At 34.3% G+C, this 72,089-nt stretch overlaps 3 protein-coding genes across 8 annotated transcripts in view; all 3 read right to left on the bottom strand.

Annotated features, from left to right (window-relative positions):
- The window catches only part of LOC127845452 (uncharacterized), a 21,245-nt gene extending 7,161 nt beyond the window's left edge, over positions 1 to 14,084 (bottom strand). For 2 of the 6 annotated variants that reach the window (XM_052376365.1, XM_052376364.1), the window contains exons 1-8: positions 13,992 to 14,084; positions 13,708 to 13,766; positions 11,606 to 13,535; positions 9,834 to 9,902; positions 9,375 to 9,513; positions 7,394 to 7,549; positions 6,962 to 7,092; positions 2,716 to 3,157 (exon numbers count right to left, since the gene is read on the bottom strand). Coding sequence is in view for 4 of the 6 variants with exons in the window: in XM_052376364.1 (XP_052232324.1) it covers positions 2,716 to 2,971 (256 nt within the window). In the remaining 2 variants the exon portion in view is untranslated. Of the gene's footprint in view, positions 1 to 1,047; positions 1,701 to 2,715; positions 3,158 to 6,961; positions 7,093 to 7,393; positions 7,550 to 9,374; positions 9,514 to 9,833; positions 9,903 to 11,605; positions 13,536 to 13,707; positions 13,767 to 13,991 lie in introns of those variants that run through there. The other 4 variants (XM_052376361.1, XM_052376362.1, XM_052376363.1 and 1 more) reach the window with 4 other exon arrangements.
- Positions 14,085 to 21,253: 7,169 nt separating this feature from the next.
- LOC127846246 ((Lyso)-N-acylphosphatidylethanolamine lipase-like) lies at positions 21,254 to 36,774 on the bottom strand. The gene is made up of 6 exons (XM_052377415.1): positions 36,766 to 36,774; positions 34,919 to 35,012; positions 27,546 to 28,073; positions 26,750 to 26,861; positions 22,822 to 23,014; positions 21,254 to 21,430 (listed from the first exon to the last, which is right to left on the bottom strand). The coding sequence occupies exons 1-6, from the start codon at positions 36,772 to 36,774 to the stop codon at positions 21,254 to 21,256; spliced, it is 1,113 nt and encodes a 370-aa protein (XP_052233375.1).
- Positions 36,775 to 56,982: 20,208 nt separating this feature from the next.
- LOC127846738 (uncharacterized) lies at positions 56,983 to 58,564 on the bottom strand. Its single transcript, XM_052378233.1, has one exon. The coding sequence runs from the start codon at positions 58,531 to 58,533 to the stop codon at positions 57,010 to 57,012; it is 1,524 nt and encodes a 507-aa protein (XP_052234193.1). The 5' UTR covers positions 58,534 to 58,564; the 3' UTR covers positions 56,983 to 57,009.
- Positions 58,565 to 72,089: the final 13,525 nt, after the last annotated feature.

The raw sequence follows: 72,089 nt of genomic DNA, 5'->3' as shown, positions 1-72,089 counted from the left end.
AAATTGCATTCGATGGGCTTATGAACCATATATTGGTTTTGAAATTCTCTAACTAGATGTAATCAGGGCAAATTTTACAAAAGTATTGTGTGTTTTTTCAAGGACTTATTCGAACAAGTACGTATACACACAAAAAAACGCGATCAAGCCTTACAGATCAAATATGGGTTCCACAAATAGGGACGTAAGTAGCACGAAATTTTTAACTTATTTATAAACAAGTTGTTTTTCTTTCGGACGAATAAAGGTTATAACGGTATTTTCATAACACAATACATCCTCTTATATTATACGTATTATGTATGAAGACGATGTATCGTATTGTGACGTAGAATTACTTAATAGCATTTATGAATTCTCTGCTTATACAGGAATGCCTATAAAGTTTTAAACCATAAGGTAACGGAAATTATGATGTTCAGCAATGGCGGAAACTACGTTCTTACATACGCTGTCGTACAAGGGCTAATCTGTACATTTTAATTTAATGTATAAATATATGAGTTTAGCCCTTTTCCCGCTCTGTCGTGGATAAAACTGAACACAAGTCAGCTGCACAGTTAAACAAGTTAATTATTGCGGTTGTTTTAGGTTTCAATCAGAAGCTTTCATAACGAAGAGTACTTCAAACCATTTAGCTCTACAGTGTAGCCGACACCAATACAAGAAAATCAAATATTTTATTTTAGATAAACAATAATCAAACGTGTTAAAAAAACAATGTTATTAAAATTTTATATGCATTAATATTTCATCAAATGACTTTTTTGCACTTGTGGAGTGTGGGACATATGAGCGTTATGTTGATTGTTTCACAATCTGTTTACAATAAAAAAAAATATTACTAAAACATGTATAATATATTTTGCGATTCATAGAGTATAACTGATTATATTAATTGGAATAGAAATACGTATCGTGAAACTATATATATTGAATCGTGGATTCTTTTGTTAAGTGTCGATTAAAAACGACGTGTGTGTTGTAAAAGTGCGATTGCATTACCGATGATCTCAAGCATATCTATTTGAAAAAACAACAATAACATTAAACTGATATGTTCATTGTTAAATAGCCGGCAGCATCTTTACAGAGAGACAGTTCATTTTCAAATGTATGAAATGAAAATAATTAAAAAAAGTTCTATGTACGTTGTCAGGGGATTTTGCTGTGTATAGCACTTAGCCCATACATATCTTGCTACGATGTTTTAAATTTACTTTCAAAGTATAATCGTTCTATTCAAGATATTTAACGTACGTTTTACATACATTAAAGATAGTGTTTTATGATGGTCTTTGTTCATAAACTAATAATAAATAAGCGTGTTTAAGTTGATAAGTGCAGTTTAAACAAAACAACGCGTGTTCGTATGAGTCAGTTTCGTTAGTGGTGTAAATGATTACTCTAGACATTTCAACTTTGATTTCGTACTATTATCACACACGTTTAAACATCATGGTGCTAGCGGCAATACCGTCGTAAGAGTCATAACTCATGGCAGCCAATCCCGCTTGTCCTGGCCCTTAAAGTCCATTCAGATTGATGTATATCTTGCAATTATTATACCACCAGCTCCCTTTATAAGATTCTGCACAATTGCCTGACGCCCGGTCGACGTCATGATCAAATGCACTGAATGCACTTCCGACTGGTGAACCAAAAGAGGCTGAAGTACTGCTAAGTGAGTATTCGATGAGCTTTGTAAGACAAAATCAAACAAACAAAAATGTTAATTTGATCTTATTTATAATTGCAACATGGTAAAGAGTGCTTATTTAAATGCGTGTGCGTGTGTTGACGGTGTATTTGCTTCACAGGAAGCTTAATTGGAAAATATTTATCAATCATTTGTAATCTTTGTAATCCTCTAAGTTTTATTTATTTCAGTTAAATATAGCCGCTGTTATAAATATTTGTTGCACACGATTAAGTTAGAGTTAATAATGTATACAAACTCGATTTAATTACATGCCAATGCAAACAATGACATGCAAATAGTAAATAATTATTTACTTTTCGTAATAAACTATATTTGTATTCAATTTTAATTTAACATGCATCGTCTTTGCAGAAAATACAGTGCTTTATTAAATTACTTTTCAAGTGTTTAATTTGATTGATATGAAGACTTAGAAGTTTATATCTGATATTTATTATAATCCTCGAAGAAAGTCCGGTAATATTTGTGCATAAGCTAATAGCGCAAAGCAGTATGCAATTGTAGCATTGTCCTTCATAGCGGCCTAGTGTGCACGAGGTTTAACTACTACACATAAACTGACGAAGGTTTTTAACTAAAATTTTTGCAAAAATGCCTTTTGTCTTTGAATTATGAAATACATACGCCATTGTATGCATATTGATATACATCACTGCTTAAAAAGCAAGCGTACATTTTGTGTGCGCTATGTTTGTGTCATTTTATTATACTTTGTCATAAACCACTTCTTTGGTACTGAATGTTTGCGATTTCAAAGTAAAACAATCACTGAAAAATTTCTAAATTGCACAAATTAACATCTTTATCAGACGGATTGTCTAAGACGCGAAGGTTTTTCAATAAGTAAAAAGTCAAAGAATATAACGCAATAAGCAATTACCCAGTTTTAACTGACAGTATATGTTTTACAAATTTTATGTTATATTGAGGAGTTCAAACTTTGCTTAATAGATTACGCAAAAACAAACACAAAAAACTAACACATCTCTTACCCCCGTCTGACCGTAATCGCGACCCAATGTTCAAAGTGTAGTTCGCGCCTGGTTGCAGACTGAAGTTGCCATACAAATCGTAACCCTTGGTTCCATTCGAACGTACAATGTCCACTCGAAGTTGATAAGAACCACTTGAGGTTATTTCGTGAATGTATTTAAGACCTGGATTTGAAAACACTTCAAACTTACTCATGTTATCAACATGTATAGTGTTTGTCTCCGAAGACTGATCCGCATCTCCTAAAAGGAGCATAAGACGAACGAGTACGTACGGCACATGACTACAACACTTGTTGGTCCACAAGAGCCCCTACTGGCGACCGTCGAACGACGAAAGTTGGCTCGGTTTGGATACGTCACATGGGCAAGGCTTTCGGTGCAAGACTTTTCTCCTGGTTATTCTAGAGGAAGGTCGACGTCTTGAAAGTCAGAAGAAAATCTGGATAATATAAAAGAACGGTCATCCCTTCTCATGGATGAATTACTCTCAGCAGCATACACCAGACCTGACTGGAGGAGGATTTCTATATCTTCGTCCCTCATTTCTTCCCATCGGCCAAACCGGTCAATGGATTTATGATGATGATGATGATGATGATGAGTTGACAGGCTGTATTCAATTAATATTTGACCTTAAACATCTAAGTAAGACTTTGATTAAAGGAATGGAAACGGTCTTACACGCGACGCGCTGTGTCCTTATATTGAACTTTGTGGAAAGTTGTTTTTGAATGCATGATGAATTTACCGTCAAATTCTGCATTCTGCCAAATTTTTAGGTGGCCTTGATATTTTAGCTCGGGAGACTGATCTTTTACGTGACAAGTCGTCTCCATATGTTGAACATGTGTGAACAATAAGTTTATTGTGTATAATTAAGTGACCTGTAAAGAAGCCCCATTAGTTCCAAACTATACCTTTGGCATGCTGTTTTATGATCAAGTTTGACATTTGAACTCTAAGTGTTCCTTGAAACCTCAAAAGTGTGACATTTGGCTTTTGTCTAAGTGACACGGTTCCTTTGCGCGACACGGCATCTCGACAAAGTGATCGTGACGTTACAGTCCGGAAGCACGCACCAACAAACACATGCACGTTAAATAATTTAACCATTCTGAAAGTTATATTGCGTTTTCCGAACGCGGGCTTGGTAATAACTACATACGTGTCTGCAGCATACAGAATTTTGGAAACGTATACTCTATAGTGGAAAAATAGAAAAGGGCCCTGATTCTGCCATAACTTGATGCAGCAACATTTTTTTAACGATCATATACACATTTAAGTCATTTAACTGTGAACGTTTTAGCAAGATCAAGCTGTTGTTAAAAAGGAGTCAAAGATCATACAATTATGGGACTTACTATTTTTGAAAAAAAGGATTATAATTCCGCCCAAACCAGTTGCAGCTAAAATTCTTTTCTTAAATAATCAACACTTCAATGAAATTTAGCTGGTAATGAGGTATTGAAAAACACGGGGCGTGGAATATATTTTCTATAGTAGAAAAACAGACAAAGGGACACAACTCGCCGAAGTAAAAAGTCCTTAATTTACTATCATCAACACACACGATATGGTAACGTGTAAAAATAGACAGAGGCCAAATTCTGAAGAACAAAAACATGTCGCAATAAATATTCCTTTCTTTACGGTCATATACAAATCAATGTCTTTCAACCGTAAAAGCTGCAGCGAGATATACCGTGTAGGTAAAGAGAAGTTCAAAACACAAGCTTAATTTCATTGAACGTAGAAACTCCGTGCGGACGGACGGACAAGTGTAATGCGTAATGTCTGCCATTCCGTGGCGGCTTAATATTATTTTGCTATAAGGACCATAAATCCAGTCATGTGAAAACAAAGTGGAACTCTATTTGCCTGAGTTCATTATTATAACTGATTCAACGCTTATAATTGGATGCAGCTAACAAACGCCAGTTTAATAAAAATAATAGTATTATGATTTAAAATCTGTTTAAGTGCATCCAGACATCGCCCTCCTCAAAAAAGTTTAAAAAAACATGTTAGTGTTTGACAGTTGTTTTTGTGTTTGTTTTTGCGTAGTCTATTAAGCAAAGTTTGAACTCCTATATATAACATAACATTTCTAAAACATATACTGTCAGTTAAAGTTAGTGCATGAAACATCAAAGCATCACAATTTGAATAACACTGCACTTAAAGAGAATATGTTACGATTTAATGTCAATTATCTACGAGATGTTTAGATGCGATCAAGAGCTCGATGAAAGAAAAACAACTGTCAAACACATCTCTATTTTTATTGTTGGTTGTACAAAGCAAACATTTCAAAGCTGATTTGAATAGGTTTCCGAAAAACCTGAATAAAATAGTACACTCTTTATTGCTGTCAAAATTCATTGAAGAAATAGCAATTGTCTTCCCAACCTAATTAAGAGGATTTAACGATATCGGACGCGTTTCATAAAGTTCGTACGAACGGTTTTCTTTCGAAAGATTACTTACACAGATCGTTAGAAAATCCCCCAGCGTTTTGTAAAAACCGCTTTTTTACATTAGAAAATCACAAATACCTTTGTCATCGAATCCAAAGCGTGATTGTGTTGGGTACATGATGCAATATCGTCGTCTATTAAATCGCGCACACAGATAATTGCTTCTCGTGAAAGTCTATATCTTTCGACGATTTCGGAATCTCTAAAATCAACTATAGGTATTATTCTTTCTTGCAAAATAATCCCGCCCGATTGATTGGTCATGAAGAACGGAGCACATGCATATGTAATTAAGCGGCTCTTTGGATTAACATATGTTTCAGCGCAATAATACAAGCAAGCTTCAGTTAACAATAAATAGTTAAGCATGAGTGCATATATTTTTCTTTTATATATAGTTACTCATGTCTGCCATGTTGGCATGTGGACGTTAACTCCAAGGCGCAAAGATGCCACATAATTCACACCAAAACGTGAGATATGTATGATTTATTTCAAATGTAAATGATTTTTTCGGCGTAGCTGTTTAATGTCAATTTTGACCTTACTTGACCTTTGTAAGTGTCCAATAAAATTCAAATAACATTTCCCGCGGCTAGACACGAATGAATACACTTCATTTATTCAATTGGCTGATTTGAGCATACCACCAGAACATTGGAAACATGACCGCGTCTTTGTATCACTGTTTTACTGCGTGTTCAGCATGAAACAATTTTATCTCTCATGAAAAGGCTTGATAGATAGAACAGTTTTACACTCAACTCTTGACATCAATACAGTGTGTGCGTGCACCTTTTATTTTCAGAGGATTGCCAGCGCCAGAGCGTTTGTACTTAAAGGCTGTGTTCTATTATTTAGTAATTACTTCCATATTCCTGTCTGTGCTCTAGTATAATTAAGTTCATAAAAGTATCGTTTTTTCCCTATCCTGATATTCGTTTTGGCCAAACCATTTTAAATTGTTTTCGAAATTGAACATTTAACATGAAAAAGTATAAAGTTTTGAACAGGCCGTCGTTCCAGCAGTGGAAGCGTGGCCTCACTTTAATGCATTGCATTCCAACCCGCAAGGTATCGGGGTCAGTTTGCCGCCAGTAAAATAATCGTTATATAATATAGACGCTATCGCGTGAACTAGGTCAACTGGAATTTTCTTTGGACCAGAAATATGTTAAATGAAGATCTTCAGCGATATATTTATGGAATGGCAATAATAGATTCTTAATGTGTTTTCAACAATACCATGATAAATATTATTTTTGATTAATTTAACATAAATTATTCCACCATATTGACTAATGTATTAAGCATGAGCGCGATGATTCTCGATACTGTTAATAATCGAATCAAATAGCAATGCCCGACAAACCACTTAAACAGGTTTGTTCGAAGAACGCGCGTATAAATATGTAAAATATGTACGGATACATCGCGTGTGGCCGGTTGACTCATATGTTTTTATTTCACTTCCATTCTTCTTTTGGTTTTCTGTTTTGTATCTATAGGTTTATGACCGTTAATATGTAATAATGTGAAATAAGCCTTGAAAACTCCGCGTTACATCCCGTACTGCGTGTGATGCAGCTAAGAATTGTACAAAAAAAGACATTCGCTATCTTTGATCTCATTCATTGAACTCTTTACCTTTCACCAACTCCAACTACGATCAACGCCGTATATCTGTTTTTTTTAAAGAAATTTCTTGTTTAACTATCTAACCATTTATTTATTCAGACTATGTATAATTAAACTGATCGTACCGTCCAGCCTCCTCCATCCGTCTCCATGTCACAGTACACCTGTATCTTGGTGTGAGTGAGAGGGGTGGTGATGGTGTACACACCACTTAGACGAGCAGCACCACTGCGTAGTAGCTCGGAGCAATCTTTCACTAAGTGAAGAGCAACAAAAATATATCAAAACATGTTCTTGATATTTTCTCAGTATTGCAGTATGCATCTATTTTGTTTGTAGCAAAAAAAAAATACCTTGACATTTATCAATACGATCATATTGTAAAATTGTTATATCAAAGTACGGCTATTTTTACTTTATATTTGCCCATGTCGTAATAACATTGGGCCCATTATTTTCATAGCCATTGCTATAAAATGAGATGATGAGTTGAATACATTGTCATCAGTTTATTGATTACTAGTAATACGAACTGGTTAAAACATGAAAGATATTACTTCCACATGAAAATGTGTTGCAATCTTGCGTTTGCGTCGTTATGCCTGGGCAATCTGTCCCGCCGTGTAGCGGTACAGGATTGGTGCAAGCTCGAGTCCGTATCTGGTTCCAGTGAGGTGTACACAAGTCAGTCCATGAGCCTCACTGTCAGTCCACTTAAAACAGTAACTTATATTACATATAGCACATTACGCGCTGGAAAGAACATTAACATAACGTAAAAGTCCAGAATGGGATACCTGCACGAAAATGAAACATTGTCAGTAATGAATTATTTATAATTACAACGGGCTTTTCGAATTATTGACACATTCGAATAAATATCTGTAAATCTCTCAATAGATACCATATATCATTCCAATATTATAATAATATGCATATATCATTACAAATTTAATACCTTTCACAATTTATAGAAGAAAATAGAATGTTACTGTAAAAAACGTTTGTGTAACAGCCTTTTGCTGGCGTCATTTGGACAGAACAGTAACTCTTATTTCAAAATTATCTGTTGTATATTTCACATGTATCATTGCGTCAGGGATTTGGGAGTGATGGAAGAGTGTATATTTTGCAGATCACAGCACCATCTTGCTGTTCTAATCACAACTGTAGTAGGTATTCGAATTTAGCCGTGAATATGATCCTTTCAAAAATAAAACCTGTATTAATGACCCTCCAAACTATATTTCAAACTACATATTTCAAACTACATATTTTAATATTGCTACGTAATTATGTATTGAATGTAAAATGAATCGCGTATTTAGACCGTTACTAACGGTAGCAGGATACATTGTTTGGATATTGTTAATTAAACAATCCCGTATTTATATCCGACAGTAGGAGTACATAGGATTGTAGGTATCGCACAATTTTATAAACTAGTATTGGCATTGAAATGATCAATTTGACCTGGCCCTTATTATGAAATTCATAAAAGTGCTCGAATCATATCATAACTGTATCATAACATAACATATCATAACCTAACTAGCTCAAATACGTAATATTAAGTTGATGGAGAATGGCTTTGCCTTATATGATCTTATTGATAAAAATACCACAATAGCCCCGTATTTACGCACCTGAATTTACTTTACTACAAAAGAAAAGCAAGATTTCCATGATGCCTGGCTACCTTTGACCACTTAGTCAATATTTTAATGGTTTGTTAGAAGACCACTATATGATAGTACATATTAAATACCAAAACCTCTGGGCCTTGCGTTTCCAGATGAGAAAACTTTAAAAGTCATATTTTGGAGTTCATATGCATGTATAATAAATAGAAATATATTAATCATGTAATTCCCTGGGGTGTGGCCGGTTCAGCTACAATGGGCATTATTTGAAAAAAATTTGAACAGGACCACTAGATATTGCTTGAGACCAAATATATAGGTGATCATGAAGCTTAATAATTTGGGAGAAGATTGTTAAAGCTTTTACTATTTACATATAAGGAAACCAAGAGACCAATTATGTAAGGGCAAATTTGACACGATATGAACACACTTGATAGAGGACAACCATACAATTCTACAATACAAATACGAACCTCTGCGCCTTGCGGTTACAGAGAAGATACATATAAATTAGGTGATCCCAGGTCTCGTTTAGTTTTTACCTCCAGGTGATAATTTGAGCAGACGTATAATAGGACTTCTATACGATTTCATACAAACAATATTCAACCACTAAGACTCGCAGTTTCGGAGATCTCTTATTTATCTCATTAAAACATTTTTAGCTCTTGTGACCTAGATTTAAAGCAGACCATTTGAACAATCAAAGAAATATTTCTGAGATGATTCGTTAACATATGCTAAGCCGTTTAGGATTAATTGAAGCAAATTGTTTATTACGAAAACCGCAAGACACACCATACGCGACACACGACTACGGACGTCTGACAACTGCCCACCATAATATATCACCATGAGTACTTCGTGCTCAAGTATGCTAAAATATAAGTACCTCTAGTTTGGCAACTTGTGTTACACAGGTCATCTTCGCAACAGTAGAGACAATCATGCAGACCATTTGACCTTGTTAGAGTGGAGGTTATTTGACTGCTTCTACCAATGAGGGCGCCTCCAGGGTGGGAGACACAGTGCTGAAATATTTATGTCTTTGCATTTCCGGGATTTCAGACGGAAATAAACGTATTTGAATATCAACATATATACATTAGCACAAATTAGAAATTTGGTCGACATAGCAGATATAATGCGGCTATTAAATACAATATACTCACATTAATATTCGTTCTTTAATTGTGATTCATGCATGTTATTATACCACCATTCTCATATAAGATATCAGCATTTGACGAGTATAAAGAATGAACAGGTATATATTAGTGCATAAGTACAGTACAGAACGAAAACATAAATAAACCAATTAATAAATAAACGCATTGACTATAATACGTACGTCTTTTGGCAAGCAGCTGGATGTAAATAGTATGGTTCCAAAAGTGTCCTCACCACTGAGACTGCACACCTATGTATATTGACATGCGTTTCAACAAAGAGAGAACTAACAATCACGTGTTAGTGAAACATGATGGTTGTGTTTTACTTACAAGAGAACAGATAAATCACGTTTGCAAAACGGAAAAAAGGCTGGATAACTAGCTAGGAACATTTGATTTCATTGAATTGTCATTTACGCTTTTAAGTTGACTATATGTTATATTGCAATGTATTCATAATGTAGTGAAGAGAGATACAATAATAATGTGCTGTGTGTCTTTGTGACTATTTATTTTTGAAAACAGTTATTATGTGAATCATTATCTAATTTAAGCAGAATAGGGTAGTGATTCAGGCTGTCCATTTCGATTTTAAAAATCGAATTAGAAATGTATTCCGCCCCGGTCTCCTTGCCCAAAAGATATTAGGACAAGTGGATCGAGGTTCTTTAATCGACTACGTTTACGATATTATAATAGAAATGAAAACTGTTTTATTTAATACCTAAACATGTATCTCACACTGGTCAACCCGGATGCAAACAAGAATTACACAGCATGTTAAACGTTGTTACGACAAGCATTAAGAAGACGATTTGCATCAAAATGTTCTAACAAACACGTGTGTGATTGTTTTGAAGTCTCACGATAATGCGATGAAGTAATAACATAATAAAATATCGTGAACATTAATAACATTTTATCTTTGAACATTTATTCATGAGATTAAACAAATAAACTCTATGTATGACTAATTCATATACAGTTGCATCAAATCCGGATCATTAGTTCATTATATTTCGCAAGAAAACGAATCATTCTTAAAATTATTTCATATTTGTAATTAGTGGGAAACAGTTCACTGATAAATCGTTCGATCGAAACGACCAGATAATTGAAGCTTCATAAATCTTAATTTAGATTAATATGTGTGCTGGTAAGTTAGAGATCTCACCAGATTGAAAAAAAGTATTTCATCCTTGACATTGGAACATTGTTCAAGGGAAGAACCTCGCTCGTTAAAATGTAGTATTAGTTGCAAATTTAGGTTGGTTGGAAACGGAATTTTATTTTTATTCGACGTTACTTAGAATGAAATGAGAATAACACATCAGCATTTCTCGCGCTTTAAAACAAAACTTATTAATGTAAAGAATTTAGGTTTATCGATTGTACCATATTATTCATTTTCTTATCTCCATTACCAATGATGATTTTGTACAATTGAAAATGTTAAATGTGGAAAACAGAGTGAAACAACTTAAATTAAGTTATATGCATAAAATTTATTATGGAAAATGTCCTTCATATCTCAGCGAGATATTTGAAAAATCATGAAGATCTGGATAAAAGTAATTTCATAATATCAACTGTGACAAATGCTTATTTTAAAAAAAACATTCAAATACTCTGGGTCTACAGACTGGTATTCACTTCCAGAGGACATCAAAAAAGTGATTTTTTTTAACAAATTTAAAAGAACGGTTAAAAACATCTACAAAACAAACAAACTGAGAGAAGTGAGGACATATATATGTATTATTAATATAAGAATATGACTGTGATATAGAAACAATTGGAATCTGTGATATATACTATTTGAATTGAAATGTTTCCATATTTGCAATAATATGTTTTTAGTTAAGCCTCATGTTTGGTAATGTTTTTTCATTTTTTGTTAACATTGGTTAAGTTGTCGGATTGAAATAAATAAATATAAATCTAAACATACCTCTCCTTCTTGACAAACGTCAATACTATGGCAACGACCTTCAGGTAACGGATTATCACAACTATAGCACACGGGTCTACGTTGAGACGGATATCCTTTATAAAACACATGAAACAAAACGTCAACTTAATTTAATTAAATGTATATTGTTTAAAGCTACTATATGTGTTACGTGTTGTGTCATAACATGGGCTTTAAAGTATTTAATTTAAAAATATATATTTGATGCTGTTTTTTATCCGTATTGTGATAAGCTTTCCATTGCGTCTTATAAGCTATCTGACTTGTGTGATCCTTTGCTTAATATATGCTATTTAATTCAAAGTTCTAGGTTTAAATAAGCGATGCTGTTGACATGATTTTTAAAAAGATGGAGGTGTTTTTTGCTTGGGTGTTGGTGGGATTTGACTGACAGTGTACGCAGTTGACATGCAATTCTAATAGCATAATACAATTTTTTTAATTTATTTCCATAAGATTTTTTAGATCCCACGACGATGTGTCTCATTTTAAAGATTATTTTTCACTTTACCGTCTTCGCCGCATACGACCTGCTTACACATATCCTTGTCACAACACTGGGTACAATGACTCGAACTGGAGGTTGAATTTATGCACGACTGTTTTTAAAATTAAAAACTTGTATTAGGGATAATACATCATCTCACTTATAAACATTATGCCATTCAAGGACTTATATATCAAAATCATCTACTGATACAATATATGTACTAAACATATACCTATTACCATGAATTCCCAGAAACCAAAAACAAAATGAGCACCGAAGTGGGAATGGAATCAGTTAACGTTTACATATTTTTCTTTGCAATATTTATTAAAAAGGGTTTTTCACGCATACACGTTTTGCGAGACATCCAAGGTGGAAGCCTATTTCACTAAAGGCATTTGTCTGTCTCTCAACAAAGCACGACTGAAAATAACAAGCAGGAACTACGTTTAATATCTCGACATCAATTCAATCATTACAACTTGCAAACAGCAAATAACGAGTAAGTGTTTGCTTCGTGTAAAGACTATACTGCATTTAATAGTTAATTTTGGAATCAGTAGTTCGTTAAATCTCAAAATAACATGCTAAATTATTTGTCCAAAATTGGGTTATCATACTTCTTGATTCCCATGATAATTTAGCACCTGTTAAAGTACCATTTTAATCTGAATTGATTCAACGGCGCTTAAGTTAACACGATAAATGGCGCTTTGAAGTTAAAAAAACTTTCATACAGATCAGAAATATTTGATTTGAAATCAGTAAAATATTATGATTTCATTCACAATATTGTAACTCTTGCTAATACGTATACATGTACGAAAATTGAAATAATTTCGTAATTTTAATAAATATCTGTTATAGATACCAGATACTGATAGTTACAATGCATAGACACTTTTAGCTAATTAGTTTGTTTTGACGACGCAACCGACTCAAATAATGATGCAAATGTTTGTTTAACACAAATATAATATGTCATGATATACTACAGACACATTTACAATTGAAACGCACATAAAATACATTCAATTGTGACAAAGACATACAGCCGGTGTGACCGACCCATGACATCTTCACATTATCTCAATGACCTTTATATAGTCCAAATTCATGAATGTTCTTCATAGAGCATCATTGCTATGGACTGGCTTAGAAAAGAGAGGCTAATTTTTTTTACCTTCAAACAAGTCTGTGACATTTTGTCAATATTGCGTAATTATGCTAAGACTGACGGCCGGACGGACTGACGGAAGATGGCTTTCCTATAAAACCCCTTCCGCTTTGAGGCGGGGATAACAAAAAATATACAACAACGCTATACATTATTTACATCATCGTCCGGACATGAGATGGCCGATTTACAGTGTCGTGGCTGCACCACGTAGTCGCACTTCAGACAGGTCAGTGCGTCAACTGTGCAAAAAGATTGTGAGGGAAATTACAACTGTCTCCGAAATGTAATAAATACACATCCAATTAATATAAATACGGCGTCATTATGTGAAAGATCAAATCTTTACTTTTAATTGCGTACTGGAAATAAATTAAGTTGTATGAACTATCAATATGCGATTAACGTTTGTACCATTTGGCCCGAATATGTAGATTTACCAGATCGCAACCAATGCTGTAGAAACTTTCATTCTGAAAGGTTAACATATTCGTTATAGAAAACAAAATTGTTCAGACGCGAAAGAGGTAATGACGCGATAAAACGAATTCAAAAGCATATATATATATATACTTTATCGCGATAAGACGAAACCAAATATATATATATACTTTGTGTCTTTTTTAAGAATTTGTTTCATTATTATGTAAAAAACACACAATATAGACCGTCAAGAAAGAAGCCAAACCCAAACTTACGTGATAATCAAACAAAACTATACAGAAGAATGACACTGCTGACGTGGATAGAAGAGATACAATGTTCTACATTCAGTGTAACTGATAAACTATGATCACGCTCGGCACATCCTCGACATCATTATGGAACGTTGTAGATGCAATAGTTTGAAACTCAACGCACGACTTGCAAACGATGCGTCGGACATATCAATTTTTTTATTGATTTCAAAGATTTTACCTTAACCTTGAAAGTCGCCGGTTGGTTTTCGCGCGTGTCACACCATATTATGCACATTATTTAAAACTCCTTCAAGTCATTATCATGTTATACAACAAATAAGCCCTAATAGGACAATACAATGCTGTAGTTTAACATTTTGCCTAAAAAATGTGATCTTATCCCTGGCGTTTGACCTTACAAACCTAATCGGTGTTACTATCCGTTTTATATTGATTGTCTTTTGTTAAAATGAGGTCTCATCTAAACGAAAATCGGTTGCAGGCGGAAAGTGTTGTACCTGATTAGCGTGTTTGGCTTGCGGATGCTAAAATGGAACGACAATTTTAAGTGCATTAAGCACAGTTTTCCCTGAACGGTGCTCATCTATGGCAAGGAGCCAATTGCAAAACAGTGTGACACAGGCTTAAAAGTACGAGGCATTACACGCACATACGCAGCAAACATAGACGTTCTATATTCTCCAGTAAGTGTACTAAATGTTAACATTCAAGCCGTGCTTGCTACATGCGCATTACATGAAGGGCATCGTGTAAATCAAATAGACTTGAAATGTGATTCAGTTGGATTGTAAATACAATTTAGCCTCGCTCTGGGGAAAGAGGGTCAATGCATTCTGCACAATCAGGGACAAACCTTTCCGCTTATAATGCACATGCTTTAAGCCCTGTTTTCCCAGAACGAGGCCCATTTAAGCACTAAAGCTTTTTATCTGATCAGATGTTCAATAATTAAACATAATTGACCACCTTTCTAAATATATCATGCAGTGACGCAGCAGAGGTTCAAGAAGTAAGTAATATTATTTAAGTATTTTCTAGGCATTGTTAATTTCAATTCACTCGTAATATATAACAATTCGTGATTAGTTTTTGTTCGTCCGTATTGCGTAAAATAATGTTAAAATGACAGGTACTTTTCTGACCCTTATTATTTAAGTACAATTTTAACTGCAAGGCACGAGTTGATATTGCCATATTAACACAAATGGCAACAAATAAGACTCGTATGGTTAAGGGAAAGGCTATAAATGGCCTACAATACGTCTCATTACAACCATATTTACCGCATGCAAAATATACTATAATTGGTTAAGATGGAATATTTGCTTTTAATGAAGGCATTAAAGTAGGAACATGTTGTAATTATTGCAAGCATCTTTAACAATTTATGGATATGATTTCAGAACCTTCAACTTGTTTATAATATACACGTACAGGTATATTATATGTTTGAGAATTAAATATCATTCACAATGTGAGCCGCGTTCTGGGAAAAGGGGGCTTAATGAATGTGCGTAAAGTGTCGTCCCAGCATAGCCTGTACAGTTCGCACATCCTAAACAGTAACGACCATTTCAGCCTTGCTTGGAATTGACACGAACACTTCGATACAACTTCCATAAAAGTGGAAAACGTCGTCCCTGATAAGCATGCGCAATTCGCCCATTTTTTTCCAAAACGAGGCTAATATAGCCTACATCTTGATCCTAGTGAATGCTTTGAACGCACCGATTGTGTGAAACGCTTCATCTTAAAGAGCGTGAACTCAACTAAACACCTACTAAAACCAACATCCATTTTTTGGACATTGTGTAAGTTGTTCTATCCGATCATTATGGAGTGCCTACCAAGCTTTTGCATTCGATATCCATTATATTTAAAAAGTGATACATGTAAAAGCAACTTATCATTTAAATGCCTACATAAAAATTTAAAATACTGTCATACGCACCGAATACATATTGTAAATAATATGTATGTAAGAAGTGAGTGACATGAAGTTCATATATGTGAATGTAATTTTCCGCAAAACAGTTGAAAATATTTTTGAATATTTAATTTCTATATGTGTCAATCACTGGAAAGTGTTAATAAAATGCTGTTTGTTGTGGTTATATTGAAGCGGGTATATACGATCTTAATCCCCTTTTAAAACAGATAGAACGTTGATTAATCATAAGCTAGAATACAAGTTTACAAGAAGTAGTACCAGAAAATAAACGAAAGAAAAGCTTTATTCATCGTAAATGATTTCCCGCAGACTGATGCATTCTGTGCCTTCAATCATTGGCCTAAACATGGTGGCACAGTTTTATGAACATCGTTCAATGGGCATAGGGGTTGTGCATCGGACACGAAAATAACGGCTCAAACATTTAACCTTGAAGAATTGAGCTAGCGTATCTGACTCTTTCCTTCTGCACAGTGTCTCAACTCTCAATGCCATTAACATTTGAGTAAAGTTTTATTGAAAAACATGTCAATGGTTTAAAGTGATTTGAAGCGGACAAAAAAGTGTAACGGACTGATTTACTGACGGACTTACGAATGGATCGACCGACCGACCGATTGACTGAATGACGGATGAACGGACGAAGGGCATTATTTATTATAACCACCTGTTTTGCGGCGGGGAATTAAAATGGCTCACTTTGGTGCATGATAAGAATATTCCAACTTGCAGAAATCATTAACATTCAAATGTATAACGCTACCTGCCTAAACAGAAATGAACTAGCATTTCTTCTCTTTTTGAGCGATATTTACATATGTGCACAATGTACACCATAGCTAATTTGTTCTAGTCTTTTATATACACAATACTTTGTTACGGCATAGTTTGACGTTAGCAACATGATAGTGGCAGGTTAGCTCACCCTTTGATGTAGGCGAACATTTGTGGCGAGTAATTTGGAAATCCTCAATGCATGAGGAAAGACAGCCGACATACGCTTCGGTATGGATCGAAAATCCGACGGGTATAGTTACTCCGATTTAAATAGACAGTCGCAAATTTCGGTAAAATCATCAAATTCATTGAAGAGTATGAAACAAGTGTATCTCAAATAGGCATGTGTAGTCGATGCAATAATAGATTCAAACCCAACCTACGAATTGCAAACAATGCATAGGACATCTTTTTTTATATCCTTTTTACATGATTTGTAACAGCAGGTCAATTGAAAAAAATAATTCTCAGCTAAACATACGTGTGTTTCCTAAAAAATAATTGCCGGATCAATTGCTTTTGTTTTATAATTGAAGAAAGCGTGGTGTCCAAAAATACCTAATGTCCGAGACAGATTTTTGGACCAAAACGTGATAAAAGCATGCCACTTCGTCCTCTTGCATTACACAAGCGTTCTTCAGAAGCACCTGCAGCCGGCGATTTCACCAGTTTCTAATAATCTCGGCGCCGGTTACTTTTCCCCAAAAGATCAATTTAATTCAGCGAAAAAAAACGCCTGTTTTAATTCAGGGAACTTGCTGCTCAAAATTTTACGGAAAACACTACTTTCACTCGTGACAAACTTAACATTTGTTGTTTAAATGTTTAAAGTGACTATACGTTTTAAATGTCAATTTAATCATTTACTAAATCTTAAAGCATCGAGTGAATATGAAATATGAATTCAATACATATACCATCTTTTAATGATACTATAAATGAGTCGCGTTCTGAGAAAGCTGGGCTTAATGCATGTGCGTAAAGTGTCGTCCCAGATTAGCCTGTGAAGTCCGCACAGGAATTTGGTGGTTTCAACGACTTGCAATGGATCAATAGGTATAAGTCATTTCGCAAATGATAAGTGTCAGTCTGCTTCAATCGCCTTCTTCTTTTAAATTAGAGGAATTAAAGAAAATTTTGATGAAACATGCGCATCGGTTTGTGTTCGGTTATTAATATCGTTGTGATTTTTGAACCCATATGAAGTTTACAAACACATTTTTAAATTCTTTGATACAAAATCAATAATGGGGAAAAGCATATGACAGAGGGGTAAACATCCAGTGGGAAAAGTCGATAGTTGGCGGAGCTTTAAAGCGAGATTATACGATTTTTATATGTGTTAAATGTAATATATTGATAAAAATATATTACAATAACACAAAATAGGCAAGAAAAATTATACATTGAAGACAAATTTCATAAAATGCAGCAAAGACATATTAGCGCCCCTAGCCGATTATGACGAAGATTTTGTGCACATATTTTCCTGCATTAACCGAAACATTCGTCTTTTTATTAGGATCGGAGTTAGTGTTCGTGTGTCGAATGAAGAGATATCGTTGCAGGAATTTAAAATGCACCGTTAAACTAAATTTAGATTCACATCATACATACATGATATACATGCTGGAGAATTCGACTGTACAGACATTTTCGATTTCATAATTAAATATCTGGCTTATTATACATTTTTCGATACATTTTCTTCTTAAATTTTATTTTAATTTATATTGAAATATATGTATAATACGTTTTATAAACATTGTATATAAATTCATAAATATTTGACAAAATCGCATAATCTCGCTTTTGAGAAGACAAAGAACCTGGTAGAGCGATGTAATGGATCAAACCTTCTTCATTAAAATACTAGAATAAACGCTTATATTGTAAATCAAGAACAGTCAGATTGTAAAAAAACATTGGTTTGTTGACATTAAGGCCACCGTGTTTGGTCAAGGAAATTAAGATCGTAATCGCACCTCGAGTTTTGCTTTTTAAAAGAGCAATGCGTTCAAAACGGCTTGATGAGATACTAGGATGTTCGATTTTCCGTCCAGTATCTTTATTTTAGGAACTGGAAAATATTTAGAAGGAAATAACCTCAATGATTTGATACAACTCGGAAAAACCGACATGTCATGAACTAATAGCCCGAAATAATATCGGTGACTTGAAAATACAAATGCTATCACAGTTTAACACACTTTCACTAAATTTATGATTACAAGCACGAAGCGTAACTTAAATATGATTAAGCAGCATATATACATTCAATTTTAGAAATACTGAACAATTATGATTTAAGAAAGATTTCCAGGTAGTATGGACGTAAAAATACAGTGAGAACTATTCAACTATGTACAAGATTAAAATGGTGTTGAGAAAGATAATATGGCAAGTTTTATTTGTATGTATATACAAATATACATACATATTTATATGTCAACCCTTGAAGATACGTGTTTTGCAGTCGAATAATAGATCTATGCATTAAAGACAATACTAATAAAGCTTAACCGGCATGCACATTATTTGCAAACTTTAATGGTACGAAAAACAGGTAAAATATACAACAGATGGTTAAAACGATCATGGAGAGTTTAATATTCAACTCAGCATCCCTATTTAATGGCAACAATTAAAATAACATTTAATTAAATTTTAGTTTGTTTTTTTACTCGAGTGTACATTCAATAATTCCATCGCAATTCACTGTTAAGAGCTCTTAACAGGAGTTTTGATTTTACATACTCATTAATGAAAAAAAATCGCAAGGTAGCAGTTTTATACGCATACATACGACAATCCTTTCTCGTGTTATACGTATGCACAGGCCAATACTTTCTAGTGTTTTAAGCATACAGACGACAACTCTTACAAGTGTTTTAAGCAAACATACGACAATACTTACAAATGTTTTATGCAAACATACGATAATACTAAGAAGTGTTTAAGCATACATACGACAATACTTACACGTGTTTTAAGCATACATACGACAGTGCTTACAAGTGTTTAAAGAATACATATGACACAACTTACAAGTGTTTTAAGCATACATGGGACAAAACTTACATGCGTTATAACAAAACATACGACAATACTAACAAGTGTTATAAGAATACATACGGCAATAATTAATATAGTAATACGCATGCATGCGACAATACTAATTAGTTGTTAAATGAAACCATGCCAAGAAATCACTCAGCAAAAAACAAAAAAAGAGAGAAAAATTGAACTAAAAATATCAAAAGAAACATTATGAAACATTATGACATATGGTTTAATTGCATAGCCCTTTTTCATGTACATTCGACCACTTTTTTTAAAGAGTTAAACTGGATTGTTTATACTAAATGAATCAATTGTAAAACAAGTAAGACTTGTAATACTAAAGTTTATGTCTTTACAACAATAGCATGCAAACTATTTAAATTTATGATATTTCCTAAGACAAAACCAGACCAAATCTGGGCACCCTAGCAAACCTTATTAGTTCATATATTTCCTATCAATCTATTAAGTTTGATGGGAAAATACTAAACTTATGTTTTAATTTTGATTAAAATAATGAATACATCTTATTTAATAAAAATCAATAAGAACCTGTTAATAGTAAATATTATCAAATAATTGGAATGGACACATAATGAAAAGTGATATGCTTGTTAATTTCAAAACAAATTAAAATTTTGTCCAAATAAAATCGAAAATGCCTTTTTGCAGCAAAAAAACAATTACAATTATGTGGAAAATTTTCTTACTTAAGATGACTTATTCAAGTTTAATCATAAATATTTAATAAATTGTTATTATGGTCAAAATGGTCAAGTTTTACTTCAATATGTGATAACTGTGAGACATTTTTTCACCCCTTTGCAAACATGTGTGAGTGTTAATGCAACTGGGTTAGGCTTCTATGGTGCATGTTCTCTCTCCAAATCCTTTCAAAATATTAACAAAATAAATAAAGATTACTGATCATTTTCTATCATTAACACCCTTTTACATGCATCTCTTTTTAACATGGTTTTCAAATTATATGCCTTGGCATTTATTATAGAGTATTTATATGTAACAACGTCAACACTCGAGTGATTTAATGCTTTCTCCGATCAGTGCTGAACCTCGGATAGTTTGAAACTGCATGCCCAAGTCCCATGAAAATGCTAGTTACCTAATACGCGCTAAAATAGCATCCATTTTATGACAGGAAATGACGTTAATTTAATGAAAACAATTTCGTTTTGCAGATAAACATTTATTTATGCTTATGTTGGTTAGTACTTGGTGTGAATGGAATATGTGCTTTAATGCCGCTGGGTACGAGCAAAGTGTTTTTACTAGATTTACTCGCGGATCATCAATTACCATTACGTGCATAGAATCAATAAGCAATACTAGTATAAAATCATTATTGACCAATTTTAATGTATTTCTTTTTCATTTTTGATAAGATTTCAACTATGAACCAGGACTGTTAAGTACTATTTTGTAAGTATTTGATGACTGGGCCGGCTTTTTACCACAATTGTTCACACTTCTTTAACAATAATTCCTTCCAATCTGCTTCTTCTTTCAACTTTTCTTTTCTCTTGCCGTCTGAATCAACATCCATTTTGTCTAGGTACTTATTTATCACATTGTTGAAGTCGACTGGTTTGTCTGCATGCACGTGATGATCAGCGTCTTTTATCACCTTAAAATATTAAGACAAAATTAACTTTAGCAAATTTCTATCATAATAAAGTAAATTTGCAGTATTATCCGATCATCGCTTGTCAACCCTGTCATACAAAATAGAACAAGTTTGTGTTATTTTACAACAAGCATATGGTGAAAATAGTGACTTTGGATAAATGTAAATCAATAATCAAGTATACACTGTTTGTGGCGCATGACATTACAACAGTTTGTAAGTGGAATATTATTCAACAACTTCACAAGATGTCAATACAATATTCATCGTTCAAGTATGTTCAGATATTCATACATAAAGTTCAATGTCAACTTTAAAGACCCTTAATGAAAGTGTGGATTTTGTCCCTTATGTTTTAAAGTTTTATAACATAAAAACGTATTTTTTACCTGTTGCATTGTCCGGGACAAGCTTATTTGAGGAAACTAGTAAATAGTGTGCATATATATAAATATACATATGCCATAATACGAGGGGCAATCACACATTGAGTGAACAGTGTCTTTAATTCCAAATGTGTATGACAATAATGTATTTAACAGTAAATTATTATACCATCTATACAAATTTATATAAATTGTAATGAAGCAATATTTAATGTGTGTTAATTAAGCTGTTCTTACTCATAATGTTTTTTTAATAAATCAGTGTATTACAATAAAATATGTGTCCTACTTTCAAACAGAAACAGGGTCATGCTGATTGTGTTCATGGACCACCGGTGTATCCTGCCATTTTGATTACGTTTATGGACCACAGCGGTATTCTTTCATTTTTCCTCCAAGTATGACTTGAACTTTAAGGTATTGTGAATAGCGTTAAAAGCGACATGTCATCTTGAAATGGTGGTTGTTTGGTGAAATTTATTAAAACATATATAAATATATGACAAAGTTATATTTTCAAGCTGTTTTATGGAAAACTTTGTACTTTGACTTTTAAGCATTATCCTGACATTTAAGGTAGAGAGACAGGTATTATCATCTGATGCTATACCTATATGAACATTTGTTTCGAAGGGAACTTCTAAATTGTTTCATAGCCACATTATTTTTTTATATCTTCGTGTGACCTTGACCTTTATGGAAGGTAGACGAGTGTTTAAAACGAAACGTCATATGTTTATAATACCCATTTGTGGTAATGTATTCCAAAATCATAAAAAGATACATGTATGGCTTAGGCATGTATTTTCAAGCTCTCGTTGGCAATATTCAATCTTTTACTTCTCAAAGTGACAAAGCCCTGTGAAGTAGGGAACGGGACATCCTTGTTTGCATCGACGTGTTAGAATAGGATTTACCAAAGTGGCATACATCTGGATGAAATTGGTAGTGCAACAGCTATACTTTAATTTGAGATTACGGGGATATATACACATTATATTTTACCACAACATCTAAGGCTTTTCCGTTCCGTTGAAACCCATCCATCCATGTGGTATCAAGCCATGTATGAGAGCCATTTATGAAGGTGATTGGTATATCTTTGTGGATCTCAGCCAATTTTCCTCGGTATACCATTGGGCGTTTTGCGTTATCATAATTCGGAGCATGAGAGAGCGTTCGAAAGGCAGCTTCACCGCTGAAAGGTTGACATCAACGCTATTATTCAAAACTTTAAATTTAAATGAAATTTAATGAAAATGATTTTTTTTCTACATAAAGCGATGGAATTTTGACTGAGTCCCCCAACTGTCACCATGGTATTGGAATCGGTGAGTTAATTGGACATACTACAATTTGAAGGTACTATAATTATCAAAGTTTTAAATGTTCTTTTTAAATAGGCAGCTACGAACCAATAATTTATTGCAGTACTTAAATAAAAAATATATATAAAAACAAGGAAATGCCTAGAATACTTAAAATATAAACATACTGTTTTTCAAAATTGATGATGATAATTAAATTGCCTTATGGAAAAGCCTTTATTAAATCAGCAAGTGAATATGTTAAGTAGTTGAAGGAACAGCTAAAATAAAAGTTAAGTGTTTGCTTGGTATTTCACATTTTTTCGCGATCTTTATAATTCACAAAACGATTTTTGTCAGTTTATATTAACATTAAAATTATAAATATTAAATACAAAGACCCAGTTACTAAAGTGGTGAACATGCCTTTTCAGCCAGATCACACTATTGTGTCTTACTTTAAAAATGACAACACAAAACAATGTGAGCTCGTGAAATTTAATAACGAATTTTAAATTTGCCTTGTTTGAATGGGGTAAGAAAAACATGTCACAAATATTGATGTTATGTATTTTTTTTATTGTTTTGCAATTGAATCATTCTGCAAAATGCAATCTGAAGTAATTTTTACAGATTTGTGCCTAAAATGATCGCTTAGTTCACAAGCCAACATATTCATAAATTGGCTAATACATTGAGGCAACTATCAGTTTATATCAAGAATCTCCGTAAAAGCTACATGTTAAAATATCGATTAACTTCGAGAACCTTCCCTGTTACCGCAAGGTTCAGGGCTTGGACGTGTTGTGTATCTACGCATATTTTTGTACTTGTATGTTTGTTCAAGCTATTCACATGGATCAAAACTAGCTAGGTGTCACTTATACCGAACATACCTTTAAAAATGTCCTCTGCAACCGCAAGGGTTAGGTGTTTAATATTTGGTGTGCAACATCGTATTGTGGTCCTGTAGTTTGTTCAAATTATTCCCCTCTCTACTGGTTTTAATGTTTAAAGCAAAATACTATATTTTTCTAATACTACAATGAGCCTGTGTCATTCGGAGTATAACAAAACAAGATACAAACCAAATTGGAATGCTGATCTCAGTTTTTGATGCACGTGCCCTATATTGAGTCAAAAATGTTTTATTCTTGAGTTTAAGCAAGTTTTTTTTCTAAAATTTGACCCGGTGACCTTGTTGTTTTACGAATGATACCCAGAAATCGGCCTAATCATTGTCTCATTTAAAATTCTGTCCAAGCGTCATCAAGATTGAATAATACATTTGGCAATAAGATATTAGATCTTTTTTAAATATTGTATCTGGTAACCTTGTTTTGGACGCACGTGGACCAGACTCAAAATCTGCCTTGATGTTTTCAAGATAAACATTTTGACCAAGTGTCATCGAGATTTGATGCGAATGTTGCCTCTTGAGTAGATACGAGCTAATAGTTGACGACGAACACCGAAAAAATAAGGTGATCACAATAGATCACCCTGAGCATTGTGTGCTTAAGTGTTGTATACCAATAATAAAATCCCTACGATATAAAAAGGAAATATCTATAATCAATGTGATTAAATGTTATTTCTGTATAAATTAAAGCTGTTTTCAGCGTACCAGTAGATGAAAAAACAACAACATAAAACTGAGGTTGAAAATTCAAATAAAGCATGATTACATACTAGATTAACACTTCTAGAATTGACCCCTACGCTGAGTCTTATCTTATCAGCTCAATACAAGGACGACTGGGTACTTACTGTACTGCGAACATTTGTTTGTATGTATTCATAAATTGTCCATTTACAATAAACAACCATGTTTATTGCAACAGCTCACTCACCTAAGACATATAGGGAAAAACCATGTGCAGACTGTGTAATGTTTAGGTAATAACTGGGATTTTGTCTATTTTTGTACTATGTTAGATTGAATATGGTCTAGGGCATTATAAGAACAAATTAGAGTTGTCACTATATTTATATTAAAATAAGAAACCCCTAGTATGGGGCCAATTTTGACCCCATTGACATAATTTAACCAAACTTACTAGAGGACAACATTATGTTGAACCTCGGTTATAGAAAATCATATGCTGAAACTGGGTTGTTTATCAAGTGTTGTTTCTGTTACATCCATCGTTTTCGATTAATTGGTATTTAATTTATTGTTTTTGCTGTCCTGTGTTATTTCCATAGTTTTTAAATCCATCGCAATTTGGGCTTGAAGATCTCCAATTGCTCACAATGCTTACAAGGGTGTATGAATGGCAGCTTCCATGATAGCGTATGTGGTGAAAATATATTGTGTTTACATTCATTTGCGTCAGATACATATACACTTACATACATATCTTGTTATGCGATGTTAAAAAAACAAAGTACTGCACCTCTTGGTCGCCTGGGTTTATGAATAGAAATATTACTTCAGTTTGCTATATCAACCTATAAAAATTATATGACCCCTGACTATTGCAGTTAAGTAGATGATATCAAGAAGATGTTAAAAAATTAAAAGTATGGCCCCAAACCATATGGTCTAAGAAATGAATTGAAATTTTAATTTTATTTATCTATGGTTTTGTGTATGACCTACATACTAGTATGCAATGAATTGGAATGATTTTAACAACTTTGAAAGATCCCCACATGATCTTGTGAAGTTTTGTTAAAGCCTCAGTTTGCGAATTAGATCGTTGTTTTGCATATAAATCATATAGCGAGAACTACTCTTTACATAAATTCATTGAAATATATTTTTTATTGAGGTTGACATCGAACCTGGTCAAAATCGGTTTTGAAAATCGATAAAATAATATATAAATGACCATGATAAATACATTTAATAGGCGAAAACCATTGCAGCGTCGCGAGTTATGCAAATTATAGCTATATTTAGCTTTCGCTAAACATTATAAGCATAGTGACGATAAATACAAAGGTTAAGCAAAAACGTAGCGTTGCAACTCAGTTTCCGGCTGAAACAGATGTATTTGCATTTGTTCTTACCTTCTCTCCGCTAAATTAGCCCGTAGCAGCCATTTTGTTTGTTTAGGTTTGAAATAACGTATCGAATCATGAATATTAAATAGGTCGTTTTCGTTTCTTACCGTACTCGACCCCAAAATAAAAATCGCTATATTGTTTGTTTTCGACCGATTGCAACCGGATTTTCAGTAATATCCTCAATAAAAACACGTTTTATTACCATTCTGCCTATATATGTAGCAATGACCGGAGACTTTAAATAATACTAGGCGTTAAGGAGGAGAAGTCGTTCAGGGAAATAATTATGCACATCAAGCAACGCACGCTCTAACGAAAGACGGGCAGCACTGTATCCTATAAGATCCTACAAGCTCCTCGTGTTTATATCCGTAAATCTGTTTATTTTCGTCACTTCTACGTCTCTTCTACATTTACCCAATTTTATTATCATATTGATCATCATTCTATATTAGTAAGGAACGTTAAAAAATCTGCCATAATGTTAATTTGTCATAAGATTTTTGATCAGGCAAGACCCATGTCTATACCAACGAAAGTAGTCAGTATTTGGTGGAACAACGATTTTGCAAAATTTCAACATTATTGACGTTAACATAAGCAAGACTTACGTGGGCCTTTGTGCATTGCAATGGTAAATGTAGTCCAGAATTGTGTTATCATCAAACACTTTGTCAAATTTTGTCCTGATTTTATAAAAAATCAGTTTCATCAAGCGAGGACCTACAGCAATTAAGATATGTTTAATAAAGAACGAAACACTACACATACCATAAACAAACAATATTATTACATAGTTGTATATAAAAGCAGTTATTTTTTATAATATTAACTTGATCTTTAAATAATTAAACATTCTCTAAAAACGACCCATCATTAAAAATGAAAACATCCCAATTTTTAAAAAACAATATCCACACTAATGCGAATAATTAAATTAATAACTGAAATGTTTGCAGAATGTACTTGATATCTACATGTTTCAATATGAGTTATTGAAGTGGAGTTTATTTTCATAGTTTTTTTTCCTTTAAATCTGCAATTCCTTAATTCAAAACTGACCAGTCTTATTCAAGAGGTAACAGGTATTTCTAGCAATATATTCTCGTCTCTTCTTATTTGATACATGTTTAATTACTACAAGCATCTACATTATCGAATATTCTTTACACTTCGACAATATTTGTTGCGTCAAAGTATTGTTTTCTAACATCGTAAGCCTCTGAAACAATGTTATCAATACTTGAATTCATTTCTATTCGCATCCATGCCAATTACTCAAATAATTCATGGTTTAACCATACCTCTATTAAAGGGAATGCAGAATAGCATATTTACTGCACCAGTTGGTACTTTATTAATCTAGTTATTTTATTGAATGGTGAAAGTTGTTGCTTACTAACTCACCCAAAGGTCCTGCGGCTCGAAATACAGCAAGAATTTCATACATAAAAATTCTATCAAATTCTTTGAGAACGGTTGGCACTCTTCGGAATGGTTCAGTTTCGAATTCCGACTCTTCTGGAAATCCCCATGGATCAACTAAAAATAATTGTTCTCTATTTTCAGGGTATTTAATAGAATAAGCGCTCGCTAAATAACCACCAAGAGAGTGTCCAAGCAGGGCCATTTTGTCGATTTTTATCTCCTTACGCCATTCTTCAATAGATTCAACAAATTCCTTTTCAATCGGTTGGGCCCTATGGCTAAACTCATGCCTTGAGCTGCGTCCAAACCCAAGAAGGTCAAATGCGTACACTGGTCGTTTCTCTGCCAACGAGTCTATGTTGTGCACCCATACTCCTACCCCACCCCCTAAGCCATGAATCATGACCAAGGGAGTTTTGGGTTTATCTTTGTTCGCAACAATTGTCCGTATACGGTGCTGACTTTGAGGAAGATCAACCCATTTCTTCTCCAAACTGCATTTGATATCTAAACAGAAAAGTGAATCTTTGAATGTTAAATTATAAAGCGTACAGCTTACTAAAGAACACGTACCATATCTGATCATATTTGTTTTTGACAAAGGTAAAGATAATGCGAACATTTTGAAACAATAATAAGAAATGTGTAATTGTTATATAGTTGATGGACCGATTCCGGAACAAATGCTATTTTTCTGCTCCAACATGGACATGCAGAAAATATATCAAATGATAATTAATTAATTATTATTGATGACGATTTAGCCTTAAGTGTTGCATCAGAGTTTTGTTCCTTATTTATATGGCTTATTTATTTATTAATTAAACACATTGTATCAAATAACCTGTTATTTACTCTGCAAATTTATAAACTTAATATTTGAAATTTCAAGCCATCCAATGTCTTCAAAGGACATTATTGAACCTCAAGAATATAAATGATATATTAACCATTCACATAGCTATAATATTTAATACAACATGCCACAAAGAGACACAGTGATTGGTTCCATGAGTAATAAAAATATGAGACAAATACATTATCATAAAATAGTGTTTTTTTTGTCAAACCGACCCACTTATACAAATGTGCCGATCAAATTTCGTGTGTGCCATGAATTAAAATAAAATGTGTTTGGCAACAATTAAGAAGGACATTAATACTTTTTTTCACAACAACACCCAATTAAATACAAGTTCCCCTTTATCAAGCAGTCAATATAATATATCTTTTGGATAAGTCAGATGATATTATAGGTGCAACATGACGTTATTAAGAGGTCTGTGTTTTTAGCATTTCATATACGTTTCGTGTTAAGCTCTTGTTATACTAGAAAAGCGCACACACGATAGGCTGAATGGACAACAGCATATAATATGTTGGAAACCTTTTGCGTAAACAATAACAATTGGATAATATTTATTTTAAATAACGGTAGACTATAAGGAAGGCAGCAAGGAGATGGCAGATTGATTTTTTGGTCGTTTGCCAGGAAAAGTTTGCGAAATACAAATTGTTGTTAAGCATCTTAACGATTTGAGAGTATGAAAATCAACAAAGTAAGGCGCCACATGATATAAGATTCTTTTTTGCAACAAAATATCCATTTGAATTGAAAGACATATTACCAGAAAATAAAATTTAAATACACATGTTTGAATATTTATCATCGATTTTTTTATTCAACTAACGAACGTATCAAACGAACCAACAGGAGCATTTATTTACTAGTATGCCGATAAATATAAATATTTACTTATAATTCCTTTAAAATAACGAGGCCAGTCACATAATGCATATGCAACCACTTACCCCTAAAAATTCATTCCAATACAATCAGAATGATTAGTATTGATCATTTATTTACAGTTGTCAAAGCGTCGTTGTTGTTGTTGATTGGATATTTCTGTGCCAGGCTCTGTCAGTGTAATTCACTGCCAAGCCGGGTTCAAGAGCAATGGCTACTTTCGTTTTCAAGTAAACCAAATTTAGAGTTAAAACAGTTGTTTCAAAGAAAATATAAACTTTTGGAATTTTTTTTTAGAGGTAAGTGGTTGCATATGCATGCATTATGTGACATGCCTCGTTGTTTTAAAGGAATAGGACGCGAGCTATCGATTAAGGGGAAAAACTAAAAAATATTGTTTGAAACTCTGTCGAAGATTTATTCGGGTTGACAAGCGGGCTCGATATATTGCTTTGTAAGCGACTGACTGTGAGTTAACGGCTGGACAGATTTTCAAACAGAAGTAAACTTTCTTTTGAAAGGTTGTCCAATTGCCCATAAGCGGATCAAGGAATGCTTTGGATTAAAGCAATTTTGACATTTTTGCGACCCGCGAAGACAGGTCTATGATAAATTCAAGTTAATGACCTTGTTATAATTCCAATATCAGAGGGTAGGGATTTTTGTTTTCATGGTTCTTTGCCGATTGTTTTCTCATTAAACATGATTTTATATATTAATTTGAATATATTGGTCTCCTAAAAAAAATACTATCCAGGGTACGTTACTTGCACCTGTGGTTTTAGTGTGTGGAATTATTGTTACTAAAATCACCTACTTACATGTATTATGTACAATCAGAAAAGTTTGTTTTAAAAAAACGTCATTGTGCCAATCTACCGGTAATCCGCACAGAGCTTCAGATCCGAAAAAGCACATTATTGTAGATTTTAATATTAAATAATTGATGATAATTAAAAATTAATGTTACAGTGAGTTTGAGCGTGTGTTTTTTAAGCCAACCTGAGCACTCATATAATTGGTAGTGTTTATAATAGGTATATAATATCCCCCCTGTTGTTGATTTCATAGTTATGAACATACTTTGCCACAATTAGAATTTAATCATTTTCAATATAAAAAAAACATATATTGGTGAGTCCGAAAACCGGCCCCAAATTTGACTATAACAAATAACACTCATATGCATGCTCTCATGTGCACAAATATGACTGCAAAACACAAAATACGTTTTTTTTTCAAAAGTAAAATCTCTTTATTTATTTTGTCTCTTTAAAATTTGACCTGAAATGGCTTACGCCGTGATTTAAAATAAAATGCATATAAATTCTATACTTGCAAATTATAAAAGAGCATATTTATGTCGCCGTGGAGCACAACCCATTTTGTATTCATTTTTACCCTTTGAGGTTCAAAGTTTAAACGAAACTCTGTCTGCATATGATCCGAAACGAAAATGAAATCAAATAAAAAATATCTTTAACAGCGAAATGCTTATGATGCAATCAAGCTTAAATAATTTAATGTTTAAACTTAATTCATGATCTTATCTTTCTTATTACTAATTGATGAGGTAAAAGTAATTAACTTACAATCTAAAACGCGGGATTCAGCTTGCTCAAGCTTATACACAGAGGTGGGTTTCCACTTTATCCAGTTAAATCTCTCGTGTAAACTGAAACAGACATATGAAGAAAACATACATGAACATTGACAGAATTTTCGGTAAAATTATAACAACACTAAAATCTGATTGTTTCTGGTAACATACTTAAAATGAGTCGGTAGGTAGTGTTGTATATCAGATCCTTATGCAAAAATTATTTTTTACCAGATTAGCCATCTAAATTGGCGATTCCGGTAATTAAAACGAGTTTTTCAAACCTTCCGCCGGTATACGCGGTTAATACCTCTAATGGGGGTACGAGTGATATAAAAAGAAAATCATTTTGCAATGGTATTTTTTTATTGTGTTGGTTACAATATTTACAAAACAAAGTTTTCGCTATAGTGACACACAATAGCTGTTATTACTTGGTGAGTCTAACACGCTTTCTTACGCTGAGCGGGTACCAAAATCCTCATATGATAACATTTAAAGATGAAAGTAAGTCATATTTAACATCGCTAACATGCAATTTATCAATCTTGATAATGGAAAGTAAAAAAAAAATCAGTTTTGTCATCGTATATACATGTATTTACACAACATTCGTTTCACGTATATAGGAAACAACTAGTGAATTGTAAGTGGTATTTATGCAAGCTTAACACGGTCTCAGATACCAAGATTGTACCTTATTCACTCATCGTATTACATACACAAAATAATATTATTCATAATTAAGATAGATTATGTGACATTAATCAATCTTACCAAACGAAATTGCAACACAATACATTTATATTTAAAGTTAAATGTATGTTCTATTATGGGAATTTGAGCAATTCTACACCCCGAAGCACATTTGTAAAGATCAGCTTTCGGAAAATGGTATACATGAAAAGACTAAAACTTATCGTTATGGATACCAACTTTTCGAGTAACATAAACTTTTGACGCCATCAAACCATATTCCATCTATGACGTTTTTATTTAAAATAAGCTGCTTGTCGAGGAAAACGGCGGATAAACCGTTAGAAACTGGCTTTTCGATTTTGTAGTCTCGCTTCTTTGGTTTAGATTTCTATTTTTTATCATTTGTTATCCACGGTTTTAATTGCAGGTAGTCTCATGAGTTAGATTTAGGTTTCTAATACTAGCCATTGCCTTATCCACTGCCTTGATTGCTGGTAGTCCCATTTGTATGATTTAGGTTTCTAATACTAGCCATTGCGTTATCCGCGGCCTTGATTGCTGGTAGTCCCATTTGTATGATTTAGATTCTAATACAAGTGATTGATGTATACATGGTTTTGATTACTGGAAGACTCATGAGTTTGATTGAGGTTTATAATTGTTTAATATACGTCATTATATTATCCACGGTTTTTAATACGGGTAGTCGCATGCATTTGATTAGGATTTCTAATAAAAGTCAAATAAAAGCTTTATCCACGGTTTTGATTACTGTATTGTTTAAAATAATGGATTCATCTCTTGATTTACTATCATAATAACTAATAAATATTTTCTATATATTAACGGTTAAATACCGCGTGTCGAATAGGTGTATTTTATCGATACCACTAAATGAAGATTATGTTCACCTTGATAATTAGAAGATACGGAATTGAAAAAATAGCGCTAAAAAGACCATCTTCACTATGACATGGCTCAAAATTATACGTATCGCTCACATTTGTTCAAGCACATGCATTCAATTAAACTTAAATATGTAATTTGCGGTTTACATTCGACGTTTTTTTTAATGTTTTATAAACTCTATTTATCGATAAAAAAAAATCATGGCAAAATGGGAAGCGAGGAACCTACAAGAATGTCATGAGGTTTTTATTGTTCCACCAATCGAAGTAATCCTTATTGATGCCATGCAAAATCAGTTTAAAAGACATTATATCGCTAACAAAATCTTCAAATGTATTCACCATGTCAAATGTTCGAAATTCAATTAGCAAAATGAAGGTTTTGTTTCAACATCATTCCAGTTCCTCCAAAAAGACAAAATAAAACAACATGGCTACCTTTTTCGACTTGAGAAAGTGTAAATGCCGCCCTGTAACTATACAAATTAATTGGGTTTTTATGCATCCACTACTATATAACACAAAAAAAACAGTCACATTATCTTCTAAAGTTAAGTACAACTACCACATTGTTTGGCTACTTCGTTTGAGTTCGTACTTCCCGTGACATTGTTTCGTATTTTTTTTAACAACAACAGTTGTTAGCTTTAATCCCGTCTAAACGGAAACAAAGAATTGAGAACAAAGTGATTGCCTTTTTAGATACAGTCTGTGTAAACTTGCAAAATATAGCATGCATAACATTATTGTTTCGAAAACGTTTCCGTGACTCCAAAATATCCGGTATCACTCCAAAATATCCGGTATCACCCAACCTATTGTAATGTTTCTCTTTTGAACAATGTTTAACATACGGATACAATACAGTCAAGTTACCATTACCGGATTATTACCCATAGCGGATCACTTTGATGTTCAAGACTGCGTATCGCGATGAATAGTTGACATTTTTAGATGATGTTTTGCACAACGCATCTTCAAGGCCTGTTATTTAAAACGCATTGATTGAGTCGTAATCGGAGCTACTCGTTGTCAAACATTTCGGTATGTTTTGCTGACATGTATATACGACTTTTGTTTACTTCCGTCTCGTTTCCAAATCGAGGTTGAACATTTTTCGCGGCCACATGGTATAACTCTGTTAAAAAGTAATAAGTTTGCGCATTAATTTAAAGGGCATTTTGTAGTCTTTCTGCCTGCAAAAGTCCATTTCATTATTGATTCGTGTTTAAGATTTTGCAACACCTTAAATGAAATGAAGAATTATAGCAATAGCTGATCAAGCGTGATAATATGCGTATTGATAATATGTTATATTAGAATATATGCAAATCTTGTTGATTCTTACAATAAATGATCACAATCTTAATGTTTTATTTATGTTCCATGTTTAATATCGATGATTAGATATGATTCAAACAATTTACATGGTTTATAAGATGCCCATGTCTTTTCCGTTTTCGATCTTTTTAAGATTTTCAATAGATAATTCACACAAGAACATCATGCGTAAAGTGTGGATACAATATCACATATAGAAAACAATTAATAACAAAAAAATGAATAAAATTTAAAACTTGCAATGTAACTTGGTCATTGTAAACAACACATTTCATGTTTCAACAGTTCAAATAGCGTGTTAGATGCCCCCCCCCCCTGAGTGGTTTCAGTCACGTGATCCGTTATAACTGCAACTGATCCTTTAATGCATGAATTATGCGGCGAAAAAAAGTATCACAAATACACTTTGCCTGTGTTTAAAAATAAGACAATGTGCTGAACCAGTAAGCAAACGTAATATTTAATCAAACTTGTGTGAAAGAAGTCTCAAAACATAAATTGCTTCTCACCAAAAGAACTTAATTACACCACTGATCCGGTAATGGTAACTTGACTGTACTTCATGCAACAATAAAAAGTTGTGTAAATACCCTGATACTCCCTTATATAGCTGCCCAATATATCGCGATGTCCGATATATCGCGATTCGGTTATGGCTTCCAAAAATCCGACGAGCTTGTGCGCAAAAAAACATGTTTAATCTGTGAACTCCCTAGTCTGTCACCCTTTAAATGGAACGCATTGACGCACAAAAAAACAGTCAATTGGTCACAGTGAAGTATTATTTGCACACGGCTGGGATTGTTTTATCATCGAACAATTCACTAGTATCACATCCTAGGTAATAATGCCGGTTTACAGGTATATACAGGTAAAAGATGTCCCCAACTACGGAAGGCAATACCTGCGAGAACAATACGTTCATGAATGCCATGCCTTACAAAATTGATCTCACATGCAATAATATTGACTCGCGATACAAGGCACTCGAAAAGCTAGATAGGAAAATGGATACTTATGAAAAAGAATTCAAATAAGTATGGTTAAATATGGATACAGTCGCTAAAGATACTAGCGAAGACGTTGAAAGGATCGAAAAAATCGAACACGAGGGCATTGGTATTGAGGGAGCAAGGAGAAGGATATCGGACCTGGAACGAGACAACAACAAATTAAGAGAAGATATTAACTATATGCAATCCCAAAGTTTAATTAACAATTTAATATTCGACAACATCCCGATAAAACCAAATGAAACGCCGACAAAATGCGAAAAAACATAGTGAGGGACTCCATGTCGGAGGAGCATAAATTAACCTAGGAAGCGGTGGCGGTGGCGGCTATGAGATTTGAAAGAGTGCACAGGCTGGGCAAAAAAACACACTTATGGAAATGGATCTACCGGATCGGCGATGGGAGGCATCGGATCATCGTGTTCAAATTGTCATTCTTCAATGCGTATAACAGGTTCGCGGGAGAAGTAGAAAATTAACGGGAACACCGTTCTACGTGACAAAACTACTCCCACCGGAAAAGCAGCAAACAGATGGCGTCTCTTTAGAAGAGCCAATAGGGAAAGGCAAGCAGGGATACGGGCATGATGTACAACATTATAAAGATCGACGACAGGCTAATATAGGATGCGTAGGTGGGACCTGATGGGCTAAAGTTTGTAGTCTGGAACTGTAATAGTTTAAGTGCAGCGAAGCGGGATGATCCGGATTTCCTTTCGTTTTTATCACAGTATGGTTTAATAATTTTATTAGAATCGTGGACTTGTTAAACACGCAAAATGGAAATTCCTAGAAACGATTGACAAAACTTTTCTAAGAAAAATAGGCATAGGCAAACTAAGCGCAATAGTGGCGGAAAAGTAATATATACGTGCAATAGCATAAACGGTGGAATATATGTTGTAAAAAAAAATACCCGCGTCACTATAATGAGGCTTTAACAAGATAAATCGTTTTAATAATGAGGAAAATATATTTCTTTAAGCGATATATATGTATATATGTGGGGAAGTGATTCGCCGATGGCCAACCTGATTTATACGGACCTGTTTGAAAGTTTCGGTAGCGAAATTAACCATGTTCAAGTGTTGGGCACATGAATTATACATGAATTCGAAAATTTCGAAAATGTTTTAGGTGGCATTGATAGCCAAATGCAATAAACTTAAGTAATTCAAGCTTTTGTCATCTTAAAGAAATGTAAATCGCCTGGTGAAGATAAATTGCTTTACTACTAATATTTTATCGAATTCTGCGATATTTTGGCTGGTTATATTACAACGCTTTTTAAAATGATTTTAAATACATGCAAATTCACGTTAGCTTGGACTGAATGGATTATAATCCCTTTACATAAGAAGGGTGGACCTAGTAAATATGGAGGCATCACCCTATTAAGTAGCTTTGCAATTTTTTTGCACGTATACTCAACCAGCGAATATCGGCATGTTGTGAAAACAATGATGTTATCTCCGACGCGCCGTTCAAGTTTAGAACAGGCAGGTCTAATTTCGCTATTGTTTGCAGAAGATATGGTTGTACAGGGCGAAATGCCGGAAGATCTACAGATGTCTATTGATCGTTTATATGATTACTGTTATAAATGGGGTCTGCAAATTAACATACCGAAAACCAAACATTATTGTATTTCGTAAACTAAACCAAACGTAATGAGATGTGGCAGTATGGAAATAATAACATAGAAATTGTGAACGACTTTATATATCTTGGTTGAATACTTAATCATACCGTGAATTTCAATCTTAATACTTTGCGTGGTAAGGGCCTCAAAGCAGTTAACATATTGTTTTCAAAACTGATAAATTAAAGTTGTAAACCGAAGGTATCTTTGTAGATGTTTGATGCGTTTGTTAAATACATTTTTACATACTCGTGCCATGTATCGTGTTTCTCAAGGTGTAGCAAAAAAGAACAGCTGCACTTAAAATTCTGCCAAGCTGTTCTTGGGGTAAGGTAAGGAAATCAAATTAAAATGTAGGCGTTTACGACGAACTTAGTAGATACCCGTTGTATATAAAGAGATATGTACGTTAATCAAAAAATATATGTCTTAAATTATAATAAATAAAACTGGTTCGGACGATCAAGACGTACTATGTAAATACGGTTTTAAGTATGTGTTGTATAATAAGTCACAAATCAATGAGGCGCATGTTTTGTCTTTGTTTAAACAAAGAGTTATTGACGAATACTTACAAGGGGTGGGGGGAACGATATTTTAATGATAATAGGATACGTATTGTATATAAAGCATTAAAAACAACCTTATGTTTGAATCCATATAAGAGACGATTTTATCAAGAAATTTAAGAACAGCGATTACGAAGTTACCCATCTGTGCACACAACCTTAGAATTCAGACTGGTAGATATGATAGAATGGAAAGAAATATATGTAACAGTTTTGAAGTGGAGGAGGAATCGCACTTCTTGTTAAAATGTTCTAAATTTGTCCAACTAAGAGAAAACTTCATTAAAACATATTACAGAAAAAGACATAGCATGTTGAAACTCACGTTATTATTAACTACTGAAAACAAAAATGAAATGCTCTAGTTAGGCAAGTTCATATCATAGGAACTAAATATTCGCCATCTTCATCCTCATAGTAATGTATAATTGAGTCATACGTATAACTTGAGACTGAATGTATGTTGACATCATGGGGAAAGGCTGTATTTCAGCACGTTATGTACCTATTATATGCTGATATAGCTGTTGCACAAACATTAAAGTAGCATAAATACTCAAAATCAACGAATATTTTGCAAATTATTTTGTAAAATTAAAGCTCAAATTGTGGCAAAATATATTCCATTTTAATTTACCGCAACGGAAATCATACGATACACGAACCATAAAATGGTACATGAAAATGTGTTGAATATATTTTTCCACAAAAAAGAGCATTTTGTACCTTGTTAAATCTATGTGTCTGTACCACATCTGGCGTTGACATTTTTTATATTATTGATTTCCTAATGGTAATTAATTATTTTTGGAGATATATGGGTAAGTACAAGTCTGCTTACAGATAAAAACAACAACACTGAAACACTATTGGTTGGATCGCGCCGTTTTCTTTATGTTTTAATAAATAATTAATGGCTTTATAGATTTGTTTGTTAAGATGACTGAACCATCGTTGGTTAATCGCCGTTTGATATAGCTATGCAAAATAAAATGAGTTGGTTGTTCAGTATCAAGAAAGAAACTAGAAGATTTTGTAACTGATAAAAGTGAATGTAATAGTTTAATTAAGATCGTCATGCCATTGCGTTTGTTCTCAAATATCCTTTCTAAAGGCTTACGGAACTAATGCCTAAACATCAGATTTGCAGTCGATTTTCAATAAAAATCAAGCGCAATAGTCTTTGGAAGGCTAGACGACATTGCGTTCTTTTAAACATGAACACACAAAGTGGAAATTCAACGTGTTCTAACTTAAAGCCGATATGAAACATATTGTATTTAAAGTCATTCAATCATATGCGCCACATGCATTCTATGTGTGCGATTGATTACACTGACAAAGTAGTAATAAACTGTTTTCTTTAACTAAGTAATAATATGTTATCTAATTATATTATACGAATATTGCTCAACTCAATATTGCGACGTCATACTTTAAACTTACATAAAACTCTTTTTTAAGTTATTATAGAAGTTTTGTATGTTATTGATCACATTACAAACTCAATGAATTAGGATAATTTAGATAATATTTATTCGATCAACTCAAATATGTTTTAAACTATTATGAATTTCAAGTGAGTTTAACATTCTTGCATTCTTAATCGTAATATTTGGCTCAATATAAGTAGTAGACGTTCGATTACCATTATAGACAAATATACACTCTTGACAAGTCACCATTTAAATGCGCAGACCCGCACATTCAAGATGTGCTGCATTATTTCAAACTTATATGCTCAAGAAAGTGAGAAATACAATAGATAGTGGAATTTGTAACATTACACTATCATGGAATGCAACCATTTGAACAAAAAGGCTGGGGTACCTCTTGGCGCGATGTGTGGTGGGTTCGAGTTTCGCATTACCTGATGCGTTTTTAGAAAATTAAAAGAGAAATTAAAGCTTGACATTAAAAGATATATTTATTAAAAAGTCACTGGGTAATGGAAGTATTTTTTCCTATCTTGAATGAAAAAGAAATAACCAAGTTTCTCGAACGTTTTTTTAAATGAGAAAGTATTAACATTAATTGGTTATGCAAATGAATATCGACCTCCTGCCACAGTCATTAACAATTAAACGCTAAGGCAAGCATTTTTATTTTATTTGTTTTACGGGAAATTTTTCGAAAAAATTGAGTCGGGGGGGATAAATAAAAATAAAAATAAAAGCATGAAAAGTGAGCAGTCTACCACAAAAATTAAAATAAAATTGTCTAAACCGATTTTTTTTTTTATTTTTGAAAATTTAAAATTCAGCCAATTTAACCTTATGTATACTTGCATTAACCTTTAAGTGTTTTATATATCTCATTACACTGTTGTAGAAGCTTTTTATTATAACAGTAAAAATATTTATATATATATATTAATAGGTAAAAACACCTTTCGCATGTATTATACTATATTGCTTCAATAGAGACTATTAAACACGCCAGGTGTGTAGTGTATTATAGTGATCGTTAAACTTTTGTTGAGTGTATATCATTTGTATGTTTATAACAAATATAGCATGCACTTTACTAAAATAAAAAAGACTTGAAAACTTTTTACATTGTTTAATAGCTTTAAATAACAACCAACTTTGTAACTTTCATCCATGGGTGGAATATGCACACTAAAAATACTCTTTAATATACAACAGACTTTCTTCATATCATGATAGTTTGTATCAATCATGAGAAAAAATGAGCCACATAACAGGAAATTGGACCTTAAGGCGATTGCGACCATTTTAGCTCCAAAAGAGCAGTGTGATCAGGATCCAAAATGTTCAACATAATTGTCATTCAGTCAGTACTTCTAAAGATGTTAAGCGAACACTTTGGATCCTGATCAGACTGCGCTTGAATTGATCTTGATCCAAACTTTGTGTAGTGAAATTTCTAGTACATAAAATGTGAATATTTCATTTAAGAAACCGAGAGTTATAGACTTATAAAATCATGTGCTGAATTTCATTTTATATTCAGAGAGTTATAGTGTTTATATATGTAAAGTGAACACAAGAGGCATGACTACAATATTTGGTTTGTAACATCGTTATGAGGTTCTCTTTGAAGTTTGTTCAAATCATGCAGAAAATTTGCCCTCCCTAGGTGTAACTGTTCTGCTTATAAATATAAATAATATAATCATTCTCTGAAACCGCAAGGCCCATTGGTTTCTTACGTTGCATGCCAACCATATAGTGGTTCTTTGCTAAGTTTCCTCAAACCATGTCTCCGTGGTCAAAACTGTTTGCGCTTCAGGGGTCAACTGATTTATATACATTAATGTATTTGATAATCCCTAACAACACAGAAACCGCAAGGGTCATGGGTTCAATATTTGGTGTGTAACATGTTAGTGTTTTCTTCTTCTAGGTGTTGTCAAATCATACATTTGAAGTAAAACATAACCCGTCCTTGTTTCACATGATTAATATTTACTTATATAATAAAAAGCTTAAACAATCTTATTCTCTCAGAACGCATGGGTTAGGTGATAAATATTTTGTATGTGACATTGTATGGTGGTAATCTTCGTAGTTTTTGTATCATGTCAATTTGCTTCACATTAGCCCCAACAAAATATTGAGGTTAAAGACACAATTTACCTAGAAACCTAGATTTATTTCATTGAACATTTTACATGTAGCAAGGATTTAAATTGTTCTAGTAGAATTACTCTGCTGACTGTATATAATTTATTCGCAATATTAATATAGAACACACTTTTTGAACTATGTAATTGTATATTTTTAAAATAGTATTCTATTTTAATCATTTCGTAAAAGACTCACAGTATTGTCAAAATAAAATTGTGTAAACATTTGCACATATTATTGTGTTCCTCTCTTATTCACAGTTAAAGTTCAAATGAAAATTTCTATGGAGTGTGTTGTCTGTATTATTTTAAGGAGAAACAGCAATGACATTTGTTTGGATATATAACAGAGAGAGCTATATAAATGTGAAGATAATAATAACCCTTGGATCAAATAAATAAAGCCAATTGAGCACATTTATCAACAGAACCTGAGGTGTGATAAATTGACTTGCATTCATTGCAGTACAAATACTGCAGTATGAAAACATTATGTACAGTTGATAAAACATCATATTTCGGCTAAATAACAACTCATTTTTGAAAAATACATTAAGATGTATTTCTGATTTACAAAACTGATCAAATAATTAAGAAATAAATTCCATTTACTTTTTCATGACATTTTGAAAGTCAAAAAACTTTGGTTTCGTCTGTAGAAATTCAATAAAATAAACTGATCCAAACAAAGGGACGTAACCTGGTCAAAAGGTACCGGAAAAATGGTAAAAATGTTGATACATACAGTTATAGTTATACAGTTTTATACAGGAAAAAATGTTCTTCTTTAAGTTAATCAAGAATAATAAGCATGTTAATTTGCTACTGTGTCAAGAAAACTAATTAAAACTTTCTTGTGGCTTTGACGGACATACGAACACCTGGACCCAATGTTATTTTCTTCAGAAGCTGTGTTGCATACTTTTTTTCTAAATAAAAAATATATATGGGTGGATGGGGAATGGGATTATTGATGCAAGTACCTGCAGTTCAGTCCTCATGTTCATTATAAAAAAACGTAAAGTAGTTCTTCTTGGACATTTTCGGGATGTTGATTTTTATCTATAAAAATTTAACAGGATCTACATTTTAATAAATACGCATATTTATTAAACCTACCAAAAACTTTTTAACACACCGAAAGTTATTGATGGTGACACCTCTGCATCATCTGCAAAAATTCTAATTTTTTTTAATTTCGTATCACATAATATGGGAATGATGTCAACGTGGTGTTCTGAAGATTAACTTTTCTAATTGAAATTGTTTCAGTTCCGTTTTTAATTAATATGATTTTAAAATATGCTACATTTGTCTCGTTGTTGTTAATGTCCGCCATTTCGGAAATGCAATATAAAAATCATTTGTTAAATACTCATCGATTGGCTAATAGCGTGTGGTATTGGCTGCAATAGCCAATGAAAATCGCTGAAGCTTTACAAGTCGACTTGGCACAACGAAACAACCCGTATTATCAACCCGCATTATAAACAAATTTTGAACAACACTTTCGGCAATCTGCGCAATTTTTTTTCTCTAGTTTTGGATAAAATACCAGGCCGGCGGGTGAAACTTAAATAAAAAAAACGAAAGTGACTTTTATTTTTATTTGTAATTGCCGAAAAATAGGGTCGGGCGCTCCCGTAAAACAAATAATAAAAAATGCTGGCCTAAACGCCACTCCATCAGCTGTTCTTGACGCTATAATATATATATATATATATATATATATATATATATATATATATATATATATATATATATATATATATATATATATATAAATATGTGTCATAGGCTACAGAAATCAGTACAAACGAGGAAAAATCACATTTTCGTATTTTGTCATTTTGTAAAAGATGAGTGCAAGCATAAGTCAAATCCAAAATTTTAGGTTTCTATCTATAATAGTTTTTGAGATATTGAGTTTTGACCACATGCACCCTTTATACGATCATATAGCTAAATAATGGTTTTCTATATCAATTGACATTGACAACAAACTCTTTTGTAAATACAGTATACATGTATTTACCGTATAGCATTCACACATAGATTCAATGCATTAGCTACACTGACCATGATTTTTTACATTTTATGTGCGAACAAAAGCAATCATTTGAATACAGCGGTTGCTATGGTAACGAATTTACATAAAGTACATTAATTTCATTAAAATTGTTTAAATATCAGGAAAAAAACTAAATATTTACGTTTTTGTCAAATATATGATAAAACTGCTTATAGCCAATGATCTTTATTTCCACATGGTGTTTGTTTAATACATAGTAACACAAAGAATCTAAGAAAATAGGTTGAGTTAAAGTGCAACATGTCCTTTTTTTAGAAAAGATCCACATATTTTACAGTGTATTGATTTCAATCCATTTAAGACTTTGCACAACGTAAACATCATATATGTAATTTAATAGTGCCATACATATATGCTGGTAATAATGTTAATGTACAGACATTTTGCTGATGGTAACCATGGTTACCATGGCAAGAAATAGATAAAATATCCATTTTTACTGTTTTGAACAGCAAAAACACCTAATTTTATTAGTAAATCCTTTCCCATACATATCAAACATGAAAAAGAACAACATTATTTGACCAAACAATTTAACTACAATTTGTTTACGAAACCCACATAGTAAAACCGCCATAAATAAACACAAATAATAACAACATGTACTTCTAATTCAGAACAATTAAAGATGAACATGTATTATTTTTAAGGCATTAAAAGATACCTTCTATAAATCAGTTAAAATTAACATAATACCATTATCATATAAATAGAATTATTCCATCAACAAATAAGTAAATGCAAAAATAATGTTTCCATAGCAACCAACATTCCTTTTTTACATGTAAATGGGTTTCGCAATCATGGGTATGATGAGCTTCAACAAAACTTATATATTACCACCTGTCATAATAAATGAACACACATGGACAGTGGTTTATTTATATGGCTAAATGTTTTGACAACTTTATAAAACATGTTTCAAGACATGACATTTTACATTAATAGCATCACATCATAAGTTTCAATTTAGAAAATACCATGCCACAGGCCAATTTAATATTAAAATTTTCACACTAGTAATTGTTGCTGAAAAGTTCACCAATGAACAGTTTATATGGTAAACAATAACATATAACTTGGTAATCAAAACAAATAATCTAAGGCTATTTGACAAACAGGATCATACAATTTTCAACCTTAAAGGGGCCTTTTCACAGATTTTGGCATTTTTTAACTTATTCATTAAATGCTTTATATTGATAAATGTAAACATTGGATCGTAAAAGCTCCAGTAAAAAATCAAGAATAAAATTTAAAAAAGGAAAAGAACATTGCCCGGAGCTGGTTTCGAACCAGTGACCCCTGGAGTCCTGCCAGAGTCCTGAAGTAAAAACGCTTTAGCCTACTGAGCTATTCCGCCGAGTACATATTCTTGACGTATTGTATACTTTATATAAGCAATCTTCGTAGTTATACAAAATTTAACGACAAAAACAGAACTCTCCAAATTATTCAATCGTTTCGCGTTGCAACGCTTTATAATTTTTAGGTTTTATAATCGTCAAAAGATGTATATTATGGCTATATTAGAGCATGGTAAATGTTCAGTATTACTGTTTCCTCACAAATATCATAACTAAAACGAAAATTTGCGAATCTGAAACAACTTTTTTCAATTTTGTCAATTTACCAAAGCGTGAAAAGATCCCTTTAAAACAAACAAAGATAGGACAGGGCACATGTTTTTTGCAACTTCTGAGTTACACAGACAGTTTTTGTTTTTTTTACTTCGGCTTGGGACAGGTAGCTTGTCTACTGAGGTCTGATTAAAAAAACTGCCCTATTTCCTCATAAAGGTACCATTGTCAGGCGATACTGAGTCAAGGTCCTTTAATTCAGGCTGGTCAAGACTGGCTAGACATTGATGGTAAGAGGTCAGCACTCTTTAAAGTTTAACAACCAGTGAGTTTCAACTGTAGATTTTTCACTTGTTTTACAAAATACCAAGCCTGGTTTACCAGCATTAATGAGGAAATGTTGGTACTTTCAAATGTTCTTCAAGGGTATGAACAACTGGGAAAGAAAAGTTTTCCAATCGTATAGGTGCACAGGCTTCTCCAAATCACCAATCATGTGCGGCACATTAAATCCAGACCTTGAGGAGGTGGATACAGTCTCAGCAACAGCTTCAATGGTCTCTGCATCACAAAGTCTGGAAAAGTGTGGGGCATGAACATTGGTTAAATATTGCAGAGCTTTATTTCCTTTTTAGAGATTGGCAGTTTTTCAAACATTTGATAAGCTTGTGACTCAAATGTTCACAATTTAACTAAACTATTCTTTCACAATTTAGAACAGTTCTCAACTCATTTTTTCACAAAATGAGGGGCCAAAGGCCACTTCACAATGATGGGAAAAAGTCCATGTATTAAAAACATTTCTTATGAATACCGGAAGTAATAATTTTGCCAGTGCTCATTGCAATATGTATACTAACATTATCAGATGGTAAATCATTATCTACTGATGAATATACCTACACTTTGACTTCCATAATCCAAAATGCCAATCAGGCTAGAACTTGATGTGGCCGCAGTCACCATCATCGAGTATCTTATTTGAGTGTGCAACCTAATTGAAAATGGAAAGAATATTAACATATCATTTTCACAATCTGTAAAAAAAACTAATAAAACTTAAACACAAATATTATGTTTATTCTAAGCCCTTCTTATTTGTTAACCAAACAAAAAGCATTCCCAAACATTTTTAATATCAAATATTCCATTGATTAATATGAAATCTATTTTAACATAATTATATGTAAATAAGGAGTGATTTTTTTTTTCCAAAATTGTATCCTTTAAGATGCAAAAATGGAACCAAGTTTTCATGCCATAACATTGTATGCATAAGTAAAAGTTCTTACCAACACTAAAACTCCACAATGCATACCAAAGTACACAGTTGTTCTTATTTTGTTCAGCAGTTGTGAAAGTAGAAAACTGCCTCTTCCTCCCCTAGGCCATAGTGAGTAAGCTAGTAATGCACATAGCTAACAACAGTGTTGGCCCCTTTCCCGGGTGATTCACCCTCATTCGCCAAGTAAAACACCTGTTTTCCTGCAAAAGAACAAGAAATGAAAATAAGAGCAAACTGACTATAATTGTTATTTGATACAGAAAAATGTATTTCATATTTCACCTAAAATAATGACAGTCACACCAACACATTTTTGCATATTTAAGAACAATATGGGACATGTAACTGATCTAGAAATTAATAATCACACCTACCTGTACCTTCACAGCAAACACCAAAGACTTCACATTTTTTTCGCAGTCTTGAAGTAGTTTGGTCCAACCTAAGATATATTTAAGTTTTTAAAACAATTGTAAAGATTGAAAAGATAAATATCTTTCACTTAATAATAATAATCATCATTAACAATAATCATAATAATTAAGTGTCTTTAGGATTTTTGTAAAGTCTGAGCGTGATCAAGTGGGCTTTTATTACTTAAACCAATTCATCACGAGTGAGTTCATGGCAGTATTGTCTAAAAGAGATTGCTTGTTGAAAGTCAATGACATCGCTGCACGGTTTGTTATGATTAGAATAACAGCCACATGTTAGAATTTGGAATTTGTTTTGCTTTTCTTGTTCCTTAAATTGTTTAAATCAAACAAGGAATTCTCAATAGGGACAGACACTCCATCTGTCTCATTTAGCCACGTGTTAGAATTTGGAATTTGTTTTGCTTTTCTTGTTCCTTTAATTGTTTAAATCAAACAAGGAATTCTCAATAGGGACAGACACTCCATCTGTCTCATTTAGCGCTGAATCCTGATAATTCTGTTTCTGAACAGTTTGACTCATAGTTAATGTCTTCATCAGAATCTGAAGAGGGCACATTTTCATTTTAATAGTTCTAATTGACCTTATCGCGATGACGTCACAAAAGGGGCAGTCCCTTAGCGACGGTGAAAACAATGCCCTAGATACGGTCGATTTACTACGCTGATTGAGCACCTCTGCTGATATTTTGTCAATTGCATTTCTATTGGGAAGTCGATAGGTAATTAAATGTCCTGTAATTGGTGTTTAAAATGTCTTTTGACTATTATGAAGGGTTAGATTGCACTTCGAAAGCCCGATATGATCAGAAAATAAAACTAATTGGACTTAATGAATGTCCGTACAAATTGCAAGCTGGATGTTGCAAAAATGAGCCGACCAAGTGGCCGATGATCGAGTACGGCGACATTCATGATTAACTTTCTCACCGAGACACCGGGTAATAATGGGAGTATCCTTGTAGATGTTGATGTAATGAGTAATGTCGTTCTTTTCAGGGTTCATTCATCTTCGAACATTAAAATTATATTTCTCCTATGTCAATTTATCATGCTAATGTGAAGCTGTAAAATACGTAGGGGCATCTGGTACATGACTTACTGAAAGCCTTAGTTGTGTTCATTGTAATGAGTACGAGTGACAAATATTAAAATTAACACACATATATCTGTATAAATAGTTGTTTTTCAAACATTATTTATCCCCGTTGCTGTCAAACGTAATTTCTTTTTTATGATGTCGATCGTTTATTGTCGTAACATTAAATCTTAATACGGAATGACGTCTTTTTAATTAACTGATACACGCTAAATACGCAACTTGTTTTTTTACGTAAATTTTTTTATTATTAAATACTTTAATAAATTTATCGGGCTAGTATCTTTACGGTGTACATTTCTGATAATCTTAATTGGACATGACTTTATATTTGACCATATGTCACATATCTAATTTAAGCAAATGTTATGTACATCGGCGTTAATTATTCATCCAAATGACTGCTTAATACTACCAGAAAGAGGAGACATGGTGGCATCAATCGTGTTAAATGACACTGTCTGGACCACCCAGTGTGGTTTATGACACCTTTTTGTCAGTTAAGTTTGGACAATATTTGATCAAAACGAGATATTCGGATTATGCTAAACAAAGGGGCAATTAAACACCAGAATACAAAAGCTTACACGATTATAATACTGATGCAAACAATCAAATTAAAAATATTGCATTTAATTTAATTAAATTTTTACTTAAGGTGTCAACGTGTTTTATAAAGGAACCGTATATTCAATTATTTCGGCATTAAAAATTTGGTTTAAATGACTGCTCAGTATGACAAGAGATGACTTAGAGGTATCATAAATTGTGTTTAATGACCACATGTGGTTTATGCAGAGCCCCAAGTATAGGTTCCCAGCTGGCTTTATGACACCGTGTTTTCTTTGTCTGGACGGTATCCGAACATAACGAGATAATCGGTTTGTGATGAAGAAAGGGGCATTCAAATATCTAACATGCGGAAACAAAAAGTGTCGAAATTGGTGTGAATTAAATAAAAACAATAACATTTATCATGAGAATTTATTTAATACGTAACAAGGTAATAAGGTAACAAATATAGAAGTTCAAATCAGCTACTATATGTTGCATATATTTAAAATTTATTGGTTGTTTGTTTTCATCCTTATTTGTGTTCGTTCATTAAATTAAATTTATTATGAAAGAATTTCTATTTCTGGGTATTATTTTTTTTTCTAAAAAATGATCGTGAAGATGTGCCTTAACTTAAGAAAATTGCGAACAGTGTTAAATATTTCAATGCAAATAACATGGCGACAGCGCTTTTGTTTTCACCGTCGTCAAGGGGCATGTAACTCTAACTGACGCAAGTGCCCGGATGTTGCGATAAGGTCAATACATGGCTTGTAATATTATCATGTATACTGCTTGATGGTCTGTTTTGAAAATATTAATGTCAAGTTGTTAACCAAATTCAAATCTTCAATAAAAAATATCATCCTGGCCCTGTGAGATTTCATATGGGATTAAAGTATTTCCCTAACCTAATCCTTCATTACAATGGGCCCTTACCATAAATACGACACGATAAACTCTTCGTTAGTCGGCACGTCCAACCTCTGCGAGGACAACAGCTTGACTACCCAGAATAACATCAATCCTGGGATAAAGTACGAGCCAATCCAACTGTGGGGTTACAACGCACCAACTATTAGTGGAAATCTACTTTCCACTACACTCCCTCCCTCTTTGTCTTGAAGGATTCGTTGATGTCCTTCTAATTTCCTTTTCAGCCTTAGACTGAATAAGTAAGACTTTTCATTGTTGTGGATCCTGTCTTAATCTGGACAGAATAAGCGTTAACTCAGACTGAAATTACTCACATCTGAAGTTATCTCTTTTAACTAGTGTCAAAACAATTAAGTTTCGTCCCCATCCTGTCTTATTCTGGACAGAATGTTAAATCAGACTAAAATTACGCAGAACTGATCTTAACTGATCTCTTTAAACTAGTCTTTTGGGGTAGTGTATTCTATCAAAATATGTTGCTTCTTCTACATCCTCCTTCCCACCCAAAAAGAAGGAAGGCCGGCCCCTAAACCTTAACGCTATGTAAACGTCTTGAATTGGTGTAAGCATCATTTCCTCCTGGATCCCAAATCCTTGAACCTTGCATGTCTGTTTGACTCTGCGATTTACTATGACTGTATTGCAAATTGTCCCTCTTGGAACCCAAGTCAACCTCCCCGCTCTGGGAGGACCTCGGCTGTTCCCTTTTTATCTCTGGTTTCTCTTCCAAAGATGCTGATCTCCCGTGCAAATCACCACCACGCAAACCCACGTCATCCTGCTTAAAGGACCGCGGCTGTTTACCCCGTAAACCCACGTCATCCTGCTTAAAGGACCGCGGCTGTTTACTTTGGAAACCCACGTCATCCTCCCTCAAGGACCGCGGCTGTTTACTTTGGAAACCCACGTCATCCTCCTTTATGGACCGTGGCTGTTTACTTTGGAAACCCACGTCATCCTCCTTTAAGGACCGCGGCTGTTTACCCTGGAAACCCACGTCATCCTCCTTTAAGGACCGTGGCTGTTTACTTTGGAAACCCACGTCATCCTCCTTAATAGACCGCGGCTGTTTACTTTGTAAACCCACGTCATCCTCCTGAAAGGACCGCGGCTGTTAACTTTGTAAACCCACGTCATCCTCCTTAAAGGACCGTGGCTGTTTACCACTTGCACTGACCAAAAATGCTTTGCAGCCTTTCACATCAGTACTATACAGGTTACAGTAATCTATCAAGTTATTTGAGCCTACTTCGACCTGGGACCAGCCTTGGCTCTCTAACTGGACCCTTTTAAGTTTAAAATCTCCTGTTTATAAGGACAATTTGAAACAAAATGACCCGTTTCATCACATGCAAAGCATTTCCGTTCATTCAACCTAGATGGTGTCCTGTTGTTTCTCCATGGCCTTCTTTTTTGACCTACAGCTAATTCATTGAGTTGTTCTTTTATTTTAATTAATTCTTTCTGCAATGTGCTTAAGTCAGTGATAGATTCTTTGTCTGAATGTGATTGTACAGAACATATGTAAGCATTTGTGTCATTATAGTCTATAGCTGTTTGTGTAACTTTAGTACGACAACCTAACATAGCACCCTTAGAGTGCTGAAACAGCCTAATATCATTCATGGCGGCTTCAATAGTATGATGTCTGTTCATAAAAGTGTTATGTCCAGCATCAATATCTATTAAGCCTTGACAAAATCTATCAATGGCTTGCTGATTACAGAAAGTTTCCGGTAAGTCACGGAAAGCTTCAGAAGCAAGGGTTTGTACTCGATCTCCCCAGTCCTCCATAGTTTCGCCTTTCTTTTGTATCGCTGTGGCAAATTTAGCTTGAGCAGATTCCGCAAGCTCAGCGCCAAACCTCCCTTCCAGCTTATTTAACAAAATTCTATATGGCACTTCAGGATTTCTTTTCATTATTCGGGCGCAATAATCCAGTGCTGTCCCTGACAGACAGTGCAATAGGCACATCTTGCATTCTTCTGCAGTCCACCCAAAAGACCATGCGTACTGCTCGAACTTCATGTGAAATGATTGCCACCGTGATTTGCCATCATACACCAGATTCTTGGGAATATCCCGCAAAGCCGATCTCGAAAATGGCTGCCCTCTTTGAAACGGAGTCCCGTCGCTGCCAAGTACTGGTTGAGGTAGCTTACTAGCTGGCAGATTATTTGAGTAGGCAATAGCACTACTCGTTCTGTGAAGAATCGGTTGATCCTCCTCTTCTGATGACACACCCCTTCCTGTGACAGTGTGGTGTGTAACCTTCTTCCTGTACACCTTATCTCGTGCATTCTTTCTCTTTGGAATTCCGGATGAGGATTCCAAATCATCGTCGCTATCCTCACGGCGGCGAAGATTGTCTTTAACAAAGTGCAGTTGTTGTTGCGCATTTGTTAAAAACTCGCTAAATGCGCTGCAGTCACCTTGTTTTTTGGCTGCAACTAGTTTTTTAGCAGTCGATAGGACCTCCTGGACGTCTTCCCACTGTGCTATTTCTGAAACCAACTTCTCTGAGGCATCACCATCCGCTTGTTTCTCGACTTTAGGTGATTCTGGTATGGGGCCCATAATTTTCTTAGGAATAGCGCCTAACGTTATATTAGGCGATTGTTGGGATCGATCTTTCCCCAGCTGCCTGTTGGGTGTAAAATCTAACAACTGTGTCAGACTTTCTGAAAGTGATTGACGCGTCAATGTTTGGAACGATTCTGCCGTTAAGTTCCCAAACCTGTTTCTGACATCAACAATAGTCGATGCCAGTCTACTGCTAATACCAGGGATTGATCTTAATTCTTCTTCTGTCAAACAATTAACAGGCTGCTTTATACAGGCCATGTTGGCAAGAAACTATTTAATCCAGAAGTATTCGATGACAAATACAACTAAAATAAATATGAAGATGTTTCCTCCAATATGTGTAAATTTAAATACACAAGATATGGGCTGCACTAGTTGTCATAATCAAGAGTATTTTTTATAAATACATTTGAAATATACTTACAACAAGGGACGGTAGCCAAGCTGCGTAGGTCACACTTTCTTTTATACTTCCCCGCCCACTGTCAACAATGGACTCGTCCAAGTTCCGATATTGCTGTAATTGGGCTTAAATAATGTATAAACAGGAAGAATAACCTCTGTTGGTCTGAATTCATAAAGAACCACTACCAACACAGAAAAACTGTGACCCACTAGAGGCAAAACACACCAACTAGTCGTATGGTTTGGCCAAACAAAATTCCAGAAATAGGTGGTTATCAAAAACGGCGGGAAAAATTACCCACAGAAAATACTCAAATTCTGGTAAATTCTGTTTTGGAATGGGTTTAAAAAATCACCGCTGCCACCAATAAAGTATTTCCCTAACCTAATCCTTCATTACAATGGGCCCTTACCATAAATACGACACGATAAACTCTTCGTTAGTCGGCACGTCCAACCTCTGCGAGGACAACAGCTTGACTACCCAGAATAACATCAATCCTGGGATAAAGTACGAGCCAATCCAACTGTGGGGTTACAACGCACCAACTATTAGTGGAAATCTACTTTCCACTACAGGATCATGCTTGCTGAACTTTCTTGTGACATATTTACAATTTAAATAAGTGCGCCATTACATTTTGTAACCAACAACAAAGTTTTCGTAGCGAAGTATTTTACTTCCGGGTTAACAGATTCATTTTCAATGTTCTCTCTATAGGACCATTGTTTACCAAAATTAATGATTGTCAAGTTTATTGAAATATCTTACCTGATTTTAACTACGACCCTTCAATTGAAGAAATTATTGCCAGGATTGATTGACAATTCATTCCAAAGGAACTCGCAAACAAACGGTGAACAATGTCAATGCGTAGGCTAAGTACGACACGCCATTTTTAGTAGAGGTCGCTCAACAAAGCAACGGTTACTTCCAACCAAATAAAAAAATATAAGTGTACATTGTCGATCAGAGCTCGGGGGCATTTCATTCTTCGAAAATATGCATATATCTCAAGTTTCAATAGGTTTTTCATAATATAATTATAACTTTATTTCCATTTTTATAACGCCGCGCTTCAATCACGCGTAGCTTAAAATAACGTCGACCGCGTTTGTACTGATTTCTGCTGACGACGTCAGCAGAAATCAGTACAAACGCGGTCGACGTTATTTTATTATATTGTTAAGAGTTGGCCATTTCAATACGAAGGCACGAGATATGCGTCATTATTTTTTATTTGCTGACGATTCTCTAAAAATAAAAACAATACATTTATAATATATACAGTCAAACATACCAAATTATTAACATAGTATTTAAATAAATAATTCAAACGATTGCGCGTATGTAATAATAATGATAATACATACAGAAATACATATACAATATAAGTACCAACAATATATTTACCGATATTAATTCTTCCATACACAAAATGCCACACTCTTAAAACAATTTAAACTTAACAGATATTTACGTAGAATAACAATGGATAAATGAGGTCGGATGCGTATATATATAGTTCGCGCCAACGTTATGATTAAATTTCCCGAACGGCGTTAACAGAAACATAAGAGCGTAGGTTCTTATACTCCCCATAATGAAATATCTCAGTATTTCATAACATATCATGCATTGTGAGCTGTATGGTCTTTTAAACCAGAGACATCTAAATGTCAATTAAATATCAATTAAAAATTCAATTAGCCATACTAATTGAAACACATATATATATATACATTCTGCATAAAGCAGATAAGCATTACTCACTATGACACTGACAAGGTAAACAATATTTTACCAGGGGAAACCCAAAACAGTCATGCGTACGATAAGCCAAGTAAACTTGAAATCTGTAAATAATGTCATTAACTTAATATACTTATCATAAAAAAATCTATAATAAGTGACAAGAATAAGTACAAACAGATGCAATAATAGGCAATAACATTCTTCACGAAATACTTATGCTAGTATTATCTCCTTTCTTTTCACCATTAATAATCTGAATAAAGAACATAGTTTCATGTAACATCATTTACTATAAATAACATGTATGAACTCATCACATATGCACTTATAACATTTATACCGCATCATTAGAACTGGACAGGTGAGTATTATATACTTAATGTTTATTATTAATGATACACATTATCACATTCATGCATATTCTGTGTCAATTGTAACATTTGCAAAATAAACATAACTGTGACAAACAATTCCATCATCGTTGAAAGAAATTACATGTGTATACACATTAGACATTCTATATCAGATGATAAAATTTAAAAGGTTTTTAATACAACAATTGTATATAACGATTCAATCAATTTTAAAGTGACTTGAATAAGTATAATTAATTTAATGTGTCAATATTAAAATTGTTGTATACAAATTACATAAGTTACATGAATTACATAACCATTTATAACTATTATTCAGTCGACGGTTCAATAACCGCGAGTCATGAGTCATTCAAAAAATACATACATAAGAACCTTAGTTCAGGATTGTAAAATTCTATGGAGCCCTAGATCGCAGCCTCTAACAAGCACAGTTTAGTAATAGGATTCACTGATTGGGAACCCCGAGTTTGAACTACACAGCTACGCACGTGCCCATCCCTTCCAGGAATGACCTTGACAACTCGTCCCAGAGGCCACTGTCCCCTCCGTACGTTGTCTTCGGCAACAAGCACTACATCTCCTTCGCGAAGATCTGTTCGTTCTCTCTGCCATTTTTGTCTTATTTGCAGTAGAGGTAAGTATTCCCGTATCCAGCGTCGCCAGAATACATCTGCCAGGTAATGAATCTGTTTCCACCAACGTACTGAGTAAGAATCTTCCTTCTTGAATATCCCTCTCGGAAGGCAGGCATTCGATCTCATGAGCAGAAGCATGTTAGGTGTAAGGGCCGGTGGGTCTTTTGGGTCATTACTCACACGCGTGATAGGCCTATCGTTAAGAATTCGCTCTGCTTCACCCATCAATGTTAACAGCTTTTCATCTGTAAGTAGTTGCTCCTGAGCAGAAGCCTTCAAAATGCTTCGAGTTGATCGTATAAGCCGCTCCCAGACACCGCCCCTATGACTAGCATAAGGAGCGTTGAACTGCCATTCAATGTGATGTTGTAACATGTATTCATTGATGGTCGACTGGTTCCACTCAGTAAATGCCTCACGTAATTCTCTATCGCCGCTAATGATATTCGTTCCGTTGTCGCTAAATACCTTGTTCGGAATCCCACGTCGGCTTGTAAACCGTTGAAAGGCTGCAACGAACGCGTTAGTTGTCAGACTATGCGCAACTTCAATGTGAATTACGCGAGTAGTTAAACACGTGAATAGGCATCCGTATCTCTTTAAGTGTGATCGGCCATGTTTCACATTGAGCGGTCCAAAGAAGTCAACTCCTACAGTAGTGAATGGTGGATTTTCTGGAGTCGTCTGTTCCGGAAGTAGCGAACCCATCTGTTGGGTAAGCAATGGACTGTGTTGCTTTTTACAAACGAAGCAGTCCTTAAGTACATTTTTACTGTACTTGGACCGCGTAATATCCAAAATCTTTCCCGTGACGAGGCGAGCACCTGCTGGACACCGACGTGACCATTTAGCTTGTGATAATGCCAAATGATGAGCCTTGTAACGTACTGCTTACTAGGGAGGACAATGGGGTAATTGTCAGCATTGGCCTGTTGTTGTCTGCCACCGACCCGGATGTACCCGTTATGCAGCACCGGATTTAACGAAGCTAACTGACTGTCGGTTTTAACCGGATTGCCCATTTTCATAGATGTGAGTTCCTCCGCGAAATGTGTCCTCTGCACATACTGTAGTATTGCCCGTTCGGCATAACGGACTTCTATCACGTTTAAATCGGACGTGCGTACTTCTACGTCATGGTTGAGGTAGCGTTTTCTGCAATATGACTTGAACCTTAATAGCCATGCAACTGCCCGTTGTAACTTTGTCCAGTTTGAGTAGCGAACCGTCATTGCATCTATTCCTAATACAGTCGATGTATGGTTGATGACAGCTTCTCTCTTCACTTCAATGTCATCGCCGCTCACGTCGTGCACTGTGGGGCATACCGGCCATGACGAAGGATCACGACGCAGAAACGCAGGGCCATTAAACCATTTCTGAAGCCCATCTGTATCGTTGGCGTCAATTCCCCTTGAAGCAATGTCAGCGGGATTCGAACCGGAGTCAACATGGCGCCATTGTTGTACTGAACTTATTTCATGTATAATACTAAGCCGGTTCCCAACGAATGTCTTAAATCGTTTGGATACATTTCTGATGTATCCAAGTACTATTGTCGAATCAGTCCAGTATACTGTCCTGACAGCTAAAGGCGTGGTATTGACATCTGCTTAATAGGAGCCAGTCGTGCTTTACCGAGGACAAGGGCACATGAAACACAGTCGTTTTCATCTACTAAACGCAGGTATGCGCATGCGCCGTAGCCCAACTCGGAACCGTCACTGAAGACATGGAGTTGCACATCTTTTAGTTTTCCAGTGTTGTTGGGTCGTAAACAACGTTTTACGGCGACGTTTTTCAGATGGTGTAGACTTGAAAGCCACCGCCGCCACTCGTTTCCGGATATCTTCGGCGCGACATCATCCCAACCGATCTTCTCTCTGCATAGGCTCTGTAAAATTGCCTTTGCTCGCAACGTGACCGGAGAAACCAATCCAAGAGGGTCGTATATCGAACTTACTATCGAAAGCATACCTCTTCTTGTGACAGGCCTGTTCTCTAATTTCACCTTGAAATTAATCGTATCATCATTTACGTTCCTTAAAATGCCCAAAGCACGATCGTTTGGTAGCGAATTCCCGAGTTCAAGTTTGACGACTGAAGGAACACGTTCCGTTTCCGGTATAGCATCGAGGACCTTCCTACCGTTGCTCAGCCACTTGGTCAACCGGAAGCCGCCACGCTTCATAAGGGACTGCAACTCTGTGGCAAGTTTAACAGCTGCCTCTTCTGATCCTACGGACTTCAAACAGTCATCGACATAGAAATTTCTGTGAACTGTCGATATAACTTCTTCATCATACATTTCAGCGTTGTCTGATGCAGTTCGTTTTAACGCATATGCCGCACAGCTCGGCGACGACGTCGCCCCAAACAGGTGAACTTGCATGCAGTACGTCTTTGGAGATTTTTTCATGTCACCACCAGGCCACCATAGAAAGCGAAGAGCATCACAGTCTTTGTCGCATACGCGCACCTGGTGAAACATAGCTTCTATATCTGACATGAAGACCACATTCTCTTGTCGGAAACGTATCAACACGCCCACTAGACTATTTGTTAAGTCAGGACCTTGAAGCAATTTTCTATTCAGTGACACGCCTTGAATTTTGCAGCACAATCAAATACTACACGTACTTTCCCAGGTTTGTTGTCATTGGTGACCGGATGGTGCGGCAAGTACCATGTGAGATCTGTTGTCTCGCCATGCGATATTTCTTTCGCGTAGCCTTTTTCGATATAATCGCTAACAGTCGCGGTATATTGCTCGTGAAGCATAGGCTCCCGCGAGAGTTTCTTCTTAAGTTGTTGTAAACAAATATGTGCCAGCACAATATTGTTTGGCATGGACACTTCATCATCTCGCCATGAAAGTCCCATCACGTAATGTCCGTCTTCAAGTGAGGATTCCATTATTTTCATAGCCTTCATATCTTCTAACGACATTGAAGGTTTAGCACAGTGCATTACATCGTTGAAATCTGCAGTCCACATTCTTTCTAGTTGTTGTTGCAAAATGACGTCACTGGAGTGTCCAAAGTTGATGTTGACGTCATTAAGGCTGTCTTCTGCTGGAAGTGGCCCTCGTATTGCCCATCCGAGTCGCGTCCGGACTGCATACGGTTGATGACCATCTCCCGCGCGGACTTCTATGGGAATGTGCGCTTCCGGTGCGTCTGTACCTATGAGCAGCATTACGTCACTCGACATCAAGCGGGGAATGTGGATATCGGCTAGGTGTGGAAACCGGCGTATACTCTCTGCAGTAGCGGCTGATCTGGCGTTCACTGGGAGTCTCTTCACAGACCAAACCTTCTTTAAATCCAGTACGTCACTTCCGGAAGCTGACTGAACACGGAGATTCACTTCTGAGCCGGAAACGGAACTTCCAGAAGAGTTTACTGTCGTTATCTTGAAATCTACTGGTTTCCCTGGCTGCCCTAGCTTTTTTAAAAGCCGCTCATCGCACAACGATTTATCTGCGCCATCATCTATCAGAGCGTAAGTCTCGCAAGTGTTGCCGTTCATTCCCGTAATTTTCACAGGTATGATACCCAAATACGCCTTTAGCAACGAATCTTTTGTAGTTGCGCAATTGACGGACGGCTGAAAAGCAGTGCGGTCGGACTCGGGCTTTACCCAACAATGTAATAATAAATGGTGTTTACCTTGACACTCAGGAACATTGCATTGTTTGGACATTTTACAACTTACAGACATGTGTCTTCCTTTAAGACAATTGAAACATAGTTTACGTATGGCAACAAACTTCCGCCTCTCACTTAATGGCATGTCAATATATGCTTTACAGTCACCCAATTCTTTGCATTTACCAGAACAACAAATGCATTTGCGCTCAAATTTCGCACACTCGCTACCCGTATGCGTTGTAAGAGTTGTGACCTTTGTGTTTACAAAGCTGTCAGACTTTACATGTGTATCATGACCACTGCTACGTGATTGGTTGTCTCTAACAATATCGGTAGCATACATTGAACTAGCAGTCTGTGACATTTTGTTGACAAAGCAAACTAAATCAGAAAATTTTGGCTCTCTGTCTGATTTAACATTTATGTCATGTGCTATATCAACCCATCGTGTTCTCATATGCATGGGCAAGCGTCTAACAATGCGTCGAAGGTTTTCTGAGTTGTTAATATCTGAGGCGAAACCTAGTTGAGAAAGAGTTATCTCACATTTTTGCATGGCCAACGCTAGCATTGAAAGTGCCTCAACATCTGAGGCCTTAATCTGAGGACCATGCAGAAGCTTATCGATGTAAGACCTAGATATGACATGCGGTTTGCCGTAACGAAATTGCAAAATATCTCTCGCACGTCTATATCCCTCAGTAGGTTCTAACAAAACACAATCTTCAATACTACATTTGGCCTCACCCACATAGTACTGTATAAGGTAGCTCAATCTAAGCCTATCATCATACACTTTATATTCTACATTTGTTTCAAAATTCTTAATAAACTTGCAATAATCAATAGATCTGCCACTAAATGTCAACAGTTCAGTTTTAGGCAAATTAAAGCCTTCTTGTAATGTATTAGCCAGTCTATGAAATGCACTGTCTATGTTTTGCGTAGAAACCTTACCGCTGATGTCGCTAGTAGAATTTACCGCTAGTGCTGAGTTGTTAAGCGTAGACTGCTGTGTCGACCGTAAGTCACGCTGGCCATGGTCCCCGGATGTAGACGCTTTTGCCATCGGGTTTGTCACACTCGTGCGCGTCACACTCGTGCGCGTCACACTCGTGCGCGCAGATAAGTCCGAAACACCTACACTTCCGGTCGATAAAACGCCCGCCCGTCCACCGTCCGCGTGAAAATCAGGTCCCGGATACTCGGTTGCAGATCTCGGTGCCAGACTGGATACGTTAATCGCGGCACAGTCCTCATCATCGGTCTTAGTCCCAGACTTGTCGCCGTCTTCCTCCCTCCACACGGATTCCTCTAGGACCGCTTCCTCCAGCTCGCACTGCGTGTCAAACATCTTTTTCTTCAATTTGAGCTCCTTGCTTGCTAACTCAAATTCATGCCTCTCCTTCATTTTCTTGAGCTTATGCTCGAGTACTAAGCGTTTAGCCTTCGCTTTCCGGAGTTCCGATATGGCTGACCCTGACGACGCCGAACTTATCCGACTTGCCACGGAACACGCGTCATCCTCTTCCGGTGTTTTCTCGTCAGTTGCTGTCCACTGGGAAAACCGCTCCCGGAATTCAACAAAGTTCTGTAGGCAATATTCATACGTTAGTTCCACATTTTCAACCACATCCGGCACTGAGCACAAATCTAAACATTGGAGATGAGCATTTTTGAACTGTTCAAATCTCTCGCAAAGTTTCTGGAATAAAACTTTCACGTGATCTTTGTTATCACGCGACATCATGTTTTTCTCAAGTTCATTGTATAATTTCGTCATCAACGCCTTTTGCGTCGACCGTTTCCTTTTGCTGTCTACAAAATCCATTGTGGTTTTTGTTTCTTCCATGTTGCACGGACAATTATCGAGAATTGTTAAGAGTTGGCCATTTCAATACGAAGGCACGAGATATGCGTCATTATTTTTTATTTGCTGACGATTCTCTAAAAATAAATACAATACATTTATAATATATACAGTCAAACATACCAAATTATTAACATAGTATTTAAATAAATAATTCAAACGATTGCGCGTATGTAATAATAATGATAATACATACAGAAATACATATACAATATAAGTACCAACAATATATTTACCGATATTAATTCTTCCATACACAAAATGCCACACTCTTAAAACAATTTAAACTTAACAGATATTTACGTAGAATAACAATGGATAAATGACGTCGGATGCGTATATATATATTTCGCGCCAACGTATGACGTCGGATGCGTATATATATAGTTCGCGCCAACGTTATGATTAAATTTCCCGAACGGCGTTAACAGAAACATAAGAGCGTAGGTTCTTATATATATATATATATATATATATATATATATATATATATATATATATATATATATATATATATATATATACACAATACTTAACAGTCTAATGCAACGGCATATTAATAAAATATAGCACGAGGTCTTGGTTCAGCATATCCCATTTCCATCGAGTAAAGAAGAACAACTGTTTTCTGAAAATAAGAATGCATCACAATTCTTTTACAAGTTCGATTGTCTGAAATTTGGTGTTATTCCTAAGATTATTAATAGTTTGTATGAAGATCAATACATTTAAATGATTGCGGACGGACACATTTTGTTTGTATTTATCGGTTTGATGTTTATCACCAAAAGTATTATCGCATGCAATTAAATGTCTAAAACGCATCAACTTTGAAATTCACAATGTCAATCTCATTCTCATACAAAGAATAAAATCAGCTATAAATACATCTTTGAACAACGTGTGTACATGTATTTCAAGATCAGAAAAGTTTTTGCAATTATATATTTATGTCGCTCAAGCATGCGCAAGTGTAGAACGTTTCAATGACGACCAAAATGAGCCGCACGATACAGACAGTGTTTTCAACAGGATATTTTTTTAAATAATAATATTTATATCACTACATAAACAATCGTTCGACGTTTAAATATTCACATATGTGCAATGCATTTGCTCATATAATCTTGTTAAACTATGATTACAATTTTATTTTTAAAATGAGGACTTACGTCACCCGTGTGTGTGTGTGTTTATGTGCGTATTGCGAAGTATCGAAGCCTTCCGCGCTTGAATCTGCATTATGTAAAGACCCAGAGTGTGTCCTTTCACTCTTACCTATGTCAATTTGTTTCGTTCTTTCCTTTTTTTTCGGGGGGAGGGGATAGGGTGGAGTACCCGGACAAAGACGTACCTACCCGGTATGGTGTTCACCAACCAAATGCACTTGCCTCCGGGAAAGGGGATCGAAACAGAGTCGGCTCGGCGACAACGCGTGTTACACTATTGCGCTAACCATACAGACACACACAGTTATGCACAATTCCTGTTCAGCACCATGCGCATGCGCGTCTGGGTTGCAGAAATAACATCTCAGTAAAGATTAAGATTTTAATGTTATGGAAATATGGTATTTAGAAATATGTTCTTGGAATGTTAAAGCATCTAAAAAGGTGTAATTTTTCACTTTTTTATTTTCATACCTGTTATGGTAAATACACGTGTGCTTTCTTGGTCGTGATGAACACAACGTAAGAACAGTTCGAAAGGATCGAAACTTTGCTGCTTTTTCAGTTATGGCACTTAGGTCTAAGCCTATCCTGCGGTTTCAATAACCAGTTCGACCATTCAACCTCTGTATTTCGCCTCTTTGTTTTCTGGAATCTACAGCAACATACTGCTACTATATTGTCTTGCATTTTGCAGGTTCTCTTTCCATTCCCTTTAACCGTTTCAACTCTTTCGTCGAAACCTGACGGCTGATTCAACTTATCTATTCCGTTCCTTTTGGTCGTTCGGCCTCTCTCGCCCTTAATGTCATACCCCATTTTTATTACGAAGCTCTTCATATGTCATATAAAGAAGTAAAACTCCAGCTGCTGGAGCAGTATTGAATTTTCATTAAAAACAATTAGTTGGTCCTTTATTTAAGGCAAGTGACCGATTGCCCAAACAGTACAAAACAGCACAATACAGCACAATACAAACCAACATAAACACAAAATATGAATAATGTATCCACTCGTAAAATGTTCAAAGTAGTCGTTTTTCTATCTATAACCTAATATTCAGTATCGGATATCTCTCCGTAACTGGCATATGTCTTCTCCAAACAGTATGGAGTACCATATCTTATAATCTCAAAACCCCATTTTACTATTGACCCTTTGGTTCTCTGTTCTGAGAGAAAAGTCTTCATAAAATGCAGTCTTCACTGGCTTCATGTTCAAAGTGTTATTCTGAACTCTGCATGTCGTTATTAACCGTTGCATATGTTTCTAACACCAATGCATATTATAGCGTGTTCTTCAAGAGCTTTTTAATAGGATTTCTTCAATATGTGTTCCAAATATATTGTTATTTTGGGCTTGTCGGGCCAGGCTCAATGTCACTGTTACTGATAATAGGACACATATTTCCTCAATAGCTTAAGTTAAGATGAAGGTTTTGCACTGAAATTGTGTGTGTAAGTAGCTTACGCGAAGACCTAGTTTGGGATTGCATTTGTGTGTTTAGGAAAGAAATCGAAGAATGAAGAATTAAAGCTGTGTGGCATACATATCTGTTGTTAGTATCTAAACATATCCATCGTTAATGGACAAACGCATTTCAAAACTTCATACTGGAGTCCGTCGTTCATTCGATTGTTATTTGTCGATTTCAAGTATTTATTTTATGCTTTCAGATGGTTTATATAGAAATATCAGTGAATTAAAACCGATGATTTCACTGTTTCAAACAAATTATTATCGATAATGTTCACTGTTTACTGTGAAATGACGTCAGTTTTTTGACGAAATGACGTCATTATCCCAGCGAAATTATTTAGTTCAACTCTTGAACAATATATATTAACTGTGAAAAAAAGCATAAAATAAAAATAAAAAGTTGTTTGATTCGGTGGAATATCGATTTTAATTCACTCGTGATCATAAAAATATATTTTTTTACTCGTAGCTGCGCCACTCGTGAAAATATTATTTTCTATGATCACTCGTGAATTAACATCGATAATCCACCGAATCAAACAAATATCCTCTATATCTTTTCTCGATTGCCGATCTTTGAATAATGACTTATACTTCAAGGTAAAAAGTCCAACTACATTTGCGAACACATATATTTAAGCTATTCAGCGGCTCTATTAACAAGCAGCGTTTCAAAACGGCCCTGGTTAAACGCTAGGGTTTATATTTTCTATCAGTAATGTTAATGGTAGAAAAGGGAAATGTTTATAAAAAGAAGGAACTGACATCAAATATATGAAAAAACACGGAAACCGAATTGCACTTGTCATGAATTGTAGCGCAAAAGAAATCGGTAATTTGGATAAGATAAAATGTAATAACACTTTAAAGCAAGTTTAATAAATTAATAAATACACGCATGCATCATAACATTATATATTCAATACGTGAAATTGCATTCTATTTTAGATAAACGATTTTAGAAAGACAACTAATTTTTGTATCTTAACTAAATTTAAAATATTTTGCTAACAATAGTCTATGAATACTTCACAGGGTGTATGGCAAATTAATTTATGTGATCTTGAGTCACGTGCATATACACTTATAAACATCATATCAGTTTATTAATTTATGTTACGTGAAGCTAACACATTTAATAGTTTTACGAAATAACTATGATTAAAGCTTAACGTTGAGAGTAAAAACACATACTACAATTACACGTTCGAGCATTAATTTGTTAACATATCCTTTTTCGTTCACAAAGTCGGATAACATCGGTAGATTATTGAAACTATACCAATCTACTAATTTATTGGCAAATTTACAGTAAAAAGAAAATATTCATTTAATGCTTAGTGATGGCATATTTACAATTCTCAGATTAATATCATAAATATATTTATCCAAAGCCTAAAAATGAATTACTTTAAAAAAAAATAATTCAATGTTCATCATAGTAAATCGTCTTACAGAAGATAAGATAAATACCAATAAATTTAAAAAAAATCAGTATCAAATCACATTCTTATGACTACTCAATATTGAATTTGACACTAACTCAATTATACAATACTATATCTGCTTATTATAATTATTGTGGGGGTTTCTCAGTGGCTTGGACCACGGTGACTATCAGACAATATATGAAGGGTACTGAATTAACATATAAGAAATTAGATCTTGTCTTCTTTGAAGACATGTAATTTTAAAATCCATAGTTTTCTTATCATATTAGGTGCTACAACGACATTGTGCGCTTTTGACGTGATATTTTGAAATAAAAAGAGAAGACACACATTTAAACCTATAAGTAGTCCTTTTGAACAGTCTCTTCCACTGTATATCTGTGACTTCTATGCATTTCTATGAGCATAAATCTATTTTAACATTGTTTACAAAAATGTGTATGCGCTTTCATTCCATTTGATCTTGTACCTGAATAAACTTGAATTGAATTGAATTGAATTCAATTGATCGCAACCATGTTGATTTATTCTATAGGCTAATTTAAACCTTGTTCAGTCTGCACAAAAAAATGTTTTCGACTATAGTCTTGCGAACAATGACTGACGAATAATTTTAAAGCCAGAATGATTGCCTTAACTACAAAAAGCAAATTGTAATACTATGCAATTATTATGTCTTACATAATAAATATATAGTAAAGCCTTCCCCAATAATTGTTCTATTTAGACACCGGGAATTGGCTCATCTTGCCATCATACGTGTTTTTTTTTATTTCATTCTGTTTTATGAAATACAAAAGCAATTTTGGTTGGCGGTAAACTTTTAAACGTTTATGTTTCAATGTTTCAATGATTTGTACATATAAAAACGCATGCTTAAAAAGAAACAGTAGTGTTTTTTCTTGATCCTCGGTCGGAAGCATCTTCCCTTTCTTTAATACAAATATATCAAATATGAAGCTTTGATTTTTTGAAACTGTCACACTAGTCCAATGCAAATAAATCAATGCGTGTTAAAATTGCCCAAGTTAAATGACAGAAAATGACGTTTTAATTTTCAATCAAAGCCTTTTTTCAAGAAAAACATGCAGTTATGTTTTAATATTCTGAATGAAATAAACGTTTACTGACGCTGGTTTTAAATGTATTTTTCTTATTTCATTCATTTCTGAAGCATCACTTACCACCATATGTATAGGAACAATAAGACTATCAGAATCAAATCATTATCAGTTGACCCATTTAAATTGTGTTCGGTATGATATCAATTATGAAAGATAATTATACAAATTCCATTTTTAAGTGTTTTAGGACTGGTCAAAACTTTGTAAAGTGTAACTAAGATGAAATAGCATCATCATGTAAAATCGTAAGTGTCTGAAAATATTGACGTTTATAGTGAATTTAAAACCGTATCCTGTGTAACACTCTTCCCTATAAGAAACCAATATTTTATTTCATTTCCTTGAATATGCACCTCTAATAACGCACCGTAGGTACATTTCAAATATTCGCCCAATGCCATACGAAACTGTTCATGTTCAGTAAAGGTTTGATATACGTTCCTGTTAAATGTATTAACATTTCTAAAGGTTTCCCCAAAATAAACGTCCATTGACCCATATTGAGGTTGATTGCAAAATCATTTGCCCTTCAATTGCGCATGTGTTGGTAGACTAGAAAGCTCACGTTTAATGCAAACTGCGCATGCCTCGATAAACAAAATCTCTTTAAAAGAACATAAAACGTTCCACAAATCATCAATCTGGACAAGAGGAGTGGAAGTGACGTTTGCACCAAAGGTTTGTTATAGAATTAAATAGAAAACAATATGTATGTTTAAAATTTATTTTAAGTGAAAGCGTAAGATTTTTAGTTTATCTTATAAATGTTGGTGCAATTATGTTGTTCTATGATTTCAAAAAGTCAACGGTATTCAGCAAAGCACTTATGCAGTCGTTCCGTGCTCTTTTCCGAGACTTGAAATCCATAAGTCTTACGTACATTCGTACGTCAACAGTCTTGCCCTGGCTGTTAACTTATTATTGAATCGGCAATTATTATTGTAACACACATTGCTACAAATGGTAATATATATATATTGATTAATTGACAGAAGGATCTGCGGTCTCAATAGCTTCAATAACGTAGCATTGATGATGTCGCCCTATGCATGACAATATAATGCATTGAAGGTTGTATTTTCGAAGGTATTTAATTCAAAATCATGCGACACTGCTCTATTTGCTGAACGACAATTTAAATATCAAAAACGGTGATTGTACTCTTATATTTCAAACCGTTTTATATTTATGCCAACATGGCGATCGTTGTGTTCAGTCATCTATGCGAGAGGTTTTGTAATTTTATTTCAGCATGCACTCAACAACTCTTTAGTAATAAAACTTTATGAATAAGTACATACAGAACATAAGTATTGAGACGAATGTTTGCTAGTGTTTAACTGTATCGTGTATGTTTTACAAAATGTTCGATGCTTCGATTTGTACATGTATATATTAAAACACACATAGTTACTCGGTTTCATCGCAACAAAACACTATTTTTTTAAATGCGTTTTGTCATTTGAATGCTTAAATAGCTTAAAAGTAAATGTATGTTAATATAAAGATTGATATATGCTAGTATGATAAAAACGATTTATTAAGATAATTATATTAAGATTATACTATTTTAAAGTATCATACTTTTCAATTGAACTTCTTGCAGGCGACCGTACTTATTTCAACGCTTCAATGACAAATACCTTTTATTGAACAGTACATAATACATTTAAATGGCGTGTTGAAGATTGTGTCTTTAACGCGAAAATAATCTTTAAAACAGCTTTCCGTTGATGAAATGAAGCGTTGTTTTTATAGTAGGTGACATAAATACGTGTATGCATACATGCCGTTACGATATTAAAAATATTACTGTAACGGAGTTGTTGTTGTTTCAAATTTACAATCGTGTTTGCATTAACATGTTTGAAAATATGATAAATGTTACAATGTTTTTCTATATATATACATATTGGTTTATGGGAAATCTATGCGAATGACAAATCAACATTAACGAATTAGAAAAATCATCGCATTAGTAAAAAACGATGAAGGCACACGGTATGTTATGTTTTCTCTTATAGTCAAACGCATGTTTATATTTCTTTATAGTTTTCTAATTTACATTTCTCTGCAAAAATAATAATAAGACTTAGATTCCTGCATGTTGATGCAAGCAAATTGAAATTGTTTTTGACAGGAGCAAATCAAATTTTGTTCTTGTGTCATTTCAAGTTAACGAAATAATGACCAGCGAGTCAACATTAAAGGGGCCGTCCAACTGATAAAGCGTCGTATCGACGCGAAACGATATTTTGGGAAACTACGAGGATTGCGTTTATAGCTATAAAATACATACACTCAAAACATGAGCGTTGATGGTCGAGTGGACTTGGCGGGAAGCTTTTTACTCCAGGAATCCAGGAACCCAGGGATCAGTGGTTCGAGCCCTGTTGAGGTTTACTTTTTTCCTTTCTATAAATTATATTCTTGTTGTTTTTTTACAGGAGATTTTTAGTTAAAATGTTTAAATTCATTAATATAAAGCATTTAAAGCATTTAATGGCAAGCTTCAAAACATGCCAAAATCTGTTGGACGGCCCCTTTAAGTCTTGTAATTACACATTTATGCTTCTAATCGACATCAGACCTGTGCATTTGAAACACCCTATATATATTGAAGGGACATCTAAAACGTCGTTTATTATATCTCAATTTAATTGATGTCTATGAAATCAATCTTTGTCTATATTCAATTCAAAAACGTTTCAAGTAATCAAACAATAAATTGCCCTCCCAAGCTAATTCCTTTTCGTCAAACGCTGTCGATCAAATAACCACGTGCTTTGTTATTCAAATATGTTAATTTCTACACTTACGTCGTTTAAAAGATCAATAGAATATATAGAAATAGTTTGAATAGGGCAATGCCCATAATAACTGTCCTTTTACATTAAAGAATAGCATAATACCATTTTTCTAATAATAGTTGTCGTGTTGAGAAATTTGAATTGACACTCGTTGAAATGCTTTCATATCATGTTTCACATAGCATACAATTTGAAATACGGTAATCGTATCTAGTTTCCAGTTTCCAATATTTAAATGTCTGATTAGATGATTGTTAAGCAGTAGTCAAGAAATGTTAACTGTTAATTTATATTATGTTAGTTTCTACTAATCAATTTAATAGTTAATATTGATGCGAAATACATAAGCAATACATGTCTTAAGCATGTAATTTACCAAGTCTCCGACATTTTTTCGTGGTCTCTTTTTGATTTACAAAACAAACATAATCTTATGTCAATTATTTTAGCTCGTCGTAACACATTATGATTACAGAGCTTTTAGCCTACCGCGATCATGTCCGTCGTCCGACAGTCCGTGCGCGCATGCGTAATATGAATTGTCACTCTGACAACTCCTACTTGACTGCTGGACTTTTGTTTTGAAAAAGTTTACAATAGTTCAAATCGTTCCCATCCGTTGCATATGTACGTCACCGGATCTCAAAATAGATTTAAAAAATGAAAATAAAAAAATCGTCCTCTCTCAAAAAGCCAGGATCGGGGGTTAAACATTTGGTGTGCAGCATTTTTAAATGGTCCTCTTATAGTTATATCAATATAATACGCATAGAGTAAAAACTGGAAAAGCTCCTGGGGTCACGTGATTTATATAAAAAACTAAAATATCATACGAAAGCGCACTTGAAATGGGTTTAATATTTGGTGTGTAACGTCGTATGGTGGTCATCTACTTATTTTCTCTATAACCGCAAGTCCCACAAGTATGTTATTTGACATGAACGTCTTAAAGTTGTCAACTGCTAAGTTTGCTCAGATCATGCCCCCTAGATCAGTTAGATTTATACACACCAGAGTTAAAAATACCAATACAATTTAAAAATCTTGATATCTGAAACCGCAAGGGTCGGAGTTCGGTATTTAGTGTATTAAAATTATTCAGTGTTGCCCTTCTAAGTTTTGTTCAAAATATGCCGATGAGATTTTAACTATCTTTATTGTTTGTTGTGCGATATCGTATAGTGGAATTTAGTACATGTACGATTGTCCAAATCATGTCCCAAAAAATGTGTCCCTCCCTATAGATTACTTGTTTTTCAATGCAACATTTTTGTCAATACAAATAAATACAATAAATAAAACGAGATTATAATTGTTTGAAAATATAACACAATATCCAAACAAGAACAGCACCACAGCCGTGCACAAGGGTCCGTGTATATACTGTCTTTGTGTTTTCGTTTTGCATTCGACTAAACTAAAAACGAAAATCAACGCATATTAGTTCATATTCCGATGTCCTAATAACCGAAACAAAAACAAAATTTGAATACCGAATTGACGTTTTATGTCGTTTTTGTTGTACACAAGGTGTAGGATCACGTGACTTTGTTGGATTTTCCCAATAAAACGTTAATGGATGTAACACACCGGTAATTGCTGCTTTTTTCAAATAACTTTTTAAAGGGGCCGTCCAACAGATTTTGGCATGTATTGAAGCTTGTCATTAAATGCTTTAAGTGCTTTATATTGATAAATTTAAACGTTTGAACTAAACATCTGAGTAAAAAAAGAATTGAATTTAAAAAAAGGAAAAAAAGTAACCCTCAACAGGGCTCGAACCACTGACACCTGGAGTCCTGGAGTAAAAAAGCCTAGACCTAGACCACTCGACCATCCACGCTCATGTCGAGATGTATTTTTTAGCTTTATAAGCAATCCTCGTAGTTTCCAAAAATATCGTGTCGCGTCGATGCGACGCTTTATCTGTTGGGCGGCCCCTTTAAAACCATTTTTCCGAAGAATTTCAACTAGAACATAAAAGACAGATTTTTATATTGACTATGGAAATTTAAAGTTTATCAGAATGCATCGTTTTTTATGCAATAAAGATTTTTGCAAATGTATTTCAATAAATTGAGATTTTTGCAACAATAGAGTACTTAACGTTGTGTTAACATTTTGTCAAGCCCGTGTATAACCCCCTGAAAACCCCGTTGACTTTGCACCTTGCTACAGATCATAAAACAAAACACGAAACATATTTCCCTATCCTTATTTCGTTTCAATTTTAATTTTACGAAAAATAATTTTTAAAATTTAAACGAAGTATTTGGTGCCGTTTACCAGTCTTAGTTTGGTAAAACGAAAAACGAGTGGCGCTGCGCTGCTGTATTTGGGAGATAAGTCATGATTGATCTTTTTTTGCAGTTTTCCCCCTTAGATATTATTATTTTGAATACGTAAATGTACACAATTATAGAAGAAGAATATTCGAGTCTTAGTACCGCTCTTGTTGGCTAGTCTAATCAAAAATGAATAGATCTAGTAACATTAAATTATGGTACAAATGGGCATGGCTGTTTTTGTTTAAAATCATTGGATTTCAGTACATGTATAACATGTATTTCGATAACTATGGCACAATTGCCTAAGCTATGTGTTTCCTAATGTATTCTTTTAAAATTGTATCAGCATGATTATGTTTTGTGCTTCCTTTATAGGATGCAGAAAATAACAATCATACAATTATTTATTTAACTATAATACCATTACATTATAATAAAAGAAAAAGCAACGCTAATTTACGTCCATTATTTAAAATACCATACAAGTAAAGACTATGACGTTGTTACAAATTAAATAATTTATATGAATAACGTGTTTGTTTTGTGTGTTTTTTAAAGATTTTTTTCACTTTTCGAATGACTGTTTAAATAAACTGGATGTGTATAACATGAATAAAATAATACACTTTTCGACTAATGCATTTAGTTTAACAGATCATGCAAGCGAACGCTTCTTGATGGCGCGTTCTTTTCGGCTCACGGCCACCACCACCTGGAAGAACTTTTCAATAAAATAAGCTCTGATACCCATATATATCATTGACTCAGTAAATCATACACGTATAGTAACAGAAGTAAAAGCTTTTCTATAATTGTTATCGAGTTAAATTTTGGGATAGCAGGTTCTAAAACGGATTACTTCAACGCATGCAGGTAGTTTCTATAGGCGTGACGTATGATATTCGCCTTCTTTATGTAACATAACGTTTAAAGACATTTTTTAGGGTATTATGCTATCAACGGAAGGTGTATATTTTGTTAGCATTAACTTAATCTTGGGCGCTCTTCCGGAATATTAAATATTTTGTGTAATAAGTAATTAAATAGGCACATTTATTAAAATTATTTTTTGTTTATTTTATTTTCGTCAAGCTCAAAACGGTTTCATATATGTGTTTTGGTTATTAACGGCACTCTTGTTTTAGAGCTAAAACTACTAGACAAATTACCGTTCAGTTGTTTAATGTATCATGTATTTGTTCAAAATCGATCGCATTGGAAATTATATACTAGACACCTTGCACTTTACCACTCCATAAGATTTAAACATGAGTTTATTCTCCTTTTTTCCAGATCTGTATTTTAATACTGGCAGTACTATTGCATCTTTAACATTTTGTTATGTACAGTGACGTTAAAAGTAAAGCATAGGGGCCATTTTAGCAGCCGCCACCGATTATCTTGCTGTTTAAAAACGTCATGCGATTCTAAGGGGTAATACGAATATGATACGGGACTCATATGAAGGGGTATCACAGCTCTTAAAATTTAAGGACCTCCCACTGACTTTAGGACTAAAACGAGTGTTTGTGTAATTAGTAATGAATTTACATAGCATAGGGGCAAAGAACAAGAAGTGTCATAAGAGGCTAATTATGGCCCTAGGTATTCGGCTGGATCAACGTGAAATACCGGTACGTTTGGAAACATTTAGATGTCAATGATCATTCAATTTGGAAAATACAATGCCTGGAAAAACAACTCAAAATATCCAAGTCTTTTCCCTTACGGTGTGTATTTTCCTCCCCGAAAAAAGCACGTAACAAACCATTCTGATGGAAATAAGTGATTTATTATTATGCAAGGGAAAAAATACGCGCTAAAAGCC

Source organism: Dreissena polymorpha, chromosome 9, assembly GCF_020536995.1.
Source record: "Dreissena polymorpha isolate Duluth1 chromosome 9, UMN_Dpol_1.0, whole genome shotgun sequence".
NCBI classification, from domain to species: domain Eukaryota; kingdom Metazoa; phylum Mollusca; class Bivalvia; order Myida; family Dreissenidae; genus Dreissena; species Dreissena polymorpha.
Note: the sequence above shows the minus strand (reverse complement) of the source record. Positions and strands in the feature narration are given on the sequence as shown.

Excerpts from the sequence above, each read along its gene's own strand:
- LOC127846738 (XM_052378233.1), bottom strand. The coding sequence starts at position 58,533 with ATGCATATGAGAACACGATGGGTTGATATAGCACATGACATAAATGTT.
- LOC127846246 (XM_052377415.1), bottom strand. Across the intron at positions 28,074-34,918 it reads CGCTAGTATCTTTAGCGACT|ATATCAAATGCAGTTTGGAG; the intron begins GTATCCATATTT and ends TTTTCTGTTTAG. Across the intron at positions 21,431-22,821 it reads GAAAAGCCTTAGATGTTGTG|GTGATAAAAGACGCTGATCA; the intron begins GTAAAATATAAT and ends TAATATTTTAAG.